We start from the raw sequence: 72,089 nt of genomic DNA, 5'->3' as shown, positions 1-72,089 counted from the left end.
ACTTGAAGTCCTAGCCAGAGCAATTAGACAACAAAGGGAGATCAAGGGGATACAAATTGGAAAAGATGAAGTCAAAAATCACTTTTTGCAGATGATATGATAGTATATATAAGTGACCCTAAAAATTTCACCAGAGAACTCCTAAGCCTGATAAACAGCTTCAGTGAAGTAGCTGGATATAAAATTAACTCAAACAAGTCAATGGCATTTCTGTACACAAAGGATAAACAGGCTAAGAAAGAAATTAGGGAAACAATACCCATCTGAACAGTCACAAATAATATAAAATACCTTGTCGTGACTCTAACTAAGGAAGTGAAAGATCTGTATGATAAGAACTTCATGTCTCTGAAGAAAGAAATTAAAGAAGATCTCAGAAGATGGAAAGATCTCCCATGCTCATGGACTGGCAGGATCAATATAGTAAAAATGGATATCTTGCCAAAAGCAATCTACAGATTCAATGCAATCACCATCAAAATCCCAACTCAATTATTCAACGAATTTGAAAGGGCAATCAGAAGATTCATCTGGAATAACAAAAAACCTAGGATAGCAAAAACTCTTCTCAAGGATAGAAGAACATCTCGTGGAATCACCATGCCCGACCTAAAGCTGTACTACAGAGCAACTGTAATAAACACCTCATGGTACTGGTATAGTGACAGACCAATGGAACAGAATTGAAGACTCAGAGATGAACCCACACACCTATGGGCACTTGATCTTTGAAAAGACAGATAAAACCATCCAGTGGAAAAAAGACAGCATTTTCAACAAATGGTGCTGGCACAACTGGCAGTTATCATGTAGAAGAATGTGAATTGACCCATTTCTATCTCCTTTAACTAAGGTCAAATCTAAGTGGATTAAGGAACTCCACATAAAACCAGAGACACTGAAACTTATAGAGGAGAAAGTAGGGAAAAGCCTCGAAGATATGGGTACAGGGGAAAATTCCTGAATAGAACAACAATGGCTTGTGCTGTAAGATCGAGAATCGATAAATGGGACCTCATAAAATCGCAGAGCTTCTGCAAGGCAAAAGACACTGTCAATAAGACAAAAAGACCACCAACAGATTGGGAAAGGATCTTTACCTATCCCAAATTGGATAGGGGACTAATATCCAATATATATAAAGAACTCAAGAAGGTGGATTCCATAAAATCAAATAACCCCATTTAAAAATGGGGCTCAGAGCTGAACAAAGAATTCTCACCTGAGGAATTCCGAATGGCAGAGAAGCACCTGAAAAAATGTTCAACATCCTTAATCATCTGGGAAATGCAAATCAAAACAACACTGAGATTCCACTTCACTCCAGTCAGAATGGCTAAGATCAAAAACTCAGGTGACAGCAGGTGCTGGCGAGAATGTGGAGAAAGGGGAACACTCCTCCATTGCTGGTGGGATTGCAAGCTTGTACAACCACTCTGGAAATCAGTCTGGCGGTTCCTCAGAAAATTGGACATAGTACTACAGGAGGATCCCGCAATACCTCTCCTGAGCATATGTCCAGAAGATTTCCCAACTGGTAAGGAGAACACATGCTCCACTATGTTGATAGCAGCCTTGTTTATAATAGCCAGAAGCAGGAAAGAACCCAGATGCCCCTCAACAGAGGAATGGATACAGAAAATGTGCTACATTTACACAATGGAATACTACTCAGCTATTAAAAAAATGAATTTATGAAATTCCTAGGCAAATGGATGGACCTGGAGGGTATCATCCTGAGTGAAGTAAGCCAATCACAAAGGAACTAGCACAATATGTACTCACTGATAAGTGGATATTAGCCCAGAAACTTAGGATACCCAAGATATAATATACAACTTGCCAAACGCATGAATTTCAAGAAGAATGAAGACCAAAGTGTGGACTCTTTACCCTTTCTTAGAAATGTGAACAAAACACCCATAGAAGGAGTTACAGAGACAAAATTTGGAGCTGTGACAAAAGGATGGACCATCTAGTGATTACCATATGCAAGGATCCATCCCATAATCAGCTTCCAAATAATGACATCATTGCATACACTAGCAAGATTTCGCTGAAAGGACCCAGGTATAGCTCTCTCTTGTGACACTATGCCAGGGCCTAGCAAACACAGAAGTGGATGATCACAGTCAGCTATTGGATGGGTCACACGGCCCCTAATGGAAGAGCTAGAAAAATTACCCAAGGAGCTAAAGGGAACTGCACCCCTATAGGTGGAACAACAATATGAACTAACCAGTACCCGGGAGCTCTTGTCTTTAGCTGCATATGTATCAAAAGATGGCCTAGTCGGCCATCACTGCAAAGAGAGGCCAATTGGACTTGCAAACTTTATATGCCCCCGTACAGGGGAACACCAGGGCCAAAAAGGGGCAGTGGGTGGGTAGGGGATTGGGGGGGTGGGAATGGGGGACCTTTGGGATAGCATTGAAAATGTAAATGAGGAAAATACCTAATTAAAAAAAAAGAATCCTACTAACAGAAATCAAGACCACTCACCATCATCAGAATGCAGCACTCCCACCCCACCTGGTCCTGGGCACCCAAACACAACCGAAAAGCTAGACCGAGATTTAAAAGCATATCTCATGACGATGGTAGAGGACATCAAGAAGGACTTTAATAACTCACTTAAAGAAATACAGGAGAGCACTGCTAAAGAGTTACAAGTCCTCAAAGAAAAACAGGAAAACACAAACAGGTAGAAGTCCTTATAGAAAAACAGGAAAACACATCCAAAAAGGTGATGGAAATGAACAAAACCATACTAGACCTAAAACGGGAGGTAGACACAATAAAGAAAACCCAAAGTGAGGCAACATTGGAGATAGAAAACATAGGAAAGAAATCTAAAACCATAGATGTGAGCATCAGCAACAGAATACAAGAGATGGAAGAGAGAAACTCAGGTGCAGAAGATTCCTTAGAGAACATCGGCACAACAATCAAAGAAAATAAAAAATGCAAAAGATCCTAACTCAAAACATCCAGGAAATACAGGACAAAATGAGAAGACCAAACCTATGGATAATAGGAGTTGATGAGAAAAAAGATTTTCAACTTAAAGGGCCAGCAAATATCTTTAACAAAATCATAGAAGAAAACTTCCCAAACCTATAGAAAGAGATGCCCATGATCATACAAGAAGCCTACAGAACTCCAAATAGACAGAAAAGAAATTCTTTCCGACACATAATAATCAGAAATACAAATGCACTAAATAAAGATAGAATATTAAAAGCAGTAACGGAGAAAGGTCAAGTAACACATAAATTCAGGCCTATCAGAATTATTTCTTTTTTAAAATTAGGTATTTTCTTCATTTACATTTCAAATGCTATCCCCCAAACCCCCTAGACCCTCCCCCTACTCCCCTACCCACCTACTCCCACTTCTTGGCCCTGTTGTTCCCCCATACTGAAACATATAAAGTTTGCAAGATGTTGAATCTGCATGAATAAATAAAATACTAATACTAAAAAAAAATGAATCTAAAAATCAAACTTCTATATGTTTGCTGAACATGAAAATAGAAGGCATTCTTGATTACTTATGTTTGAAGACATATGTGAAGCATTCTTTTTTTTTTTTTGTTGCTATTTTTTATTTTTTTTTTCCATTTTTTATTAGGTATTTAACTCATTTACATTTCCAATGCTATACCAAAAGTCCCATATATCCACCCACCCCCACTCCCCTGCCCACCCACTCCCCCTTTTTGGCCCTGGTATTACCCTGTACTGGGGCATATAAAGTTTGCAAGTCCAATGGGCCTCTCTTTCCAGTGATGGCCGACTAGGCCATCTTTTGATATATATGCAGCTAGAGTCAAGAGCTCCGGGGTACTGGTTAGCTCATAATGTTGTTCCACCTATAGGGTTGCAGATCCCTTTAGCTCCTTGGCTACTTTCTCTAGCTCCTCCATTGGGAGCCCTATGATCCATCCATTAGCTGACTGTGAGCATCCACTTCTGTGTTTGCTGGGCCCCGGCATAGTCTCACAAGAGACAGCTACATCTGCGTCCTTTCAATAAAATCTTGCTAGTGTATGCAATGGTGTCAGCGTTTGGATGCTGATTATGGGGTGGATCCCTGGCTATGGCAGTCTCTACATGGTCCATCCTTTCATCTTAGCTCCAAACTCCGTCTCTGTAACTCCTTCCATGGGTGTTTTGTTCCCAAATCTAAGGAGGGGCATAGTGTCCACACTTCAGTCTTCATTCTCCTTGAGTTTCATGTGTTTAGCAAATTATATCTTATATCTTGGGTATCCTAGGTTTGGGGCTAATATCCACTTATCAGTGAATACATATTGTGTGAGTTTCTTTGTGAATGTGTTACCTCACTCAGGATGATTCCCTCCAGGTCCATCCATTTGGCTAGGAATTTCATAAATTCATTCTTTTTAATAGCTGAGTAGTACTCCATTGTGTAGATGTACCACATTTTCTGTATCCATTCCTCTGTTGAGGGGCATCTAGGTTCTTTCCAGCTTCTGGCTATTATAAATAAGGCTGCTATGAACATAGTGGAGCATGTGTCCTTCTTACCTGTTGGGGCATCTTCTGGATATATGCCCAGGAGAGGTATTGCTGGATCCTCCGGTAGTACTATGTCCAGTTTTCTGAGGAACCGCCACACTGATTTCCAGAGTGGTTGTACAAGCCTGCACTCCCACCAACAATGGAGGAGTGTTTCTCTTTCTCCACATCCTCGCCAGCATCTGCTGTCACCTGAATTTTTGATCTTAGCCATTCTGACTGGTGTGAGGTGGAATCTCAGGGTTGTTTTGATTTGCATTTCCCTGATGATTAAGGATGTTGAACATTTTTTCAAGTGCTTCTCTGCCATTCGGTATTCCTCAGGTGAGAATTCTTTGTTCAGTTCTGAGCCCCATTTTTTAATGGGGTTATTTGATTTTCTGAAGTCCACCTTCTTGAGTTCTTTATATATGTTGGATATTAGTCTCCTATCTGATTTAGGATAGGTAAAGATCCTTTCCCAATCTGTTGGTGGTCTTTTTGTCTTATTGACCGTGTCTTTTGCCTTGCAGAAACTTTGGAGTTTCATTAGGTCCCATTTGTCAATTCTCGATCTTACAGCACAAGGCATTGCTGTTCTGTTCAGGAATTTTTCCCCTGTGCCCATATCTTCAAGGCTTTTCCCCACTTTCTCCTCTATAAGTTTCAGTGTCTCTGGTTTTATGTGAAGTTCCTTGATCCACTTAGATTTGACCTTAGTACAAGGAGATAAGTATGGATCGATTCGCATTCTTCTACACGATAACAACCAGTTGTGCCAGCACCAATTGTTGAAAATGCTGTCTTTCTTCCACTGGATGGTTTTAGCTCCCTTGTCGAAGATCAAGTGACCATAGGTGAGTGGGTTCATTTCTGGATCTTCAATTCTATTCCATTGGTCTACTTGTCTGTCTCTATACCAGTACCATGCAGTTTTTATCACAATTGTTCTGTAGTAAAGCTTTAGGTCTGGCATGGTGATTCCGCCAGAAGTTCTTTTATCCTTGAGAAGACTTTTTGCTATCCTAGGTTTTTTGTTATTCCAGACAAATTTGCAAATTGCTCCTTCCAATTCGTTGAAGAATTGAGTTGGAATTTTGATGGGGATTGCATTGAATCTGTAGATTGCTTTTGGCAAGATAGCCATTTTTACAATGTTGATCCTGCCAATCCATGAGCATGGGAGATCTTTCCATCTTCTGAGATCTTCTTTAATTTCTTTCTTCAGAGATTTGAAGTTTTTATCATACAGATCTTTCACCTCCTTAGTTAGAGTCACGCCAAGATATTTTATATTATTTGTGACTATTGAGAAGGGTGTTGTTTCCCTAATTTCTTTCTCAGCGTGTTTATTCTTTGTATAGAGAAAGGCCATTGACTTGTTTGAGTTTATTTTATATCCAGCTACTTCACCGAAGCTGTTTATCAGGTCTAGGAGTTCTCTGGTAGAACTTTTAGGGTCACTTATATATACTATCATATCATCTGCAAAAAGTGATATTTTGACTTCCTCTTTTCCAATTTGTATCCCCTTGATCTCCTTTTGTTGTCGAATTGCTCTGGCTAATACTTCAAGTACTATGTTGAAAAGGTAGGGAGAAAGTGGGCAGCCTTGTCTAGTCCCTGATTTTAGTGGGATTGCTTCCAGCTTCTCTCCATTTACTTTGATGTTGGCTACTGGTTTGCTGTAGATTGCTTTTATCATGTTTAGGTATGGGCCTTGAATTCCTGATCTTTCCAAAACTTTTATCATGAATGGGTGTTGGATCTTGTCAAATGCTTTTTCTGCATCTAACGAGATGATCATGTGGTTTTTGTCTTTGAGTTTGTTTATATAATGGATTACATTGATGGATTTTCGTATATTAAACCATCCCTGCATCCCTGGAATAAAACCTACTTGGTCAGGATGGATGATTGCTTTAATGTGTTCTTGGATTCGGTTAGGGAGAATTTTATTGAGGATTTTTGCATCGATATTCATAAGAGAAATTGGTCTGAAGTTCTCTATCTTTGTTGGATCTTTCTGTGGTTTAGGTATCAGAGTAATAGTGGCTTCATAAAATGAGTTGGGTAGAGTACCTTCTACTTCTATTTTGTGAAATAGTTTGTGCAGAATTGGAATTAGATCTTCTTTGAAGGTCTGATAGAACTCTGCACTAAACCCATCTGGTCCTGGGCTTTTTTTGGTTGGGAGACTATTAATAACTGCTTCTATTTCTTTAGGTGATATGGGACTGTTTAGATGGTCAACTTGATCCTGATTCAACTTTGGTACCTGGTATCTGTCCAGAAATTTGTCCATTTCGTCCAGGTTTTCCAGTTTTGTTGAGTATAGCCTTTTGTAGAAGGATCTGATGGTGTTTTGGATTTCTTCAGGATCTGTTGTTATGTCTCCCTTTTCATTTCTGATTTTGTTAATTATGATGCTGTCCCTGTGCCCTCTAGTTAGTCTAGCTAAGGGTTTATCTATCTTGTTGATTTTCTCAAAGAACCAACTCCTCGTTTGGTTAATTCTTTGAATAGTTCTTCTTGTTTCCACTTGGTTGATTTCACCCCTGAGTTTGATTATTTCCTGCCGTCTACTCCTCTTGGGTGAATTTGCTTCCTTTTTTTCTAGGGCTTTTAGATGTGTTGTCAAGCTGCTAGTATGTGCTGTCTCCCGTTTCTTCTTGGAGGCACTCAGCGCTATGAGTTTCCCTCTTAGAAATGCTTTCATTGTGTCCCATAGGTTTGGGTACGTTGTGGCTTCATTTTCATTAAACTCTAAAAAGTCTTTAATTTCTTTCTTTATTCCTTCCTTGACCAAGGTATCATTGAGAAGAGTGTTATTCAGTTTCCACGTGAATGTTGGCTTTCCATTATTTATGTTGTTATTGAAGATCAGTCTTAGGCCATGGTGGTCTGATAGGATACATGGGACAATTTCAATATTTTTGTATCTATTGAGGCCTGTTTTGTGACCAATTATATGGTCAATTTTGGAGAAGGTCCCGTGAGGTGCTGAGAAGAAGGTATATCCTTTTGTTTTAGGATAAAATGTTCTGTAGATATCTGTCAGGTCCATTTGTTTCATAACTTCTGTTAGTTTCACTGTGTCCCTGTTTAGTTTCTGTTTCCACGATCTGTCCATTGAAGAAAGTGGTGTGTTGAAGTCTCCCACTATTATTGTGTGAGGTGCAATGTATGCTTTGAGCTTTACTAAAGTGTCTCTAATGAATGTGGCTGCCCTTGCATTTGGTGCGTAGATATTCAGAATTGAGAGTTCCTCTTGGAGGATTTTACCTTTGATGAGTATGAAGTGTCCCTCCTTGTCTTTTTTGATAACTTTGGGTTGGAAGTCGATTTTATCCGATATTAAAATGGCTACTCCAGCTTGTTTCTTCAGTCCATTTGCTTGGAAAATTGTTTTCCAGCCTTTCACTCTGAGGTAGTGTCTGTCTTTTTCCCTGAGATGGGTTTCCTGTAAGCAGCAGAATGTTGGGTCCTGTTTGTGTAGCCAGTCTGTTAGTCTATGTCTTTTTATTGGGGAATTGAGTCCATTGATATTAAGAGATATTAAGGAAAAGTAATTGTTGCTCCCTTTTATTTTTGTTGTTAGAGTTGGCATTCTGTTCTTGTGGCTGTCTTCTTTTTGGTTTGTTGAATGATTACTTTCTTGGTTGTTCTAGGGCGTGATTTCCGTCCTTGTATTGCTTCTTTTCTGTTATTATCCTTTGAAGGGCTGGATTCGTGGAAAGATATTGTGTGAACTTGGTTTTGTCGTGGAATACTTTGTTTTCTCCATCTATGGTAATTGAGAGTTTGGCCACGTATAGTAGCCTTGGCTGGCATTTGTGTTCTCTTAGTGTCTGTATAACATCTGTCCAGGCTCTTCTGGCTTTCATAGTCTCTGGTGAAAAGTCTGGTGTAATTCTGATAGGCCTTCCTTTATATGTTACTTGACCTTTCTCCCTTACTGCTTTTAATATTCTATCTTTATTTAGTGCATTTGTTGTTCTGATTATTATGTGTCGGGAGGAATTTCTTTTCTGGTCCAGTCTATTTGGAGTTCTGTATGCTTCTTGTATGATCATGGGCATCTCTTTTTTTATGTTTGGGAAGTTTTCTTCTATTATTTTGTTGAAGATATTAGCTGGCCCTTTAAGTTGAAAATCTTCATTCTCATCAATTCCTATTATCCGTAGGTTTGGTCTTCTCATTGTGTCCTGGATTACCTGGATGTTTTGAGTTAGGATCCTTTTGCATTTTGTATTTTCTTTGACTGTTGTGTCGATGTTCTCTATGGAATCTTCTGCACCTGAGATTCTCTCTTCCATTTCTTGTATTCTGTTGCTGATGCTCGCATCTATGGTTCCAGATCTCTTTCCTAGGGTTTCTATCTCCAGCGTTGCCTCGCTTTGGGTTTTCTTTATTGTGTCTACTTCCCCTTTTAGTTCTAGTATGGTTTTGTTCATTTCCATCACCTGTTTGGCTGTGTTTTCCTGCTTTTCTTTAAGAGCCTGTAACTCTTTAGCAGTGCTCTCCTGTAAATCTTTAAGTGACTTATGAAAGTCCTTCTTGATGTCCTCTATCATCATCATGAGAAATGTTTTTAAATCTGGGTCTAGATTTTCGGTTTTGTTGGGGTGCCCAGGACTAGGTGGGGTGGGAGTGCTGCGTTCTGATGATGGTGAGTGGTCTTGATTTCTGTTAGTAGGATTCTTACGTTTGCCTTTCGCCATCTGGTAATCTCTGAAGCTAGCTGTTTTAGTTGTCACTGTTAAGAGCTTGTTCTTCAGGTGACTCTGTTAGCCTCTATGAGCAGACCTGGAGGGTAGCACTCTCCTTAGTTTCAGTGGGCAGAGTATTCTCTGCAGGCAAGCTCTCTTCTTGCAAGGCAGGTACCCAGATATCTGGTGTTCGAACCAGACTCCTGGCAGAAGTTCTGTTCCACTCACTAGAGGTCTTAGGATCACGTGTGGAATCCTGTGTGGGCCCTTGCGGGTGTCAGGCGACTCAGCTGGCAAGGTAGCCGGGGCTCGAGTGGAGTGGAAGGGGTTTGTGCCCCAGATCAAGCCGGGTAGCCTGCTTCCCTATGTACCGCAGTCTCAAGTTCCACGCGATTGGATTGGGGTAGGTGCTGTGTTCCACTCACCATAGGTCTTAGGGTCCCGTGGGGAGTCCCGTGTGGGCCCTTGCGGGTGTTGGGCAAGACTCTGCTGTCAAGGTAGCCCGGGGCTCGAGTCTCGAGTCGAGCGGAAGGGACTTGTGCCCCAGATCAGGCCCGGGTAGCCTGCTTCCCTATGTACCGCAGTCTCAAGTTCCACGCGATTGGATTGGGGCAGGCACTGTGATCCACTCACCAGAGGTCTTAGGGTCCTGTGGGGAGTCCCGTGTGGACCCTTGCGGGTGTTGGGCAAGACTCTGCTGGCAAGGTAGCCCGGGGCTCGAGTCTCGAGTCGAGCGGAAGGGACTTGTGCCCCAGATCAGGCCCGGGTAGCCTGCTTCCCTATGTACCGAAGTCTCAAGTTCCGCGCGATTGGATTGGGGCAGGCACTGTGATCCACTCACCAGAGGTCTTAGGGTCCCGTGGGGAGTCCCGTGTGGACCCTTGCGGGTGTTGGGCAAGACTCTGCTGGCAAGGTAGCCCGGGGCTCGAGTCTCGAGTCGAGCGGAAGGGACTTGTGCCCCAGATCAGGCCCGGGTAGCCTGCTTCCCTATGTACCGCAGTCTCAAGTTCCGCGCGATTGGATTTGGGCAGGCACTGTGGTCCACTCACCAGAGGTCTTAGGGTCCCGTGGGGAGTCCCGTGTGGGCCCTTGCGGGTGTTGGGCAAGACTCTGCTGGCAAGGTAGCCCGGGGCTCGAGTCTCGAGTCGAGCGGAAGAGCATGTGAAGCATTCTTAAGCATTAGGTAAGGTTAGGTGTCATTTATCTGAAGGCCAAGCACAATGAAATGATGTTTTGATGCCTTTATGAGAATAAAAAAATCCATGTCTCAAACTAATATTTATAGATTTTGTCAGTTGCATTTAATGTGTTAGTGTTATGAAATATAACATGGCAAGGGAGTACCTTTGGTGGGCTCATGCAAGGTGTGCCCCTGAGAAATTATACCATGCAACAGACCTGGTATAAAATGGATTTATTGGGGGAGGGGAGAAGAGTGAGGAACTGGGGAAGGGATAGAGGCAGACAGACAGAAGAAGCAAAGTCATTCGGTCAGAAAAAGTAGGGCAGAGAACAGATAGAGGGGAAGCTGAGAACAAAGACAGAGACAGAGAGCTCAGAAACAAGAACAATGGGAACAGAGAGAAGGGGCTGGGCCTGGAACAGTGAGATGGGGCTAATCAGTTCTTTTATCCTGCCTCACAGTTAGCAGTCTAGTTTGTTTCAAGAAACAAATATACTTTCTGTCAATGAATTCTGTAAGTGAACAGGAAATATTTTCATCTCTCAGAGCTGACAGTGTTAATTTTATAGTGTTTATAGGAGATTTTTTGGGACTATTTTCTTAAGAACAGTGTAAGCCAGGTATGTTGTCACATTCCTGTATAGCACCTACATGGAATGCTGAACCAAAACATTCTAGACCTTACTAGACATACAAAAAAATACTAAGTGCCTGTCTCAAAAATAAAATAAATGAAATAAAACCAAACCAATGTGCCTTCTATATTTGTAACTTGTACCTTCGGGAACTAATAAGATAATGAATCAAAAATAAATTTCAATTATCCTTATGAATAAAAATAATTAGAAATGTTAAGAAGGTTAAAAAAATCACTACAGGGAGGGGGAGGGGTCCTGGGTGGGAAAGCAGACAAGGAGAAGAGGAGAGGAACATGATCAGGTATTGTGGGGGTGGGAAAAAGGACTGAAGCGCTGAGGACTAGCAAAAAGAATGGAAACAGGCATCTTTGATATGTAGGAGGTTAGAAAACCCTCTAGAATATACCACAGACCTGGGAGGTGAGAGATTCTCAGGACTCAAAGGGAGGGACCTTAGATGAAATGCCCTGCAGTGGGGAGAGGGAACTTGTAGAGTCTTCCTCCAGTGGAGAGACAGGACATCAAGTGGAAAGATGGGGTTGCCATCCCACAGTCAAAAGCTCTAACCCAGAATTGTTTCTGTCTGAAAGAACTACTGGAAAAAAAATGGAGAAAAGCCTAAGGAAAAGGAGATCCAATGACAGGCCCAAATTGGGATCCAGCTCAAGGAGAGGCATCAAGGCCTGACACTATTACTGATGCTATGGTGTGCTCACAAAAATGGGCCTATCATGACTGCCCTCTTAAAGACCCAACCATCAGGTGAAAGAGTCAGATGCAGAAATTTACATGCAACCAATGGACAGAAGCTGGGAACCCCTGTGGTGGGAAAAGCTAGAAGAAGCTGAGGAAGAGGAGTTGAAGGAGGAGGACCAACAGTCTCAAATAACCTGGACCTCCCAGGATCTCTCAGACACTGAGCCACCAACCAGGCAGCATACACCAGCTGATATGAAGACCCAACACATATACAGACTTGAGGCCACAGGGAGTAGGGAGGTCTGGTGGGGTGGGGGTAGGATGGTGGGGACATCCTCTTAGAGATGGGGAGTTGGGGTGTGGGAGCATGAGGCAAGGAGGTATGGGATGTGGAACAATCAGAGGGTGGACAAGGAGGGGGATAAAGTCTAGACTTTAAAAAAAGATTAAGGAATAAATTTTAAATAATTCACTACATTAGTGTGTGGAAGTTCGGTACAAAGGACTATTTGCCACTCACTTATTCATTTAGATTTTGTTTGGAAGTTAATATAAAGAGGCTCTTACACTTAAACAAGAAAATGATTAAAGATGTTTAAAAATAAAGGAGTTCTATTTTGACTCTAAAGGTATACCTCCTAGTTAACTTTGTAATCACTTCACGGGGGTTAACTTCCTTCTTAGAATCATCAGAATTACAAGGATTAAAGAGCCTTTCAAACTCTGTTTCATAGGAGACAAAAATGTTAGTGAATTTTTTATTTGGTTACAAATGTACCAGCAAGTGAGAAATATGTATGCTTCATTAGTCTGAAGATGGGAAAGGAGAAGAGTACTTCAGAGTATGCTTCATAATGTCTCTTCACCATCTACATCAAAAAGCATATCGTAGTTGTTGGTCTCCATGTTCATCAAACCCTAAAACAGAAAAGCACTTCTTACTAAAGAAACTCCAAAGGATACAAATATGAAAGATTCTCTGCAAATGATGTATAGATGTGCTATGTTTAGTTAAGCAGGATAATTATAGTGTTAATAAACTATGAGGTACATCTGAGGTCAAATTCCCAATTTATCATTTCATGTCTTGAATAATTCCTACAAAGTCATTAGGATTTTACAGATAATATCAGTCACTTCAGTAAGAAATAATTCAAAATATCAAGTAGTTAAACTTTTTGATTCCTAAAACATATTTCGTTTCCTAAGGACATTTTATGGACCATGTGCAACATACCTCCATGGACTTCTCATGCATGTCTTCAATTGCTTCCAGGGTCAGATTCTGACTACATTCGGACAGTTTTAATGCTTGTTGTTCTTTTTGATAATTGTTCTACAAATGTAAAAGGAAAACATTACTGTAACAATTCTGTTCATTTTTGTTTTTACTGCCATGCAGCATGAATGCTAGGCTAACAACCAACCACTTAATGTATTTCCAATACTAAAATATTTACGTGAGCAAAAATAATTCCATATGAAATGTAAAAGGAATAGTTTTCCAAGTGATTTAACATTTTAACAACTATTATGACTAAATATACTTATATTTTTAAGTAACATGAAATACAATTATACTACCAATTGTGGGTTAATAAAACTTTTTTTTATGAGAAAGTGTTTGCCATGCTGCAGAGACTGGCCTTAGCCTCTCAAGTACTTAAGTTTATAGGCATGCACCATGTAAACATGAACTTGGTAAAATCCTAGCCCTGGAAGCTTAACTCTAGCTAGTGTTAATGCTTTTACCATATGGTGGCCTCCTTTTTCTAACCAGCAGAAGTAATCCCAGGAGGTGGTTCACTACCTCATCTCTGTATCTAGCCCCCACCTAAGGTGTATGTGCCATGTCTTCTACTTTCTTTTCCTTTCTTAAGGATGCCTTATACTTATTCTTTACTAAGTCCAATCTAGTGGTAGATTTGTTTTATCTAGGTTCCAATCTCAAGTAACAATGGAAGTAGTAATATAAATTTCTCTTTGTATTCTTTATGTTGGCAGACAACCATGGTAATTTGCATTTAAAAAATTAAGACAGGCTGTTTACACCTTTTCTCCTTCTGCTACTACATTCCTATTTTGTCCTTTATTCACAGTGATCAGTTTTGTACCTCACATTTCCACTCAAATCATCCTGATTAAGTACAATGACCTCCACTTTGTGAAGTTTCTCTTTAAAAAATGTACACGTGCATACATATGGAGACAAAGGATTAATATTGGGTGTCTTCTTTGGTTGCATCCCACTGTTTGGGAGACAGGGTCTCAATGAACCTAGAATTCATCCATTAGGCTACAACTGGTGGCTAGGAAGCTCTGGGAATCTTCTTATCTCTGAACTAAATCTGAGTTTGGTGGTTCTAAAATACTCACCACCACACCAACTTTTATTGTTGTGGTGGTTTGTTTTTAGTTTTGCTTGTTTGTTTTGTTGTTGGTGGTGTTGGTGGTAGTGATGGTGGTGGAGGTGTGTGCGTGCATGCTTACTCAGGGAATATAAACTCGAGTCTCCATGCCTACAGTGAGAAAGATTACCAAATAAACCATCTTCAAGCCCTGCAAATCTATTTTATTTGACCCATTAGCAGCATATGACAAAGTTAGTGAACTTTTCTTCCTTAAATGTTTTCCTTCACTCATAGTAGTTTTATTTGTACCAATTGTTCTCTTCCCTTTCTGGTTCACTCTCACCCCCTCACCCCCACCTCATGCAGAATTACAAATATTGAAGTACTCTGGGAGTCTGTCTTTAGACTCCTCATATACATGGATGATTACTCCCCCTTGAAATTTCATCCAGGGTTCAAGGTTTAAAAATTGCCTTCAATTGGAGTATTTATTTACTTTTTATCTTTAGTCCCTATCTCTTTCCAGAACTGACTCATAATGGCGGCTTCCTCAATGCCTTCCCAGGCAGGAATGGATCTCCTGTTCATTTCAAATTGAATACTTCTCAAACTATTAACCAATCAAATAAAAAATAGTTAATATGGTCATCATCTCAGATCTTACTTGGAAACTATGTGATGACTACAGTCATTGGTACAGTAATGGAGAGATGATCTAAAATAGTTTGGTGATATTCTTCCACAGGAATATTCTGCCAGGGCTGTTGAGAAAGGTTGTTTCTATCCACTGTTACTAAATTTGTACTAAGTTTAGGATTGTAAGAACTGATTTGCCAGTTTGAGATGGCTTTCGAATATTAACAACAGAGTCCAGATGACACCAGTAAGTAAGCTTTCTCTCTCCTTTCAACTGTACCTGAGGCTGACATAGTGTGCTTACTTTTGTAGAAACTGGTAATCCTCTCTTCATCTTTCAGCAAAAGTCTGCCTCTTGAAAATTTATAATCTGGTCTACAAGAAAATACCTAGTGGTTTTCATTGATATAGTATGTGATCATACTTCTCTGCTTTACAATTCAGTAGGACTAGAACAGAACCAAGGATAGATAGATAATGAAACTTAACTTCGTTTCATGTGCCCAACACAAGGCTAGTTTCTCCATTCCTACTTGATACTTAGTTATTCTAGGTTAATTATGAAGTTAGTTATGATACCAACCACTGATTTATCTTGTTCTTCATTGAATTTCTGTATATCCATATCAAACTTCTGCTCACACAATTTGTTGTTGATCTTCTTTCTGTAAAGCACAGTAATAAAAGCAGTCACATTTCATACCGATATGAAAAAGACCACTCAAAACAAATTAAATTGACCATTTCATACTATAAAAAGAAAAACAGCAGTAAAAAATTATCTAATGGGAAATCATTATAGTTTTTTTCCCTGAAAGATTATCAGAGAAGTCTTCTTTTATGTTTTAGCTTTTCAAAAATTAAAGAAGTTTTAATACATATATATCTTATTTTAGAATATTAATTGTATTTCAAAGTATTTTTTCATTATTTTCTATCAAATATAATGTCTAATTTATTTTCCTATATTGATTCAGTTAAGACTTAGTGCAAAACATAAGTCAATTAAAATATACAAATTGTCTGCATATGTAATTGATTTTTTTCCATATTGTTAAACATAATAAACAACAAATTACATTTCTAAGATTTTGTGTAAGACTTCTGTGTTTCCACAATTAATGTAAATCAAATTTTAAAATCTCATTAACAGGTACTTAAAGTAGAAAATAAAAATTTTCACAGATTTCTAAGAATTAGATTTAGTTTACTTGAAGGCATGAAGTTATATGGTTAACTGCTTAGACAAAATCAAAGACACACATTTTTACTAAAAGCTCAGTAATGTTTTTTTTTCAACTTCAGCCACATATAATTTTTAAAATGATACAAATGTGACACTACAAAACTAACAACTCTACCTCTCCCATTTGTTCGTTTGCCAAAGTCATTCTAATTTCTGGTTGCATTTTTTGAAAGAATCTTTGATATAAGTTTCCATGTGTTTTCTCTTTATGTGACTCCAGGTCCAAGGTGTCTGAAATAATCATCTTATATGTATGGGCAACAGGCACATATGTGGTGCACATATATACCTGTAAGCAAAACACTAATACACAAATATGTCTGAAAAATAGGTATTAAGAGCATTGTTTCTTAAGCCATGTAAGACGTTTTGGGTCTATGATCCTAGTCTAGGAAGCTTAGCAGGAGATTTCCAGTGTAAAGGACAACATAGATTACTTAGGAAAATTCCAGCCAGCCTGACATACATAGTGAGACTATATATCAAAGACAAATTATTATCCTCTAAGAAAGCTCATGCAACATTCAATTACATATAATTTAAAATAGATTCTTTGGGATCTGAGTTTCATTCCCTCACTGGTTAGTAAATTTGTCTTTCACTTTCAGTTACATAATTCATTTTATAAAAATCAGTGAGGGGATTGGTGAGATGATTCATCAGTTAAGAGCACTGGTTCCCTTCCAGAGATCTGAGAATGGATTCCCAGCATCCACAAGGTTGCTCACAACCTATAACTCCAGTTCCAGGGAATTCAATGCCTTCATCTGGCCTCCTCAGGTACAAGACATACAAGCTGTGTACATACACACAATCAAGCAAAACAAACATACCCATAAAATAAAATTTAAAAAAATAAGTAATAAGGGTTATATTAAAGAATTCATTTTTCCATTGTGTCATATAAAGAAAAGCACAGAGGAGTTTTAGAAAAGAAACTGACTTAATATAAAATTAATACTGGGTCAACGAAATACTGTTGCATGTACAGAATTTTGTATACATATCACTTAGCTTTGAATACATGGAATGTAGAAAAGTTTACATCATTTTTTTCCTCTAAAAATCCCTTCAATGCAGTTATGAAAATGCCTCAGTAATAAATAGGGTTTACTGTGAAAGGAGGACGTTCGCAAGTTTGATTCTAGTACCCATTTAGAAAACTAACCATGGATGGTTGCTTCTACAATAGCAGCACTGTGGTAGGCAGAGTGAGAATTGCTAGGACTTGCTGGCTGCTTATCTAGCTACATGTTCAGTGAAAGAGCAGGTCTTACGGGAATAAGGTGGAAAGAAATAGAGCAAAACCCAACATCCTCCTCTGCCCTCCACATGTGTATATATGCACCACAGACAGAAATATATGAAAAAAATAAAATTAAGTTTAATTAATGTCACACCTGTTGAAAAAGTACCATTTTCACTTCTGTACCACAGGCAAAAATAAGTCCATGATGCTAAATCAAAAATATTTGCAAGAGTCCATGTCATGAGTAGTTCTTGGGTGCTGACCTAGTCCCACAATACCCAGAGTAAGCTCAAATCCCAGGTGCTCTAACACTCCCAGGATCACAGGAATGGCCCCAACATCAGGAGTAACTGAGTCCCTAAGGATCCAGGGACACAGGAACTCCTGCCTTTCCAGTGGCATGGATTCCATCTGTTCTGAAACTGCACCTGGATCAGACCTGGGGTACTGGCTTTGCACCCACTCTTAAAACACCCAGAGGGAGCACGACTCTCAGGTATTCTGAAATGCTAAAGATCACAGGATCACAGAGGAAGCTCGACTCCCAGGAGATCAGACACACCCAGGAACACTGGAGTTCTGACAGAAGAGCAGAGCTGAGGGCACAATATCTTTCCCAACACCCTGTGTATCTGGGACGCCCACAAGAACCAGGGAAACAAAATCATCCTCCCGGCCAGAGGCACAGGTTCCTTGCAGTATGCAACTGTGTCTAGAGAAAACCTAGGGCTCTGGCACCTCACCAAATCTTGCAACACCAAGAAAAAGCTTAACCCCCAGGAGCTCTGACACAGCAGGATCTCAGGAGATTGGTCACACCAGGATTTCAAGATCCAAGAGGCAGCATGACTTCCAGGAGCTCAGACAAACCCAAAATATCAGGATCCCAGGATCCCAAGATCTCAGAGATAGCTGGACTCCTATGAGTTCTGACACAACTAGGATTACAGGAGGGACAGGCTCCAGACAGAGACAGCAAGGGAAGGTAGCACCAAAGAAAATGAGATGGCACGAGGTAAGTGCAAGAATATAAGCAATAGCAACCAAGACTAGTCGGTGTCATCAGAAACCAGTTTGGCCAACAGAGCAAGTCTTGAATACCCCAACACATTGGAAAAGAAAGATTCAGATTCAAAATCACATCTCATGATGATGATAGAGGTCTTTAAGAACAAAAATAGTTCCATTAAAGAAATACAGGAAAACAGCTAGAAGCCCTTAAAGAGGAAACACAAAAATCCCTTAAAAAGTTAAAGAAAACACAATCAAACAGGTGATGGAATTGAACAAATACCATCTAGATCTAAAAATGGAAATACAGAATAAAAACTCACAAAGAGAGATGAACCTGGAGAAAGAAAACCTAGGAGACATAGATGCAAGCATCTCCAACAGAATACAAGAGATAGAATAGAGAATCTCAGGTACAGAAGATACCATAGAAAACATTGACACAACAGTGAAAGAAAATGCAAAATGCAAAAATCTCCTAACCCTAAACATCCAGGAAATCCAGGACACAATGAGAAGACAAAACCTAAGGAAAATAGATATAGAAGAGAGAGAAGATTCCCAAGTCAAAGGGCCAGCAAATATCTTCAACAAAATTATAGAAGAAAACTTCCCAAACCTAAAGAAAGATGCACATGAACATGCAAGAAGCCTACAGAACTCCAAATAAACTGGACCAGAAAAGAAATTCCTGCCGACACATAATAATCAGAACAACAAATGCACTAAAGATAAAATATTAAAAGCAGTAAGGGAAAAAAGTCAAATATCATAAAAAGGCAGACCTGTTAGAAATACACCAGACTTCTCACCAGAGACTATAAAAGCCAGAAGATTCTGGACAGATGTTATATAGACCCTGAGAGAACACAAATGCCAGCCCAGGCTACTATACCCAGCAAAACTATCAATTACCGTAGATGGAGAAACCAAAGTATTCCATGTTAAAACCAAATACACACAATATCTTTCCACGAATCGAAACCTTCAAAAAAATAGATGGAAAACTACAACACAAGGAGGGAAACACTACACCATACAAAAATCAAGAAAGAAATCTTCTTTCAACAAACCCCAAAGAAGATAGCAATATAAACATAATTCCACCTCAAACAACAAAAGTAACAGGAAACAACCAACAGTCACTGGTCTTTAATATTTCTTCATAGAAATGGATTCAATTCCCCAATAAAAGACATAGAGTAATAGACTGGATACATAAACAGAACCCAGGATTTTGCTGCATACAGGAAACCCTCCTTAGTGACAAAGACAGACACTACCTCAGAGGAAAAGTCTGGAAAAAAATTTCCAAGCAAATATTTCCAGGAAACAAGATGGAATAGCCATTCTACTATGGAATAAAATCAACTTACAACCAAAAGGTTTTTGTTATTGTTTTTTTTTTGTTTGTTTTTTTTATTGTTTTTCTTTTGTTTTTGTTTTTGTTTTTTAAAGATAAGGACTGTCACTATACTTGTCAAAGGGTGAATCAACAAAGATGAACTCACAATTCTGAACATCCATGCTCCAAATGCAAGGGCAACCAAATTCATAAATGAAACTTTACTAAAGCTCAAAGTATATATTGTACCCTACATAATAATAGTGGGAAACTTCAACACCCCACTCTCAGCAATGAACAGATCCTGGAAACAGTAACAAAAGAGAGACACTGTGAAACTAACAGAAGTTATGAAACAAATTGTTTTAACAGATATCTATATCTATAGATATCATAGAACATTTTATCATAAAACAAAAGAATGTGCCTTCTTCTCAACACCTCATGATGCCTTCTCCAATACTGTCCATATAATGGGTCACAAAACAGGCTTCAACAGATATAAAATATTTAAATAATCCCATGCATCCTATCAAGTCACCACGGACTAAGGCTTATCTTCAATAATAATATAAATAAGCCAGGCATGGGGGCACATGCCTTTAATCCCAGCACTTGGGACACTGAGGCATGTGGATTACTGAGTTCAAGGCCAGCCTGGTCTACAAAGTGAGTTCCAGGACAGCCAGGGATACACAGAAAAACCCTGTCTTAACCCCCCAAATAATAATAATAATAATAATAATAATAATAACAACAACAACAACAACAACAATAATGATATAAATTATACAAAACCCATATATATATATATATATATATATATATATATATATATACACGTGGTAGTTGAACAACAGTCTAATCAACGATAACTTGGTCATGGAAGAAATTAAAGACTTTTAGAGTTTAATGAAAATGAAGCTACAACATATCCAAACTTATGGGACACAATGAAAGCATTCTAAGAGAAAAACTAATAGCTCTGAGTGCCTCCAAAAAAGAAACTGGAGAGAACATACACTAGCAGCCTGGCAGCACAGTTAAAAGCTCTAGAACAAAAGGAAGCAAATTCACCCAAGAGGAGTAGAAGGCAGGAAATAATCAAACTCAGGGCTGAAATGAAACAAGTGGAAACAAAAAGAACTATACAAAGAATCAACCAAACCAGGAGCTGGTTCTTTGAGAAAATCAACAAAATAGATAAACCCTTAGGTAGACTAAAGAGAGGGCACAGAGTCCAAATTAACAAAACCAGAAATGAAAAGAGAGACATAAAAACAGAAACTTAGGAACCCCCCCCCCAAAAAAAAATTATCAGATCCTACTATAAGAGCCTATACTTAACAAAACTGGAAAATTTGGATGAAATGGACAACTGTCTAGACAGATATCAGGTACCAATTTAAATCAGGATCAAATAGATCCTGTAAACACTCGTATAACCCCTAAAGAAATAGAAGCAGTCTTTAATAGGCTCCCACCCCCTCACCAAAAATAAAACCCCAGGATCGGATGGGTTTAGTACAGAATTCTATCAGACCTTCAAAGAAGACCTAATACCAATACTCTTCAAACTTTTATGCAAAATCAAAAGAGAAGGAACACTATTCAATTTTCTATGAAGCCACAATTACACTTATACCCAAAACATACAAAGACCCAAATGAAGAAAGGAAACTTGAGACCAGTTTCACTTATGAATATTGATGCAAAAATACTCAATAAAATTCTGGTAAACCCAAACAAAGAACACGTTAAAATGATCATCCTTCATGATCAAATGTTCTTCATCCCAGGGATACAGGGATGGTTCAATATGTGGAAATCCATCAGCGTAATCCACTATGTAAACAATCTTGAGGAAAAAAAACACAGTATTATCTCATTAGATGCTGAGAAATCATTTGCAAAAATTCAACAACTCTTCATGATAAAATTCTTGGAAAGATCAAGAAGCCAAGGCCCATACCTAAACATAGTAAAAGCAATATAGAGCAAACCAGTATCCAACATCAAAATAAATGGAGAGAAACTTGATGCAATCCCACTAATATCAGACAAGACAAGACCACTCTCTTCCTACCTATTCACAGTAGTATATAATATAGTAGTATTTTATAGTACTAGAAGTTATATCCATAGCAACTATATAACAAAAAGAGGTCAAAGGGATAAAAATTGGAAAGGAAGAATTCAAAATATCACTATTTGCAGATGATATGATAGTATATGTAAGTGACCCCCAAAATTCCAACAGAGAACCCCTAAACCTGATAAACAAATTCAGCAAAGTGGTTGGATATAAAATTAACTCAAGCAAATCAGTAGCTTTCCTCTACTCAAAGGATAAACAGGCTGAAAAAGAAATTATGGATACAACACCCTTCACAATAGTCACAAATTATAATACCTTGGTGTGACTCGAACCAAGCAAGCGAAAGATCTGTATGATAAGAACTTCAAGTCTCTGAAGAAAGAAATTGAAAATCTCAAAAGATGGAAAGATCTCCCATGCTCATAGATTGGCACAATTAATTTAGTAAAAATGGCCATCTTGCCAAAAGCAATCAACAGATTCAATGCAATCTCCATCAAAATTCAAACTCAATTCTTCATAGAGATAGAAAGAGCAATTTGAAAAATCATTTGGAATAACAGAAATCCAGTATATCAAAAAAATATTCTCAACAATAAAAGAACTTCAGGGGGAATCATTCCCGACCTCAAGCTGTATTATAGAGAAATAATGATAAAAATGTATGGTAATGGTACAGATACAATTACTTCATGAAATTCACAGGCAAATGGATGGATCTAAAATATATAATCCTGTGTGAGGTAACCCAATCCCAAAAGTACAAACATGGTATGCACTCACTGATAAGTGGATATTAGTCTAAAAGCTCAGAATACCCAAAATGTAATTCACAGACCAAAAGAAGCTCAAGAAGAAGGAAGACAAAAGTGTGGGTGTTTCAGTCCTTCTTAGAATGGGGAACAAAATACTCCTGGGAGGAAACATGGAGACAAAGTACAGAGCGGAGACTGAAGGAATGACCATCTAGAGTCTGCCCAAACTGTGTATCCATCCCATATACAGACACCAAACCCAGTCACGATTGTGGATGCCAACAAGTGCTTGCTGACAGGAGCCTAATATGACTTTCTCCTGAGAGGCTCTGACAGAGCTTGGCAAGAACAGAGGCTGATGCTCACAGCCAACCATCAGATTGATCATAGGATTCCCAGTGGAGGAGTTAGAGGAAGGACTGAAGGATTTGAAGGGGTTTGCAACCTTATAGGAAGAACAACCATATGAATGAACCAGACCTCCCAGAGCACCCAGGGACTAAGCCATCAACAAAAGAGGGGGTCCCATGGCTCCAGTGCATATATAGCAGAAGATGGCCTTGTCAGACATCAGTGGGAGGAGAGGTCCTTGGTCCTGTGAAGGTTCAATGCCCCAGTGTACCCACATGCGAGGGTGGGGAAGTGGGAGTGGGTGGGTGGGCAAACACCCTCATAGAAGCACAGGGAGGGGTAATGGAATAGGGAGTTTCTGGGGTGAAACCAGGAAAGGGCTATTATTTGAAATGTAAATAAAGATAATATCACATAATAAATAAATTAAATTAAAAAAAATATTCACAAAATACTACATATAAATAAGTCATTAAGATGTCATATAGTATATTAATCAATACTTCCTAATATATAAATTATGTTAATACTATATAGTTTAAACAAATTATATATCCAAAAATGTACCTTCAAAATTTCCCAGTATATTTTGTACTGGAGATCTGTGAAGTAATTAAAGCTTTACAAAGTAAGGATGCTGGGGATACTGTTTGATTGCTCAGCTTTTGTCCTACAAGCAGGACGATGAGAGTTTGACCCACAACATTACACCCTCCAAGAAAACCATTCAAATTAAGGATTAATCTTATAGAAATATTGTTTATAGTATATATCATATTCCAATTATTAATATACATTACTTGCTATACAATCAATTAAATTTTTCTGGAAGTACTTACACTAAGAAGGAAATAATAAGTTTGAACACATTACCATGTATCTCCAACTACTTCTTCAGGATTTGCATTCCCATCATCATGAGTTACTGGATTCTGTACTGGGTTCGTAATAAAACAAGATATTAAAACAATTATGTTATTTTGCAAATTTTAATGAAATACTTTGTGATCATTCAGGCATAGTGCCAACATTAGGTTTTAAAGCAGATCTATTATTTGCCTAGAAGTTAAACAAAATCAAGTAATGTCTAATTGTCATCTAAAAATATGTTTTAAGCTGTTTATTTATATGTTGTGATTAAAGACAAGAGATACAATATGAGATTTTTGATCTCCTTTACAAGCCTAAGAAGAACAACTGAGAAAAAAGGAAGTGTAACATCAATGCCCATCATTAAATATTTGGTACCTTCCATAAGGTCCAATTCTGAAGCATTCCTAACTTGCTGTTCACCACTTAACAAATTCCAGTTTTCCATTGGTGTCTCTACAGAACGTGCAAAACGCTGCCATTCCTCTGAGAAACTTACGTTTTCTGATTTAAAATAAAAAGAAATTTTCTCAAGCCATTTGAATTAAAAAAAATCACTTAAACTAATAAAATTGAAATATAAAATAACATTAAGGAATGATTTTTACAAAAACAGCACTTCATAATTGCATGAAGGGTTTAAAGATAAAACCATATTTCTATTACCCTCTGATTTAATACTAAAGACTTTAGTATTTAAACATGGAACATAATAGTTGGCTTCAAAGATAGCCATTAATAACCTTAACTTTAATATGTACACATTTTTAAAAAGAATTATTTAAGTTGAATAAAGTATCTTGGTCTTCCTTACTATAAAAGAATAGAGGTTTGTTATTTTTCAGTTTAAAACTCTCTCTCTCTCTCTCTCTCTCTCTCTCTCTCTCTCTCTCTCTCTTTCTCTCTTACATACACACACACACACACACACACACACACACACACACACACACACTATGATGGCTTTAACTGTGACTTCAAGTGGGTTTATATCTAAACATAAGAGGATCTGCATGTTGGTCCCATTCCTGCAAGGTTTTTGATGAGTTAGAGCAAATGTGTCTGCATCTCAATCTCCAAGTAAAATCATAGTTGCTATTATCACAACCAAGCTCCTCAATCTTTTTCATCGAAATACAAGTCTAAATTATAAAGTTCTGTCTGTCTGGACATATATTTCACTGCTACAGCAAGAAGCTCTGGGTTCAATCTTCAACTATGAAAAACCCCCACAAATTTTAAAAATAAAAAATAAAACAAGCATGTTTCCTCAGGCCCCAGTACATTTGTAAGGCTGAGGACTTCAGTTTCAAGGCCAGTTCAAGCTGCACATGAGGTTTCAGACACTCCTGAGATACAGAGTTAGAGCTTACTTTCCTAAACCAAAACAACACATAAATAAACACAGCCTGGCCTGAAGTATGTCTGAAGTTCCAGCACTTCAGAGGCTGAGAGGAGCCTCGGGATTTTGAGGCCGTTTGGATCCTATATATACAAATTTTGGCAATCTGGCCTTTCAACACCAGGTAGAAGAAAATGAAGACTCGTCTTCAGTTTGTTTTTTATGAATTTCTGGCGGGTAGCAGCAGCACAGAAAAGGTTCTAGTCTGTTTCTGCCACTAACTGACCCCCAGTTTACTCACACTTCACATCCCCAGGCCCAAGGATGACTTTCGGGGTCTCCAATTCCCTGGCCTTCCTGCTTTCTGCTAGATACTAGGCTGTTCAAACTCCTGCCCTTAGTGAAGTTCTCCGTTTTTCACCGCAGAGGTCTAAGTGGGTAAAGTCGATTGTGAACCCAGCAGCAGTGCTATCTGGAGTCCAGGGAGGGTCATCTCCTCTCCTTACTCTGGAAGTAACACCTCCGCCCCTCCACCTTCACCCCATCCGGACCCCCACCTGAACCATTATTAACCATCTTTTAACAGGTCACTGACTACCTCCACAGAGACTTCCCCCTACCATGCTTCCTCAAGAAACTTCCCTTCCTCAAGAACTCAGCTTCATGGCCACCACAAAGCATACTGGGTAACAGGGATTGGGCAGCTGGAAAACAATCTCAGCCAAGCCCCTTGCTGATTGGCCGTGTTTGCACATGCTTACTAAAGTGAGAGAGGCTCTATCAGTCATCTGTCATCCAAGCAGCAAATAAGAGATAGTATTTTAGCTGCCACTACTACCCAGAAGTTTTCCATTTTCCAAGTTTGCAATACTAACTTGAAAGTTAAAATAAAATGAACCCCAAAGAAGACTCTCCTACTTTGTTTCAGTTGAAGGGGCTGTTATGTGTATTTCGGATTTGTTTTATTTATTTAACTAACGTGCTTTTGCATGTTTGTATTTGTTCAACATGCATGTCTGGTGCTCATAGAAACTAGAATAGGATGCCAAATCCCCGGGATCTAGAATTACAAATGGTTGTGAGCCATTATATGGGTCCTAGGAACTAAACCTTGGTTTTCCCCAAGAGCAACAAGTGGTCTTAATTTCAAAGCTATCTTTCCATCCCTGTCCTGTGTGTGTTTTAAGGTATGCTGGATCATTTCTCTCGATAGATGTTTATTTTTAATATACAGTGGAGATTATAGAAATATGACACTTTCCTCATATTGTCTATTTCCAGAAAAAGAAAAAAAAACCATAATTTTAAAGGATTCTGTAAATCATAAAAAGAGATTCAGCAAAAATGATGTGTATACATTTCAGTATATGTGTGCAGAAGAAGACTGTATTCTCAATCATATTCCAACTTACATTTTTTGTTTGTTTGTTTTTCCAGACAGGGTTTCTCTATATAGCCCTGGTTGTCCTGGAACTCACCCTGTAGACCAGGGTTGCCTCAAACACAGAAATCCCCCTGCTTCTGCCTCCCAAATGCTGGGATTAAAGGCATGCGCCACCACTGCCTGATCCAACTTAAATCTTCAGAGACAGGGTCTCTCTGAATCTGCAGCTCACCGACGTCACTAGCCTGGCTAGCCAGCTAGCTATCTCTACCTACTCAGCACTGGACTGCAGCCTGCATTTTTAAAGTGGATTCTAGGCCCCCACCTTAAGTCCATATATTTTCAAGGAAAGCACTTTACCAAATGAGCCATAATTCTAGCCCCTCTGCAGGGTTTGTTATGTTGCTGTAGCCACTGTCTTTTTTTTTTGGGGGGGGGTGCATATTTCTCTAATCATGCCTAAATTTAAGTTCCTAAAATGCTTAATGCTGGTTTTGTTTGTTTCCTTACAATAGCCAATTGCATTTCTTGCTCACTTTACAGTTAATTGGGCAAACTGGAAAAACTAACATTTCATTTGCGAGGCTTATTGTTGTTTTTTGTTTGTTTGGTAGGTGTTTTGTTAATTTCGTGTGTTGGTTGGGTTTTTTTTTTCACCACTGAAGATGAAACTCATAGCTTTTACATGGTGCTGTACCACTGAGGTACACCTTCAGCTAATCTTTGTTTCTGAATGTTGGGTGAGTAGTCATCTGTATGTGTTTTAAAGAAAACTACAATTATTGTGAAACCTAAAATTATCCTCCTATGCTATAGGGTTTATAGAGATCTGATGCCATCTTCTGTCCTCTTCAAACAACAGGCAAATATCTCCAAAAACACCTACCTCCAGATTTATCCAACATACTGTCTTGTTCATCTCTGTGAAGAAAGGACAATAAAATTTTAAAGCTAGAAATATAGTGGACTGGTAGAGCATTTGCCTAGCACACACACAAAAAAAAACTTTACACAGGAACTTCTTTTAATTATTTAGAATAGATATATAATGTGTGGTTTGGAACAAATGTCATATGCATATAAAATACATGGTAGACAACCAAAGTGAACCTGAATTATTTACTTTTAACAATTCATACATTTATACCCCACAGTAGTTTATTCATAACTCTCCCACACTTGCTGAGACCCTTCTTCTTCCCAGATGGTCCCCCTCTTATTTTTATGATGTTTCTCCTTTTGTTTGTGTTTATTTCTGGGAAGATCCCATGCAGGTGGCTATATTGTCCAAGTTGCTATGTGTTTGTGATGGCAAGGAATTAAGGACCCCAAGCAGGGCTTGAACTCAATATATAGTTGCATCTGACCATGAATTGTTGATTTTCCTGAATCTACTCCTCCAGTGAAGGGATCACAAACACTACTTTTGAAGTACTCTATTGAACTGGGAAAAATTGAAAATATTACCTTATATCTTCATCTGCTTCTACGTGAGGCGGCATATTCTCATGTTTGCCAAATGCTGGCCTTTTTACTATATTGACAATAGAAAATGGAAACATTTGAAAGTATGCTATATAAGTAATAGTTAATAAAGTATTTTCAATTTGCATTTCTCTGGAAAAACTGCCCACGTGAGTTTTTGAAACAGCTTTTATAAATGAAATAATTACATCAAGGAAATTGAGGATACAAGGAGAAAACAAAACTTAAGGATAATAGGTATAGATGAGAAGTAAGATTTCCAACTTAAAGGGCCAGTGAATATCTTCAACAAAATTATAGAAGAAAACTTCCCTAACCTAAAGAAAGAGATGCCCATGAACATAAAAGAAGCCTACAGATCCCCAAATACTTTAGACCAGAAAAGACATTCCTGCCATCACATAATAATCAAAACACCAAATGCACACAACAAAGAGAATATTAAAAGCAGTAAGGGAAAAAAGTTCAAGTAACATATAAATGCAGACCTATCAGAATTTCACCTAACTTCTCCCCAGAGACTATGAAAGCCAGACGATCCAGGACAGTTGACATACAGACCCTAAGAGAGCACAAATGCCAACCAAGGCTACTATACACAGTAAAACTCTTTTACCATAGATGGCGAAACCAAGGTATTCTATGACAAAAGCAAAATTACACAATATCTTCCAAAAAATCATGCCCTTCAAAGTATAATGAAGGGAAAACACCAAAACAAGGAGGGAAATTACATTCTAGAAAAAGCAAGAAAGTAATCTTGCAGCAAACCTAAAAGAAGATGGCCACATGAACAAAATTCCATCTCTAAAAACAAATATAACAGGACCCAACAACGACTATTTCTTAATATCTCTTAATATCAGTGGACTCAAATCCACAATAAAAAGACATAGACTAATAGACTTAATGTGTAAGCATGACCCAGCATTTTGTTTCATACAAGAAACAAATCTCACAGACAAAGACAGATATTACCTCAGAGTAAAAGGCTAGAAAACAATTTTCCAAGCAGATGGTCACAAGAAACAGGCTGGAGTAGGCATTAGAATATCAAAAAAAAATTGACTTTCAACCCAAAGTTATCAAAAAAGACAAGGAGGAACACTTCATATTCATCAAAATTAAATTTACCAAGAGGAACTCCCAATTCTGAACATCTATGCTCCAAATGCAAGGGCAGCCACATTCATAAAAGAAACTTTAGTAAACCTCAAAATACACATTGCACTGCACACTATAATAGTGGAAGACTTCAACACCCCTCTCTCATCAATGGGCACATCCTGGAAACAAAAACTAAAAACAGACACAGTGAAACCAACAGGAGTTATGAAACAAATGGATTAGTTGATATCTATAGAAAACTTTATCCTAAATCGAAAGGATATCCCTTCTTCTCTGTACCTCATGAGGCCTTCTCCAAAATTGACCATATAATCAGTCACAAAACATGCCTCAACAGATATAAAAATATTGAAATAATCCCATGCATCCTATCAGATCACCACAGACTAATGCTGATCTTCAATAATAATATAAATAATAGAAAATCCACATATATGTGGAATGTGAACAACAACCTACTCAATGATAACTTGGTCAAGGAAGGAATAAAGAAGGAAATTAAAGACTTTTTAGAGTTTAATGAAAATGAAGCTACAACATAACCAAACATATGGTACACAATGAAAACAGTAATAAGAGAAAACTTCACAGCCCTGAATGCCTCTAAAAAGAAACTGGATAGAGGATACAGGAGCAGCTTGACAGCACAACTAAAAGCTCTAGAACAAAAGGAAGCAAATTCTCCCAAGAGGAATAGAAGGCAGGAAACAATCAAACTCAGGACTGAAATCAACCAAGTGGAAACAAAGGAACTATACAAAGAATCAACCAAACCAGGAGCTGGTTGTTTGAGAAAATCAACATGATAGGTAAACCCTTAGCCAGACTCACTAAAGGGCACAGGGACATCATCCTAATTAACAAAACCAGAAATGAAAAGGGAGACATAACAACAGAAACTTAGGAAATCCAAAAAATCATAAGATCCTACTACAAAAACCTATACTCAACCAAACTGGAAAATCTGGATGAAATGGACACTTTTCTAGCCAGATATCAGGTACCAAATATAATTCAGGATCAGATAAACCCTAGAAATACTCCCATAACCCCTAAAGAAATAGAAGCAGTCATTAATAGTCTCCCAAACAAAAGAGACAAGGATCTGATGGGTTTAGTACAGAATTCTATCAGATCTTCATGAAGACCTAATACCAATACTCTTCAAACCATTATGCAAAATCTAAAGAGAAGGAACATTATTCAATTTGTTCTATGAAGCCAGAATTACAATTATACTCAAACCATACAAAGACCCAATGAAGAAAGGAAACTTCAGACCAATTTCCCTTATGAAAATTGATGCAAAAATATTCAATAAAAGCCTTGCAAACTGAATCCAAGAATACATAAAAATGATCATCCATCATGATCAAGTACACTTGATACCTGTGATGAGGGATGGTTTAATATACAGAAATCCATCAACTTAATCCACTATAGAAACAAACTCAAAGACAAAAATCACATGATCATTTCATTAGATGCTGAGAAAACATTTGACAAAATACAGCACCCATTCATAGTAAAAGTCCAGGATAGGTCAGGAATTCAAAGCCTATACCTAAACATAATAAAAGCAATAGATAGCAAACCAGTAGCCAACATCAAACTAAATGGTGAGAAACTGGAGGCAATCCCGCTGAAATCTGGGACTAAACAATGCTGCCCACTTTCTCCCTACCTATTCAACATAGTTCTTGAAGTCCTAGTCAGAGCAATTAGACAACAAAAAGAGAACAAATGAATACAAATTGGAAAGGAAGAAGACAAAATCTCACTATTTCCAGAAGATATGATAGTATATATAAGTGACCCCAAAAATTACACCAGAGAAATCCTAAATCTGATACACAGCTTCAGTGCAGTAGCTGAATACAAAATTAACTCAAACATATCAATGGCATTTCTCTACAAAAAGAATAAACAGGATGAAAAAGAAATTAGGGAAACAACACCCTTCAGAATTGTCACAAATAATATAAAATACGTTGGTGTGACTCTAACTGAGTAAGTGAAAGAAGGATCTGTATGATAAAAATGTCAAGTCTCTGAAGAAAAAATCAAAGAAAATCTCAGAAGATGGAAAGATCTCCCATGCTCATGGATTGGCAGGATTAATGTAGTAAAAATGGCTATCTTGCCGAAAGCAGTCTACAGATTTAATGCAATCCCCATGAAAATTCCAACACAATTCTTAACTGAGTTAGAAAGGGCTATTTGCAAATTCATCTGGAATAAGAACAAAACCTAGGATACAAAAACTCTTCTCAAAAATAAAAGAATCTCTCCTGGAATCACCGTGCCTGACCTCAAGCTGTACTATAGAGCAATTGTGATAAAAACTGCATGGTACAGGTATACTGATAGACAGGTAGATAAATGGAATAGAACTGAAGACACAGAAATGAACCCACACACCTATTGTCACTTGATCATTGACAAAGGAGCAAAAACCATCCAGTGGAAAAAAAGACAACATTTTCAACAAATGGTGCTGGCTCAATTGGCAGTTAGCATGTAGAAGAATGCAAATTGATCTATTTTCATCTCATTGCACAATGCTCAAGTCTAGGTAGATCAAGGAACTCCACATAAAACCAGAGACACTGAAACTTATAGAGGAGGAAGTGGGGAAGAGCTTCGAAGACATGGGCACAAGGGAAAAATTCCTGAACAGAACAGCAATGGCTTGTGCTGTAAGATTAAGAATAGACAAATGTGATCTTATAAAATTGCAAAGCTTCTATAAGTCAAAGGACACTGTCAATAGGACAAAACAGCAACCAATAGATGGGAAAAAATCTTTACCAATCCTAAATCAGATGGGGACTAATATCCAATATATATAAAGAGCTCAAGAATCTGGACTCCAGAAAATCAAATAACCCCATTAAAAAATGGGGACAGAGATAAACAAAGAATTCACAACTAAGGAAAACCGAATGGCAGAGAAGCACCTAAAAAATGTTCATCATCCTTAATTATCAGGGAAGTGCATGTCAAAATAAACCTGAGATTCCACCTCATACCAGTCAGAATGGCTCAGATCTAAAACTCAGATGACAGCAGATGCTGGCGAGAATGTGGTGAAATAGGAACACTCCTCCATTGCTGGTGAGATTGCAAGCTGGTAAAACCACTCTGGAAGTCAGTCTGGTGTTTCCTCAGAAAATTGGACATAGTTTTACTGGAAGATCCAGCAATACTCCTCCTGGGCATATTCTCAGAAGATATGCTAACTTGTAATACTGACATGCTTCACTATGTTCATAGCATCTTTATTTATAATAGCAAGAAGCTGAAAACAACCCAGATGTCCCTCTTCAGTGGAATGGATACAGAAAATGTGGTACATTTACATAATGAAATACTACACAGCTATTAAAAACAATGAATTCTTGAAATTCTTAGACAAATGGATGGATCTTGATGATATCTTCCTAAGGGAGATAACCCAATCACAAAAGAACACACATGATATGCATTCACTGATAAGTGGATATTATGCCAGAAGCTCACAATAACCAAGACACAACCTGCAAAACCCATGAAACTCAAGAAGAAGGAAGACCAAAGTGTGGATACGTCATTCCTTCTTAGAATGGGAAACAAAATGCCCATGGAAGGAGTTAAAGAGACAAAGTTTGCAGCTGAGACTGAATGAATCCAGAGACTGCCTCACTCAGGGATCAATCCAATAAATAACCAACAAACCCAGACACTATGGCAGATGCCAACAAGAGCTTGGGGACAGGAGACTGATATAGCTGTCTCCTGAGAGGATCTGTCAGTGCCTGACAAATACAGAAGTGAATGCTCACAGACATCCATTGTACTGAGCACAGGGTCCCCAATGATGGAGCTAGAGAAAGTACCCAAGGAGCATAAGGGGTTTGCAGCCCCATAGGAGGATAAACAATATGAACTAACCAGTACCCCCAGAGTTCCCTGGGACTAAAGCACCAATCAAATAAAACAGATGGTGGGACTTATGGCTCCAGCTGCATATGTAGGAGAGGATGGCCTAGTATGTCATCAACGGGAGGAGAGACCCTTGGTACTGTAAAGGTCCTATGCCCCAGTATTAAGGAATGCCTGGGCCAGGAATTGGGGGTGGGTGTGTTGGAAGCAGGGGGAGAGGTGAGAGGAGAGGGGATTTGCAGAGGGTAAATAGAAAAGGTGATAATATTTGAAATGTAAATAAAGAAAATATATAATAGAAAAAAGGAATGAAATAATTTATTTGCAGGTTTTATGAAATAAATTCATGTTTTGCTAACATATAGGAACACCGTTCAGATCTTTTTCTGGGGTAAAATCATAGCAAGTTATTGTTTCTCAACATATTATGTCTAAAGTGCCAAGAGTAGGTATATGCACTGCTAAAACTCGGGTATAGGAATATATAGATATAGGTAAAATTAGAAATGAAGTACATGAAAACTTAGAAAAGACTTCTTCCATTGCAGGTGAGTTGGGAAAAGTCTAATGAACTGCAGGACACAATCAATACTGAAGACTGGATACCTTCAGAATGAGCCTGCTCTTCTTCTTCATCTGAATCAAAGTCAAAAAGTAATAAGTAACCTTCCTTTGGTATCACCCGCAGTTTCTTAATAGACATTTTTCTATTAAGCGCTCAGTTGTCTTCTTAGTTAAAAAATATAAATAAAAAGGAAAAAAGAAAAAAAAAATAGTTATCTAAATCCAAAGGTATCATTTAAATAGTTAAAAATGTCAAAAAGTCAAATAATTATTTTAGCTCATTGAAAGATTGTTTCTTTTGTTTTTTAACACTTATATTTTTAATAATTTGTCTTTATCAGAGAGTTTTGCATACATATTCAATATGGTTACACGTGTATATGTGTATGTGTGTGTATGTGTATATGTATGTGTATGTGTATATGTATATGTATATATATACATACACACACACACACACACACATATATATATATGCTTCCCCTTACAATTTCCTTCATGTATCCCATTTATCATGTCCCTCTCCCTCCCAACTTTGTTTTAAAATCTTCTTTAACTTACTTATTTTAAATCCTTCTTTAGAACCCAAGTTAACAATCTGTCATTTCTCAGTTTAAAAAAGGCAAAAACAGGTCAGCCTTTAATACGTGAGTCCTCCCTTTCTCACCAAAAATGATGAGCAAAATGTGTTTGCATTTAAACTTTGAGGCATCTGAATTTTGGTACTATCTCCCAAAGATTCTTTTTAAACAAAACATCAGCAATTCCGATTTTCAGTATATCTCTGTTTTAAAGTAAATTCATAGTACTATCCAGAAAGATGATGAACATGGTAACTATATATTCATGTCAAGAATACCCAATGCTCAGTCTACAACAAACACTCACCACCATTACCCACACAGAAAATCCTTATATTGGAGAAATTTGGGATTGGGGGAAGCCGAGGATTTCAAACATCTGAAGATTGTAAGTTAAAGGCCAGCCCAAGCCAGAACAGCCTGAGCTACAAAGGAAGATCCCATCCTACAGAACTAAAACTGAGAGAAAAACCTGAACTTGGTGGTCCAAGTCTTTAATCCCAATACATGGGCGATTAGACAGGAGGATCCCTGTTCAGAATCCTTCCCAGATTACTTATTAATCTCTTGTAATGTCTCCTCTTCTTCTTTTCATTCATTCTTCCTACGCCACTCCCCTCTCTGCAATGTCCATACAGTCTATACCAAAGGAACACACCATAGAGAAGACAATGAAGAGGGAGGAATCCTCAGTGTGTTTCTAATGGATCCCGGACAGCACACAGGACAAGCGCCAAGTTGGACCCTAAGGCTCCTTACAGCACACAGGACAAGCGCCAAGGATCCTCACTCACAGCCCCATGCTCCCCCGACCCTCAATCCTGCAGCCAGCTCTCTGATCCTATTCCAAGGCCCCATGATTGTGTCCTCCAAGGGTTCACAATCTTCTAAGGCCCTGACCTGTTCAATCCTCTGCCATGAATATGGTCCTCCACCTTCACTTAACAATCAGAAGCCATAGGAAATGGCGATCATGAGGCATTTTCTCACCTAGTGGCAACCTGGGCCTGATATGCCCCACCCTGTCATACCTTGATTAACTGTCCAACAACCCTGAGCAGAGCCGATTATCACTTACAGGTTATCTCAGAGGTGAACACCTTCACAACTGCACCCTTCCATGCTCAACTCCTCAATGGTATAAAAACCTTTGTCAGCAGAGATGCCTGGACTGAGGATTCTTAGGACCCTTTGTGATGCAAGCTGGAGAAATCAGGTCTGTGCTGATTGGCTGAATATATCCTGCTCATGCGTACATGGAGTACCAGGCACCATCGCTTCAAAGGGAGTTTTCAGGAGGTGGGAATGAGCTACTACTGGCTTTAAGACAAATTCTAGGTTCATAAGCCCTTACATACTTGAAAAACTTGAACAAACGTGAAACATGAAACACTGCAAACGGCACTACTTTATTTCAACTGTAGAGTCTCTTGCATGCCATTTTGGTTTGTATTTATTCATGTGCGTAACATTGAATGTGTGTGCACTCTTTCTGAATGTACATACGCACACCACAAGAGTTTATTCTGTCCTAAGAGATCAGAAGGGAGCATCCAGATCCCCTATATCCCCTGGTACCCTCCTGTCTCCACCTTCCTAGTACTGACCTTGATTACAAGAACGTGCTAGACCCTTCTGGCCTTCTCTCGCACTTATGCCTCTGTTGCCTACAGAGGCTGGAAGTGTGCACTGATTCTCTGAAACTTTAGCTGTGCATAAATTGTGAGCCACGATGTGGGTGTTTTGTGCCCGGTCATCTGCATAGAACAGGTGCTTTTAACAGATGAGTCATTTTTCCAACTGAAGAATAAAGATAAAAAAATTACTGAACTCTTCCTCACCCCAGAGCCCGACCCCTCCCATCTAGAGATTGTTCCCAGAACACTCCTGAACTCTTCACCCCAGAATGCATTCCTGAACTCCTCACCCTAGAGTTCGAACCCTCCCAACTAAGGACTGTTCCAAGAACATTTTTGAGATAAGGGCCTCCTGGAACAACCTCAGAATGAACCGGGTACATTGCCAAATAATAGGACATGACCCCTTAGTTACGTAGAATTCCCTTGGCAGAACCCCTTGTCCCTTGGCAGAACCCCTTAGTTATGCAAACTTGTACTTTCCCTGCCCCGCTCTCCCCCCTTGAGTTTTTCCTATATAAGCCTGTGAAAAATTTGGCTCGAGGTCGATTCTCCTCTATACCATACTAGGTGTATGAGTTTCGACCCCAGAGCTCTGGTCTATGTGTTTTCTTGCTGTTACTTTATTAAATCTTGCCCACTACAATTTGAGTTCGGTCTCAGTGTCTTCTTGGGTCCGCGGCTGTCCCGAGGCTTGAGTGAGGGTCTCCCTTCGGGGGTCTTTTATTTGGGGGCTCGTCCGGGATTAGCGCGACCACCCAGAGGTCATAGACCCACTTTAAGGTAAGATTCTTTGACCTGCCTTGGTCTGGTGTCTGTGTTCTGTTTCTAAGTTTGGTGCGATCGCAGTTTCGGTTTTGCGGACGCTCAGTGAGACCGCGCTCCGAGAGGGAACGCGGGGTGGATAAGGATAGACGTGTCCAGGTGTCCACCGTCCGTTTGCCCTGGGAGACGTCCCAGGAGGAACAGGGTAGGACCAGTGACGCCTGGTGGACCCCTTTGGAGGCCAAGAGACCATCTGGGGTTGCGAGATCGTGGGTTCGAGTCCCACCTCGCGCCTTGTTGCGAGACCGTGGGTTCGAGTCCCACCTCGTGTTTTGTTGCGAGATCGTGGGTTCGAGTCCCACCTCGCGCAGAGGGTCTCAATCGGCCGGCCTTAGAAAGGCCATCTGATTCTTTGAGTTGCTTGTGGTTGACGCAAAGTCGCCGCCGTTTTTGGTTTCTTTTTTGTCTTAGTTTTGTGTTCGCTCTTGTTGTGTCTACTATTATTCTAGAAATGGGACAATCTGTGTCCACTCCCCTTTCTCTAACTCTGGAGCATTGGAAGGAGGTGCAGGTCAGAGCCCTCAACCAGTCGGTGGAGGTCAGAAAGGGTCCGTGGCAGAACTTTAGCGCCTCCGAGTGGCCGACCTTTGGAGTGGGCTGGCCACCAGAAGGTGCTTTTGACTTGTCACTAATCGCCGCCGTCAGGCGAATTGTTTTTCAGGAGGAAGGGGGTCACCCTGATCAGATCCCCTACATTGTGACCTGGCAGAATCTCATCCAATTCCCACCTCCATGGGTCAAGCCTTGGACCCCAAATTCTTTGAAACTGACGGTCGTGGTTGCCCAGTCTGATGCAGCTGGAAAGTCCGGCCCGTCAGCACCCACCAAGATTTATCCAGAGATTGACGACCTCCTCTGGATGGACTCCCAACCTCCCCCTTACCCCCTGCCCCAGCAGCCACCTGCAGCCGCCCCACCACAGGGACCAATAGCGAGAGGGGCTCAGGGACCGGCGGGAGGCACTCGCAGCCGCCGAGGCCGAAGCCCCGGGGAGGAAGGGGGGCCGGATTCAACAGTTGCCTTGCCACTTAGAGCACATGTGGGAGGGCCAGCGTCAGGACCTAATGATCTCATTCCTTTACAATACTGGCCTTTTTCCTCTTCTGATTTATATAATTGGAAAACTAACCACCCTCCCTTATCTGAGAACCCCTCTGGGCTTACTGGGCTCCTTGAGTCACTTATGTTCTCCCATCAACCCACTTGGGATGATTGTCAGCAGCTTTTGCAGGTTCTTTTCACCACAGAAGAAAGAGAAAGAATCCTGATGGAGGCGAGAAAAAATGTTCTAGGAGAGGACGGCACACCCACTGCCCTCCCTAATCTTGTGGACGAGGCTTTCCCCTTGAACCGCCCCAACTGGGACTACAACACCGCGGAAGGTAGGGGACGCCTCCTTGTCTATCGCCGGACTCTAGTGGCAGGTCTCAGAGGGGCCGCTAGACGGCCCACCAATTTGGCTAAGGTAAGAGAGGTCTTGCAGGGGCAGACTGAACCACCCTCAGTCTTCCTTGAGCGTCTCATGGAGGCATATAGGAGGTACACCCCTTTTGACCCCTCGTCAGAGGGGCAGAAAGCCGCTGTAGCCATGGCCTTCATTGGTCAGTCCGCTCCCGACATTAAGAAAAAGCTGCAAAGGCTGGAGGGGCTCCAAGATCATACGCTCCAAGATTTAGTAAAAGAAGCAGAGAAAGTCTATCATAAGAGGGAAACAGAAGAAGAGAGGCAGGAGAGAGAGAAGAAAGAAATGGAGGAGAGGGAAAATAGACGGGATCGCCGTCAGGAGAGAAATTTGAGTAAAATTTTGGCCGCAGTTGTAAATGATAGACAGTCAGGAAAAGGTAAAACAGGGCTCCTGGGCAACAGGGCAGTGAAACCGCCAGGTGGCAGAAAGATACCACTGGAAAAAGACCAATGCGCCTATTGCAAAGAGAAAGGACACTGGGCTAGAGACTGCCCTAAAAACCGGGAGCAATCCAAGGTCCTGACCCTAGAAGATGATTAGGGAAGTCGGGGCTCAGACCCCCTCCCTGAGCCTAGGGTAACTTTGTCCGTGGAGGGGACCCCCGTCAACTTCCTGATAGACACCGGAGCAGAGCATTCAGTACTCACTAGCCCCCGAGGCAAGCTAGGCTCTAAAAAGACCATGGTGATTGGAGCCACTGGTAGTAAATTTTACCCCTGGACGACCGAATGAGCCCTACAGATAAACAAGAACATAGTGACCCACTCCTTCCTGGTGATACCTGAGTGTCTTGCTCCCCTCTTGGGGCGCGATTTGCTAACCAAACTAAAGGCTCAAGTCCAATTTACTTCAGAAGGCCCACAAGTAAGCTGGGGAAAAGCCCCCGTTGCCTGCCTTGTCCTCAACACAGAGGAAGAGTACCGGTTGCATGAAGAGCAACCCAAAAATGCAGTCTCTTCAGGCTGGCTAACTGCGTTCCCCAATGTCTGGGCAGAACAAGCAGGAATGGGGTTGGCTAAACAAGTGCCTCCGGTTGTGGTAGAACTTAAAGCTGATGCCACCCCCATCTCGGTAAGACAATACCCCATGAGCAAGGAAGCTAGGGAGGGCATCTGGCCTCATATCCAGAGGTTGCTAGACCAAGGAGTTTTAGTGGCCTGTCAGTCCCCCTGGAATACACCACTTCTGCCAGTTCGAAAACCAGGGACCAATGACTATCGCCCGGTGCAAGACCTCCGGGAAGTTAACAAAAGGGTCCTGGACATTCACCCCACAGTCCCGAACCCGTACAATTTATTAAGCTCTCTCCCACCCGAGAGAACATGGTATACAGTCCTGGACTTAAAAGATGCCTTCTTTTGCCTGCGCTTGCACCCTAAGAGTCAGCTCCTGTTTGCCTTTGAATGGAGGGACCCAGAGGGCAGACAGACTGGTCAACTAACCTGGACTAGGCTACCACAGGGGTTCAAAAATTCCCCCACCCTGTTTGACGAGGCCCTCCATCGGGATCTCGCGCCTTTTCGCGCTCGAAACCCTCAGCTTACCCTACTACAGTATGTGGATGATCTCTTGGTCGCGGCGGCCTCGAAGGAGCTGTGTCACCAGGGAACTGAGAGGCTCCTCACAGAACTGAGTGACTTGGGGTATCGAGTTTCGGCTAAAAAGGCACAAATTTGTCAAACTGAGGTAACCTACCTGGGGTATACCCTCCGAGGGGGTAAAAGATGGCTCACAGAAGCCCGGAAGAAGACTGTTATGATGATCCCATCGCCAACCACCCCACGGCAAGTACATGAGTTTCTGGGGACTGCTGGCTTTTGTAGACTCTGGATTCCAGGCTTTGCAACCCTAGCGGCACCTCTATATCCTTTGACTAAAGAAGGGCTTCCTTTTGAGTGGAAAGAAGAGCACCAAAGAGCTTTTGAGGCTATCAAGTCGTCTCTAATGACTGCCCCCGCGCTAGCATTACCAGACTTGACTAAGCCTTTCGTCCTATATGTGGACGAGAGAGCGGGGTTAGCCAGGGGAGTGTTGACACAAGCACGGGGACCCTGGAAGAGACCTGTAGCCTATCTGTCAAAAAAATTAGATCCCGTTGCTAGTGGATGGCCCACATGTCTGAAAGCTATTGCAGCAGTAGCCCTGCTGATCAAAGATGCTGACAAATTGACAATGGGACAGCAGGTGACTGTTGTAGCCCCTCATGCCCTGGAAAGTATCGTGCGGCAGCCACCTGACAGATGGATGACAAATGCCCCAATGACACACTATCAGAGCCTGCTGCTAAATGAGCGTGTAACCTTTGCGCCCCCCTGCCATCCTCAACCCAGCTACCCTTCTCCCTCTAACAAATGATTCCGTCCCAGTACATCAATGTACAGACATCCTCGCTGAAGAAACTGGGACCAGAAGGGACCTGACTGACCAACCCTGGCCTGGAGCTCCCAGTTGGTATACGGACGGCAGCAGTTTCCTGATAGAGGGGAAGCGAAAGGCTGGAGCTGCGGTGGTGGACGGGAAAAAGGTAATTTGGGCAAGCGCTTTGCCTGAAGGAACATCGGCATAAAAGGCTGAACTTATAGCGCTTATACAAGCCCTCCGAGAGGCTAAAGGTAAGATCGTTAACATCTATACTGACAGCCACTATGCTTTTGCTACCACACACATCCATGGGGCCATCTACAGGCAGCAAGGGCTATTGACTTCGGCTGGTAAAGACATTAAAAACAAAGAAGAAATTCTGGCCCTGTTGGAAGCCATACATGCACCTAAGAAGGTAGCCATCATCCACTGCCCCGGCCACCAAAGAGGAGAAGACTTGGTGGCCAAGGGCAACCGAATGGCAGACTCAGTGGCAAAACAAGTTGCTCAAGGGGCCATGATCTTAACTGAAAAAGGTGATCTGCCCAAAAGCCCTGAGGATGAGAGGTATAACATAAAAGAGCTATTGTGGACCAGTGATCCCCTCCCATACTTTTTTGAAGGGAAAATAGAATTGACTCCCGAAGAAGGAATAAAATTTGTGAAAGGACTACACCAATTCACCCACCTGGGAGTTGAAAAGATGATGAGACTAATTAAAAATTCCCGATACCAAGTCCCCAACCTGAAGTCAGTGGCTCAAAAGATTATAGACTCCTGCAAACCATGTGCATTCACTAATGCGACTAGAGCCTACAAAGAACCTGGAAAGAGACAACGGGGAGACCGTCCTGGAGTGTATTGGGAGGTAGATTTTACTGAAGTTAAACCTGGAATGTATGGTAACAAGTATCTGTTAGTATTTGTAGACACCTTTTCAGGATGGGTTGAGGCGTTTCCCACTAAAACTGAGACTGCCCAGATTGTGGCCAAGAAGATCCTTGAAGAAATCCTGCCAAGATTTGGAATCCCTAAGGTAATCGGGTCTGACAATGGACCAGCCTTTGTTGCCCAGGTAAGTCAGGGCTTGGCCACTCAGTTGGGCATCGATTGGAAATTACACTGTGCTTACCGCCCTCAAAGCTCAGGACAGGTAGAGAGGATGAATAGGACCTTAAAAGAGACCTTGACTAAATTAGCCATTGAGACCGGCGGGAAAGACTGGGTGGCTCTCCTCCCTCTTGCGCTCTTCCGAGCCCGAAACACCCCTGGACGTTTCGGGCTCACTCCTTTTGAAGTTCTGTATGGAGGACCTCCCCCCTTAATGGAAGCTGGTGGAACATTGGTTTCCGACTCTGACCCTGTCTTACCCTCCTCTTTGCTTATTCATTTAAAGGCCCTAGAAGTGATTAGGACCCAAATTTGGGACCAACTGAAGGCAGCCTATACCCCAGGGACAACCGCAGTACCCCACGGGTTCCGAGTTGTAGACAAAGTCTTGGTCAGACGGCATCGAACCGGCAGCCTCGAGCCACGGTGGAAGGGACCCTATTTGGTGTTACTGACAACCCCTACTGCGGTAAAAGTTGACGGGATTGCCTCCTGGATCCACGCCTCCCACGTCAAGAGGGCCGCCAGTCAAGATGAAGAAAACCACGAAGACAATTGGACAGTGGCAGCCACTGACAATCCTCTTAAGCTTCGTTTGCACCGTAGGTGCCACCCTGAGCCTAGGGAACCACAACCCTCATGCTCTAATTCAACAGTCCTGGGAAGTGCTTAATGAGGAGGGAAACATTGTATGGGCAACCACTGCAGTCCATCCCCTCTGGACTTGGTGGCCTGATCTCACACCTGACATCTGTAAGTTAGCGGCAGGATCCCCCAATTGGGACCTCCCCGATCATACTGATCTTAGTAACCCACCCTCTGAACAGCGATGTGTCCCAGGCGGGATAGGGAACTCGTATGGATGTTCGGGGCAGTTCTACCGAGCTAATCTTAGAGCTGCACAATTTATGTTTGCCCTGGTCAGGGTCGGAGCAAAAGGCTTCAACAAGAATGTGGGGGGGGGGGCATCAGATTACTTTTGTGGTAAATGGACATGTGAAACGACAGGGGAAGCTTACTGGAAGCCCTCCTCTGACTGGGACCTAATCACGGTAAAACGAAGTAGTGGCTATGATAAGTCAAACCAAGGAGAAAGAAACCCCTATAAATATCCAGAGAATGGGTGCGCTTTTAAAAACAGCCCCCCAGGATCATGCAAAGGTAAATACTGCAACCCCCTACTTATAAAGTTCACTGAGAAAGGGAAACAACACCGTCTGAGTTGGCTTAAAGGAAATAGGTGGGGTTGGCGAGTATACATTCCACTAAGAGATCCTGGGTTCATTTTCACGATCAGACTGACAGTGAGAGACCCGGCGGTGACACTCGTAGGGCCCAACAAGGTCCTTATAGAACCAAGCCCCCCAGTCGTACCGGCTCCCCTAAAGGTCCCGGCCGTACCAGCTCCACCAACTCCACAGCCCAACACGGTGGTACCCTTCCTAGGGACTAATACTCCCCTCATAAAGCCTACCTTGGCTTCCCCACCACCCCTAGATACAGAGAGCCGTCTGGTCAGTCTAGTCCAGGGAGGTTTTTAGCTTTAAATAGGACTAACCCTAATATGACTCAATCATGCTGGTTATGCTATGCCTCGAGCCCCCCTTATTATGAAGGAATAGCTCAGATCAGGACTTATCATATTACTTCAGATCATTCTCAATGCCTTTGGGGAGAAAACAGAAAGTTGACTCTAGCAGCAGTTTCAGGAAGAGGGCTTTGTCTGGGCCAGGTACCTCAGGATAAAGGGCACCTCTGTAATCAGACCCAGAACATCCAGTCTAGTCAAAGTGGTCAGTATCTAGTGCCCCCCCCCAGACACAGTGTGGGCTTGCAATACCAGTCTCACTCCTTGTGTGTCTATGTCTGTTTTTAATAGTTCCAAAGATTTCTGCATTTTGGTTCAGCTTATTCCTAGACTCCTGTATCATGATGATAGCTCCTTTTTAGACAAATTTGAGCATCGGGTCCGCTGAAGAAGAGAACCCGTTACCTTAACTTTGGCAGTTCTATTAGGATTGGGAGTAGCGGCTGGAGTAGGTACAGGAACCGCTGCCTTAATTAAGACCCCCCAATACTATGAAGAACTACGTGCAGCTATGGATGTTGATCTTAGAACTATAGAACAGTCTATAACCAAATTAGAAGAATCTTTAACTTCCCTGTCCGAAGTGGTGCTACAGAATAGAAGGGGATTAGACTTATTATTCCTTAAAGAAGGAGGACTCTGTGCTGCCCTAAAAGAAGAATGTTGTTTTTATGTTGACCATTCAGGAGTAATCAAAGATTCTATGGCCAAACTTAGAGAACGCCTAGATATACGTAAAAGAGAAAGAGAAAGCCAACAAGGATGGTTCGAAAGCTGGTTTAATAAGTCCCCTTGGCTCACCACTCTCCTCTCCACCATAGCAGGACCTTTAATTACACTTATGCTTTTGCTTACTTTTGGCCCCTGCATCCTTACTAAGTTGGTAGCTTTTATTAGAGAAAGGATAAATGCAGTACAAGTTATGGTACTAAGGCAACAATATCGGGTCCTCCAAGAGGTTGAAAACTGGCTCTAAGATTAGAGCTATTTTCTAAAAGGAGTGGGGAATGAAGAATAAAGATAAAAAATTACTGAACTCTTCCTCACCCCAGAGCCCGACCCCTCCCATCTAGAGATTGTTCCCAGAACACTCCTAAACTCTTCACCCCAGAATGCATTCCTGAACTCCTCATCCTAGAGTTCGAACCCTCCCAACTAAAGACTGTTCCAAGAACATTTTTGAGATAAGGGCCTCCTGGAACAACCTCAGAATGAACCGGGTACATTGCCAAATAATAGGACATGACCCCTTAGTTACGTAGAATTCCCTTGGCAGAACCCCTTGTCCCTTGGCAGAACCCCTTAGTTTTGCAAACTTGTACTTTCCCTGCCCTGCTCTCCCCCCTTGAGTTTTTCCTATATAAGCCTGTGAAAAATTTGGCTTGAGGTCGATTCTCCTCTACACCATACTAGGTGTATGAGTTTCGACCCCAGAGCTCTGGTCTATGTGCTTTCTTGCTGTTACTTTATTAAATCTTGCCCACTAAAATTTGAGTTCGGTCTCAGTGTCTTCTTGGGTCCGCGGCTGTCCCGAGGCTTGAGTGAGGGTCTCCCTTCGGGGGTCTTTCACAACCACTGTTTTGTGCACTTATTTGCACTCCTATGGCCTCTTCAGGTACCAGGCATGCATCTGGTGTGTTTAAATTTATGTTGACCTAACACACACACACACACACACACACACACACACAAAAACCACTGATATTTTTTAATTTGCATATTTCTCTATAACTCCTTTTGTCCTATTTCACGACTTGTACAACTTCCTTGTGAGGTGTATTCCTTTTCTTTGTTTTTTGTTTGTTTTCAATTTTTTTACTAGATATTTTTTTTCATTTACATTTCAAATGCTATCCTGAAAGTCCGCTATACCCTTCCCCTCCCCGTCCTGCTCCCTTACCCATCCACTCATATTTCTTGGCTCTGGCACTCCCCTATACTGCAGCATATAAAGTTGGCAAGACCAACGGGCCTCTCTTCCCAGTGATGGCTGACTAGGCCATCTTCTGCTACATATGAAACTAGAGAAACAAGCTCTGGGGATACTGGTTAGTTCATATTGTTGTTCCACCTATAGGGTTGCAGACCCCTTCTGCTCCTTGAATACTTTCTCTAGCTCCTCCATTAGGACCCTGTGTTCCATCCAATAGATGACAGTGAAAATCCACTTCTGTATTTGCCAGGCACTGGCATATCCTCACACAAGACAGCTATATCAGAGTCTGTTCAGCAACATCTTACTGGCATGCGCAATAGTGTCTGCATTTGGTGGCTAATTATGGAATGGAAGCCCGGGTGGGGTAGTCTCTGGATGGTCCATCCTTTTGACTTAGCTCCAAACTTTGTCTCTGTAACTCCTTCCATGGGTATTTTGTTTCCTATTCTAAGGAAGTATGAAGTGTCCATGCGTTGTTTTCCTCCTTGATTTTCTTGTGTTTTTTTTTTTTTTTTTTTTTTTTTTTTTTTGCAAATTGTATATTGGGTATTGTAAGTTTCTGAGCTAATATCCACTTATCAGTGAGTGCATTTCAAGTGACTTCTTTGTGATTGGGTTACCTCACTCAGGATGATGTCCTCCAGGTCCATCCATTTGCTTAGGAATTTCATAAATCCACTGTTTTAATAGCTGAGTAGTACTCCATTGTGTAAATGTACCACATTTTCTGTATCCATTCTTCTGTAGAGGGACATCTGGATTCTTTCCAGCTTCTGGCCATTATAAAAAAGGCTGCCATGAACATACTACTGCAGGTGTCATTTTCTGGGTATATGCCCAGGAAAGGAATTACTGAATCTTCAGATATTACTATGTTAAATTTTTTGAGAAACTGCCAGACAGATTTACAGAGTGGTTGTAAAAGCTTGCAATCCCACGAGCAAAGGAGGACTGCTCCTCTTTCTCCACATGCTCGCCAGCAGCTACGGTCACCCGAATTTTTGATCTTAGCCATTCTGACTGGTGTGAGGTAGAATCTCAGGGTTGTTTTTATTTCCATTTCCCTGATGGTTAAAGATGCTGAACATTTTTTCAAGTGCATCTCAAACATTCGGTATTCCTCAGTTGAGAATTTTTTTTTAGCTCTGTACCCAATTTTTTTGTGTTATTTGAATTTCTGGAGTCCAGCTTCTTGAGATACTTGTATATATTGGATATTAATCCCCTATCAGATTTAGGATTGGTTAAAATCCTTTTCCCAATCTGTTGGTGGCCTTTTTGTCCTATTGACAGTGTCTTTTACCTTACAGAATCTTTGCAATTTTATCAAGTCCCATTTGTTGATACTTGATCTTACAGCACAAGCCATTGCCGTTCTGTTCAGGAATTTTTCCACTATGCTCATATCTTCGAGGCTTTTCCCCACTTTCTCCTCTATAAAATTCAGTGTCTCTGATTTTATGTGGAGGTCTTTGATCCACTTGACTTAAGCTTTGTACAATGAGATAAGAATGGATCAGTTCTCATTCTTCTATATGATAACCACCTGCTGTGCCAGCACCATTTGTTGAAAATGCTGTCTTTTTTCCACTGGATGGTTTTAGCTCCCTTGTCAAAAATCAAGTGACCATAGGTGTGTAGGTTCATTTCTTTTTTTTTTAAGTTTTATTAGGTATTTATTTCATTTACATTTCCAATGCTATCCCAACAGTCGCCCACAACGCTCCCCAACCCACTCCCCCCCCACTCCCCTCCCCCACTCCCACTTCTTGGCCCTGATGTTACCCTGTACTGGGGCATATAAAGTTTGCACGACCAATGGGCTCTCTTTCCACTGATGGCCGAATAGGCCATCTTCTGATACATATGTAGCTACAGACATGAACTCCGGGGGTTACTGGTTAGTTCATATTGTTGTTCCACTTATAGGGTTGCAGATACCCCCAGATCCTTGGGTACTTTCTCTAGCTCCTCCATTGGGGGCCCTGTGATCCATCCAATAGTTGACTGTGAGCATCCACTTATGTGTTTGCTAGGCCCCGGGATAGTCTCTGAAGAGACAGCTATATCAGGGTCCTTTCAGCAAAATCTTGCTGGTATAGGCAATGGTGTCAGTGTTTGGAGGCTGATTATGGGATGGATACCCGGGTATGTCAGTCTCTAGATGGTCCATCCTTTCATCTCAGCTCCAAACTTTGTGTCTGTAACTCCTTCCATGGGTGTTTTGTTCCCAATTCTAAGAAGGGGCAACTTCTTGAGTTTCATGTGTTTCCAAATTGTATCTTATATTTTGGGTATTCTAAGTTTCTGGGCTAATATCCACTTATCAGTGAGTACATATTGTGTGAGTTCTTTTGTGATTAGGTTACCTCACTCATGGTGATGCCCTCCAGGTCTATCCATTTGCCTAGGAATTTCATAAATTCATTCTTTTTAATAGCTGATTAGTACTCCATTTTGTAAATGTGCCACATTTTCTGTATCCATTCCTCTGTTGAAGGTCATCTGGGTTCATTCCAGCTTCTGGTTATTATAAATAAAGCTTCTATGAACATAGTGGAGCATGTATCCTTCTTATTGGTTGGAACATCTTCTGGATATATGCCCAGGAGAGGAATTGCATGATCCTCTGGTAGTACTATGTCGAATTTTCTGAGGAACTGCCAGACTGATTTCCAGAGTTGTACAAGCTTGCAAACCCAACAATGGTGGAGTGTTCCTCTTTCTCCACATCCTGGCCAGCATCTGCTGTTAACTGAATTTTTGATCTTAGCCATTCTGACTGGTGGGAGGTAGAATCTCAGGGTGGATTCATTTCTGTGTCTTCAATTCTAATCCATTGATCTACCTGTCTGTTGCGGTACCAGTACCATGCAGTTTTTATCACAATTGTTCTGTGGTACAGCTTGAGGTCAGCCATGGTGTTTCCCCCAGAAGTTCTTTTATTATTGAAAATAGTTTTTGCTATCCTAGTTTTTTGTTTTTGTTTTTTTTTGTCTGTTTTTTGTTTTTGTTTTTGTTATTCCAGATGAATTTGCAAATTGCCTTTTCTAACTCAGTGAAGAATTGAGTTATAATTTTGATGAATATTGCATTGAATATGTAGATTTTGTTCGGCAAATAGACATTTTTACTATATTAACCCTGCCAATCCATGAGTATGGGAGATCATTTTACCTTCTGAGTTCTTCAATTTCTTTCTTCAGAGACTTGAAGTTCTTGTCATACAGACTTTTCACTTCCTTAATTACAGTCACACCAACGTATTTTATATTTTTTGACTGTTGTGAATTGTGTTGTATCCCTAATTTCTTTCTCATCCTCTTTATTCTTTGTGTAGGGAAAGGCCACTGACATGTTTGAGTTAATTTTATATTCAGCTACTGCACTGAAGTTGTGTATCAGGTTTAGGATTTATCTAGTGTAATTTTTGGGGTCACGGATACATGCTATCATATCTTATGGAAATAGTGATATTTTGCCATCTTCCCAACTTGTATTCATTTGTTTTCCTTTTGTTGTTGATTTGTTCTGGCTAGGACTTCAAGTACTATGTTGAATAAGTAGGGAGAAAGTGGGCAACCTTGTCTAGTCCCTGATTTTAGTAGGATTGCTTCAAGTTTCTCACCATTTAGTTTGATGTTGGCTACTGGTTTGCTGTCTCTTGCTCTTATTATGTTTAGGTATGGGCCTTGAATTCCAGATCTTTCCTCAACTTTTACTATAAATGGTGTAGTATTTTGTCAAATGCTTTCTCAGCATCTAATGAGATGATCATGTGGTTTTTGTCTTTCAGTTTGTTTTTCTAGTAGATTAAGGTGGTGGATTTCTGTATACTTAACTATCCCCGCATCGCAGGGATGAAGACTACTCCTTGATCATGATGTATTCTTGGATTCAGTTTGCAAGAATTTTATTGAGTATTTTTGCATTGATATTCATAAGGGAAATTGGTCTGAAGTTTCCTTTCTTCATTGGGTCTTTGCATGCTTAGAGTATAAATGTAATTCTGGCTTCATAGAACAAATTGAATAATGTTCCTTCTCTTTTGATTTTGCATAATATTTTGAATAGTATTGGTATTAGGTCTTCTTGAAGATCTCATAGAATTTTATACTAAACCCATCAGATCCTGGGCTTTTTTTGTTGTTGTTGTTTGGGAGACTATTGATGACTGCTTCTATCTCTTTAGGGGTTATGGGAGTATTTCCATGGTTTATCTGATCCTGGTTTTAATTTGGTACCTGATTTCTGTCTAGATAATTGTACAGTTCATCCAGATTTTCCAGTTTTGTTGAGTATAGGCTTTTGTAGTAGTATCTGATGATTTTTTTGGATTTCCTAAGTTTCTTTTGGTATGTCTCCCTTTTCATTTCTGGTTTTGATAATTTGGATACTGTCCCTGTGCCCTGTAGTTAGTCTAGCTAAGGGTTTGTCTATCATGTTGATTTTCTCAAACAACCAGCTCCTGGTTTGGTTGATTCTTTGTATAGTTCTTTTTGTTTCCACTTGGTTGATTTCAGTCCTGAGTTTGATTGTTTCCTGCCTTCTATTCCTCTTGGGAGAATTTGCTTCCTTTTGTTCTAGAACTTTTAGTTGTGCTGTCAAGCTGCTCCTGTATCCTCTCTCCAGTTTCTTTTTAGAGGCATTCAAAGCTATGAGTTCTCCTCTTAGGACTGCTTTCATTGTTTCCCATAAGTTTGGGTATGTTGTAGCTTCATTTTCATTAAACTCTAAAATGTCTTTAATTTCTTTCTTTATTTCTTACTTGACAGAGTTATCATAGAGTAGATTGTTGTTCACCTTCCACGTGTATGTGAGTTTTCTATTATTTGTATTTTTATTGAAGATCAGCCTTAGTCTGTGGTGATCTGATAAGATACATGGGATTATTTCAATATTTTTATATCTGTTGATGCATGTTTTGTGATTGATAATATGGTCAATTTTGGAGAAGGCATCATGAGGTGCTGAGAAGAAGGGATATCCTTTTGGTTTAGGATACAATGTTCTATAGACATCAACTAAATCCATTTGTTTCATAATTTCTGTTACTTTTATTGTGTGTCTGTTTAGGTTTTGTTTCCAGAATCTGCCCATTGATGAGAGAGGGTTGTTGGAGTCTATTATAGTGTGCAGTGCAATGTGTGTTTTGAGCTTTACTAAAATATCTTTTATGAATGTGGATGCCTTTGCATTTGGAGCATAGATGTTTAGAATTGAGATTTCATCTTGGTAGATTCTATCTTTTATGAGTATGATTCCCACCCCCTTGTCTTTTTTGATAACTTTGAGTTGGAAGTCAGTTTTATTCCATATTAGAATGGCTACTCCATCTTGTTTTTGGGACCATTTGCTTAGAAAATTGTTTTCCAGCCTTTTACTCTGAATTACTGTCTGTCTTTGTCCCTGAGGTGGGTTTACTGCAAGCAGCAAAATGTTGGGTCCTGTTTTTGTAGCCAGTCTATTAGTCTATGTCTTTTATTGGGGAAGTGAGTCCATTGATGCTAAGAGAAATTAAAGAAAAGTAATTGTTGCTTCCTGTTATTATTGTTGTTAAAGTTGCGATTTTGTTCTTGTGGCTGTCTTCTTTTAGGTTTGTTGAAGGATTACTTTCTTGCTTTGTCTAGGGTGTAGTTTCCATCTTTGTGTTGTTGTTTTCCCATTATTATCCTGTGAAGGACTAGATTCGTGGAAAGATATTGTGTGAATTTGTTTTTGTCGTGTAATACTTTGGTTTATCCATCTATGGTAATTGATAGTTTTGCTGGGTACAGTAGCCTAGGCTAACATTGGTGTTCTCTTAGTGTCTGTATAGCATCTGTCCATGATCTTCTGGCTCTCACAGTCTCTGGTGAGAAGTCTGGAGTAATTCTAATAGTTCTGCCTGTATATGTTACTTGAGCATTTCCCCTTACTGCTTTTGATATTTTTTCTTCATTTAGTGCATTTGTTGTTCTGATTATTATGTGTCAGGAGGAATTTCTTTTCTGGTGTAGTCTATGTGGAGTTTTGTATGCTTCTTGTATGGTCATGGCCATCTCTTTCTTAAGGTATGGGAAGTTTTCTTATATATTTTTTGATGATATTTCCTGGATCTTTAAGTTGAAATTCTTCATTCTCATCTACACCTATGTGGTCTGTGAATTTTTTCATGGGCATTCAGAACTTCTGGGCTAATGTCTACTCATCAGTGAGTGCATATCATGTGTTTTGTGATTGGGTTACTTCCCACAAGATGTTATCCTCCAGAGACATCCATTTGCTTAAGAATTTAATAAATTAATTTTTAATAGTTGAGTAGTACTCTATTGTATAAATATACCACATTTTCTTTATCCACTCCTCTGTTGAAGGACATCTGGGTTCTTTCCAGTTTCTGGCTATTATAAATAAGACAGCTATGAACATAGTGGAGCATGTGACCTTATTACAAATTGGAACATCTTCTGGGTTCATGCCTAGGAGTGGTATAGCTGGGTCCTTAGGTAGTACTGTGTCCAATTTTCTGAGGAACCACCAAAATGATTCCCAGAATGGTTGTACCAGCTTGCAGCCCCACCAGCAATGGAGGAGTATTCCTCTTTCTCCACATCCTTGCCAGCATCTGCTGTCACCTGAGTTTTTGATCTTAGCCATTCTGAATGGTGTGAGGTGGAATATCAGGGTTGTTTTGATTTCCATTTCCTTGATGACTAAGGATGTTGAACATTTCTTTAGGTGCTTCTCAGCCACTAGATATTCCCTAGGTGAGAATTCTTTGTTTAGCTCTGTACCCCATTTTTAATAGGGTCATTTTTTCTCTGGCATCTAACTTCTTGAGTTCTTTGTATATACTAGATTTTAGGTTTCTATTTGATGTAGGATTGTTAAAATTTTTTTCCCATTCTGTTGGTTTCCATTTTGTCCTATTGACAGTGTCCTTTGCCTTACAGAAGCTTTGCAATTTTATGAGGTCCCATTTGTTAACTCTTGTTGTTCAGGAAATTTTCCCCTGTGCCCATGTGCCCAAGACTCTTCCCCACTTACTTTTCTATTAGTTTCAATGTATCTGGTTTTATGAGGAGGTCCTTGATCCGTTTGGAATTGAGCTTTGTACGAGGAGGCAAAAATGGATCAATTTGCATTTTTCTACAAGCTAACTTCTACTTGAAACAGCACCATCTGTTGAAAATGCTGTCTTTTTTCTACTGGATTATTTTTAGCTCCCTTGTCAAAGAATATGTGACCATATGTGTGTTGATTCATTTCTAGTTCTTCAATCCCATTCCACTGGTCTACATGCCTGTCTCTGTACCAATACCATGCAGTTTTTTTTTTTTTTTTTTTTTTTTATTACGTTTGCTCTGTAATACAACTTGAGGTCAGGGAATGTGGTTCCACCAGAAGTTCTTTTATTGTTGAGAATAGTTTTCACTATGCTAGGTTTTTTGTTATTCCCAATGAATTTTCAAATTGTTGTTTCTTTTGAGATAACCCCCACTCTAGTTCTTCAGGACCCGCATGACGACCAAGCTGTACATCTACTACCTTTAAGCTGAGAGGCCTAGATCAAGCCTGTGTATTTTGTTAGTTACTTAGAAGCAGAATAGTTAATATAGTTTGTTGTTCACGAGCTTTGGCTTTATTCTTGCATTATTTGTTTATCTCTCTCATGGAACTATACACTTAGCATGTACACACTACATTTTCAACTCCCAAAGTGAATTCCATCAAATGTCCAAACTCACAAGTTATCAATGATTCCTATGTCTTTCTGTGGTGCTTTTTAAAAATTGGAGAAGATTGACAATCCCTGTGTAATCTCTATCAATCATGGTCTAATCTCTCAGTAAGCAAAATGCATGAGTGGTATTTGGATACTCCCTCTTTATCCCCTACTATCTTTTTATCATCTATTTTTATTTTATACCAACCCCAATTTCCCTTCTAGCTTTTGCACCAGTCACAATGTATTATGATGCAATCCTCCTAAGGCCAAGGGTACTCAGGCTTTAATGTCTCCAGGAACACACTATTTTAACTGTTTGGTCTTTTGTTACCTTATCCGCCTAAAAATTAATAATCATTATTTCATATCAATTGGTTCTATTTATTCACATACTGTGCATATATGTTATGTGATTATTATTATTAAAAAAGGCATAATTTTTATATTTTCAAAGGACTCTGTTGGATAAAGGTGAAGATTAGATTCCCCCAGAAATGATCAAATATGACACAGTAGAAATATACTGAGACTTCAATGTCTCCAGCTGTGCCAAACAAGTTCTCTTTCACACATAGTCTGTCTTTCTATGTTTCCATAATATTTTCTTATTCTTTTTTCATTGGTCCTTTTTTTCCTTTGTTCTGAGATCCAGTGAAGTCAGAAAAATGTTATTTTTCATCTTTATTTAAAGAGCATATTATTATTATTATTACCATTATCATTGTTTTATTTACATCTCAAATATTGTCCTGCTCCTGCACCCCCTTGCACAGTTCTTCACCTTATTCCCTCTCACTTTGCCTCTGAGATGGGTATCACCATGGGCATCCCCCTTCCCTGGGTCAGCAACTCTTTACAGGATTAGGCAGAACCTCTCCCACTAAGGCCAGTCAAGGCAGTCCAATGCTACATATATATTGGTGGCCTCAGACCAGACTTATTTGCTCTTTGATTGGTGAACTAGTCTTTGGGAGCTCCCAGTGGTACACATTAGTTGACACTGTTGGTCTTCCATGTTGCCAACCCCTTCAGTTCCTTCATTCCTCCCCCTAAATCTTCCATACATGTCTCTGACCTCAGTCTAGTAGTTGGATATATGCATCTACATCTGTCTCATTCAGTTGTTGGTATAGCATCTCAGAGGACATCCTTGCTAGGTTCCTCTCTGAAAGTACAACAGAGCATCAGTAATACTGTCAGGGTTTGGTACCTGCCCATGGGATAGATCCCAAGTTGGGCTGGTCACTGGTCTGCCATTCCTTTAGTTATTACTCCATTTCCCCCTGCATTTCTTTTACATAAGAACAATGTTAGGTTGAAAATGTATAGACTCAATACAATTTCCATCACTATTCCAATATAATTCCTCACAGACTTGGAAAGAACAATTTTGAACTTCATATGGGAAAACAAAAAACCAGGATAGCCAAAACAATTCTGAACAATAAAAGAATATCTAGAAGAATCACTTAAGAAAAAGTAATAATAATAATAATAATAATAACCCACATGGAGTTGGTACAGAGACAGACAGGTTGATCAATGAGATAAAAAACTAAAACCCTGGAATAAACACATACACCTATGGACACTTGATCTTTGATAAAAAAGCTAAAACCATACAGTGGAAAAAAATAAGGCATCAACAAATGGTGCTTGTCTAACTGGCAGTCTGCCTGTAGAAGAATGCAAACTGATTCATATTTATCACCATGAACAAAGCTTACATTCAAGTGGATCAAGGACCTCAACATGAAACCAGATACACTGAATTTAATAGAAGAGAAAGTGGAAAATAAACTCGAATATAATGGCATAGTGAGACATTTCCTGAATATAACACACCAATAGCTGAGACTCTAAGACCAACAATCCATAAATGGGACCTCATGGAACTGCAAAACTTCTGTAAGGCAAAGGACACTGTCAACAAGACAAAAAGCAAGGTACAGAAAATGTTAGTGTGTGTAGTCTTACTTCAACTAGATAAAACTAGTCTGTTTATTAGGAAATATGTAATCATATTTTGACCATTGTATCAAGGCCTGTAGTATTTTCAGAGGACTATTACTATAAACTCACTTGTTATTACCTTGCATCTGGTAGCTTATTTGTACCATTTATAGCAGTTGTCCTCAACCTTCCAAATGCTGGCAATCCTTTAATACTGTTCCTTATGTTGTGGTCACCCCAAACAAACATATATATATATATATATATATATATATATATATATATATATATTTCTTGCTTCTTTTATAATTGTAATTTTAAAAAAAAAATTGTTACATTTGTTCATGGTAAAATGTTTTATCAAGTTTGTGCAGAAGAATGGAGACTCCTTTATAGCCAATTATAATGTAACCATAAAAGGAAAGACTATGTTAATATCTCAAATTTGGTTCCTATTGAAACAAAGAAAACTAAATTCAAGACTTTAAAGCCCTACCCAGAAAGTTTATTCAAGGTCCATGTCTCATGCAGCTTGCTAGTTAGGAGGGCTTTTTGGGCTTAGAGCAAAGAACAAAGGATGTAAAGTCATCCCAGGAACCAACTAGCCTTTGAGGTAAGAAAGGCATGCAAGGATAATCCCCCAGACAAGCTCAAGATGAGTAGTGGACCACCTGCTGATATGGTTTGAGCTTAGCCAGATGTCCTGCCCACCAAGATAAACACCCTCCCTTTATAGTTACTCTCTGATGTTTAAATTGCCCATTTTTGTGTAACTGTGCCAATTCTTCCCCTACCCTCACTCCTTTATTATATAAACTTTTATATTTTATTTACCAATGAAGTTCTTTTCGTGGTTTTAATGTACATGTTGAATATAATAATATATGCAATGTTGGTTTGGTTTTATCAATATAAGCTTTATTATTTATTCGTGGAACCTGCTACCTTAAGATACATATCTTTATTAAGAATTAAATTTAGATAAATATTACTTCAATTGTTTTCCCATAAGTGCTTATTAGTGTAAGAGTAGTATTAAGTATCCTTTGGTTTTCAAAGTACCTTAATGACATTTCATTTTTCATTACTGTCAAATGATTTCAATGGTGTTCATTTTTCTTGTATTTTTATCAGTTTCTCTCCTGGTACTCTGTTCCTCCATCTTTCTCATGCACTCACTCATTCCTCCTGTTTTCATCCGCACCTGACTCAAATCTACCTACAAAATTTGTTTCCCTTCCTAAGGAGATCAATAAGTTCTCCCTCCTTGAGCTCTTAATGTTTTGCTTAGGCTCGCTGTATCTGAGGATTGTAGTATTATTTTCCTTTAAAGAAAAACGAATGTTCAAATATAAATGAGTACATTCCATGTGTGTTTTCCTGTGTCTGGGTTACCTCATTCAGTATAATTTTTTTCTAGTTCCATCCATTTGTTTTCAAATTTAAGGATGGTATCTTTTTTTTTTTCCTCACAGAATAGTGTTCCATTGTGTATATTCACCACTTTTTCTTTATTTACTATTCAGTTGAGGGACATCTAGGTTGTTTACAATTTCTGGCCACTATGAGTATAGCTGCAATGAAGATGATTAAGGAAGTGTCCTTGTGGTAATATGGAGAGTATTCTGGGTGTATGCTCAAGATAGGTATATCTGGATCTTGAGACAAAACAATTTCCAACAGTCTGAAGAACCATTATGTTGATTTTCATAGTGACTGTGCTAGTTTGCTCTTCCATCAGCAATAGAGACATATTCCCCTTGTTCCAACTGATTGCCACCATCTGCTATTCCTTGTGGTTTGAACTTAGGCATTCTGATAGGTGTAAGATGGAATCACAAAGTAGTTCTAAATTGCATTTTCCTGACGGCTATAGACATTGAGAATTTTTAAGTGTCTCTTGGCCACTTGATATCCTCTTGAGAATTCTCATTTTAGGTAAGGTAACCCATTTTTAATTGTATTAATAGGTTTCTTAATATCTGGTTCCTTGAGTTTCTTATACATTAGCTCTCAGTCAGATTTGGGCTTGATGAAAATATTTTCCCATTCTGTGGGTTACTGTTTTGCCACTCGGTGTTTTTCTCTGCCTTACAGAATCTTTTCTGCTTCACAGGGAACCATGACAGTTTCAGTATTTTATATGATGGATTACATTTCTGATTGTTGTATGTTGAATCACCTCTGCATCTTTGGGAGGAGATGTACCTTATCATGATGCGTGACATAATGTCTTTTTGTTTTGTGAGTATTTTATTATGAATATTTTTGCATTAATGTTCAGGAGGGAAATTGTTCTGTGATATACTTTCTTTGTTAAATATTTGTGTGGTTTAGGTGTCAGGATAAATGTTGCCTCATAAAATGAACTTGGAAATATTCTGTCTGTTTATATTTTGTGAATGGATTCCAGTAGTATTGGCATTATCAGTCCTTTAGCAGTCTGATAAGAATTTGTATAATTTAAGCTTTAATGCTGTTCATTTTGTTTACAAATGCCAGTAAACTTGAATTTATGGCACAGATGCTAAAAATTAAAAGATTACCTTGGTGAAACTTTTTTTTGATGAATATGAAGTATCTTTTTGTGTTTGCATTATTTTATTTTGGTTTGAAATCTCTCTCTCTCTCTCTCTCTCTCTCTCTCTCTCTCTCTCTCTTTGATATTAGAATGGATAAACCAAGTTGCTTCTTAGGTTCATTTGCTTATACACGTTATATCAGGATAGTGAGAGCTCATATCATGAACTGAAAGCAGAAAGCAGAGAGAATTAATTCGTGGTAGTGAGATGATAATTGCCCTGATATTCAGCCTGCAATAATGTACTCCTTCCAAACCCCAATTCTAAACCTGCAAGCAACATTAACCATTTGGGACCAATTGTATAAATTCTAAAGATTATGGGAAATATTTCTTACTTAAATCACAACACTACCTTCTTCTCTCAAGGTTCAGAGGTCACCATGGAGAAGATAGTTGAAAGATTGCAAGAACCAAAGGTAGTGAATGACTACAAAGAAAGTCTGTTTTCCAGAAACAATAAGGCATTTGTACATGTGAAATGATAGTGACTATAATTATATGTAGAAGACAAATTCAACATCAAGCCAGACAAAGCCCAGCATTTAGGGGTGAGATCTTTAGAACATCCCACTGCTAGCTAAGGAATTTTAACCACTTTTTATTTTTCTGGTCACTATTGGGAGATGGAAGTTAGCTTTTTTTTTTTTTCAGGATATGAAGCATGCACCTAATGACAGCAGAACCTCAATATGGTGGGTTAAATGAGAAATGTCTCCTATAGGCTTAGGCATTTGAATACTTCATCCTATTTTGTTTCTGGTATTTGCGGATGTGCAGTTATTTATGGTGATGCCTGAAGAAGCTGAAGAAGTGTGTAACTGGAGGCAGGCATTGAGAATACTTAACACTGCTGGATTTCCAATTTAGTACCCTTCTTTGTGCTTGTTAAAGAAGAGGGCTCAGTGTTTCCTCCTCATTCTATTCCTGACACTTGCTGACATACAATCCTACCATCATCAAGTCTTTTCTATCTGAAAGTTTATGGTCAAAATCTATTCCTTCTGTAAGGTGCCTTGGTCATGTTATTTTATCATAGCAGCTGGAAAGGAGCTAATACTTGGGTTTAACAGAAAGAACAGATAAAATATGAAGGAGACATTTACTCCTACAGGGATATGGAAGGAATAGAATGGATAAAACAGGGAGTGGATCCTAAACACCCTTGACCTTAGAATAAGAAAATTAAGTGACTTTAGTCAATAGATATTGGGCTTCTTATTAGATTCAAGGCTCACTACACAGGAGAGGAACCGTGCTCATTAATGCAAAATTGACCAAAAAGCAATAGCTCAGGGTGTGATAGGACATAGGGGAGAACCTATTGTTATTATTTTTAGCTATATGTATACAGTATCAATAAATCCCCACATAAAAACCATCATGCATATTTGGGTAATATTTAGCAGTAATATGAACCTAATTTTATTATTTGAGCAAAATATATATAAATAGAAAATGTTATATAATTTGAAATAAAAGATACATAAACAATTGCATACATTGGTTTAATAAGTAAATTGAAACTGTAAAGTTCTAATTAAACTGTACATGCTCATTCACTTATAGCTTATGTGAGGTATAGGTTTTTATGAAGTTAGTAGTGAGATTTATTATGACTTTTGCAGATATCCTTAGTTTATCTTACCTTCTTCCCTATTCCTTCTACATTAATCTTTCTCATTAGAACCTGACTCTCCAAAGTGTCTCCAGAAATTATGACAATCACAATTATCCATGCTGCCATCAGTAGCCATATTGAAACCCACATTTCATGTTGCTTCTGAAGATATTGTTAATGTCAAGGATCCCAGAAACCATCAGAATTTACAGTGAACTTCACAGTCAGTACTGTTCCCTCAGGTCATGTTGAGTTAAATGTTCTGAGATATGTTTTGTTGAGGTCACATATATACTGGCAAGAGACAATGTATGGCCATGATACTTTAGGCCTTTAGCAGCAATCATGTCAGTGATCCCTGCAGCATTATTGGACCAAATTAATATGACAGTCTTGTACTGAATTAGAATAATTACTGATGTCAATTATGTATAATTCTGCCACATTCATGATAAGTGTTCTGCCATTTATAAACATTTTTATGTCCATTTTCATTCTGTCACTAGATAAGAGGTTTCAGTCATGGTCATACCAGCTGGATGCTGTCACCAGTAACAAGATAGAGTCTATTTTTTAATATTTCTGATGGAGATCATGGTGATGACTATGATCTGTACTGCTTCTGGAGAAACTGCTGAATTCCATGGTCCATACTGATACACAAGATCATTATGAGGTAAGTATTCTGAGCTGGCACTGGATAACAGATCAGTGGCTGAGATTCTACATATCATAAGGAATCCTGTTGATGTTCTTGATTTATCAATTTCACCCTAAATTTCAAGCAAACAATGTATTTTGATGTTGTGGTCCTACCTGTGAGAAGCAGCTATACTGATGTCAGTGATGCATTTTGTGAACAGAAATTGGGCAGGAGTCCATTATATCTATTGCTGATGGAGATGCTGATGATGGCTATGATCTGTGTTGCTGCTTGAGAATCTGATAAATTCCAAAGTCCTTACTGATGCTTGAATTCATATTGAGGTAAATTTTCCTAGATGGCACTGAAGATCAGACTGATGTCTGAGATAATACCTGATACAGGAAATTCTCTTTATGTTTACTGATGAATGGATATAGCCCCAGATGTTAAAAATGAAATGTACTGTGATGTCTATGTTACTACCTGAAACATGAAGCTATATTAATGTCAGAGTGGCATGATAGGAATGGCAATAATGATGGAATCTATTCCTATTGATGATGGAGACCTAATTTATGGTGGTGATCTGTGTTGGTGCGATCTGGTGAATTTGACAGTCCATCCTGATTCTCAAGTTGATATTGAGGTAAGTAACTCTGAGCTAGCACTTGCAATCCAATTGATGTTTGAGATCAAGCATTCCACAGGAAATTCTGTTGAAGACTCTACTACATTCATGTTGGCCCATAGTTAACCATGTAATTTATAAGATCTATACTACTACCAAAAGAGACAGAGATGTCAAAAAAGAAATAAAACAAAACAAAATAAAAACAAAAACAAAACAAAACAAAACAAAACAAAACAAAACAAAAAACAAAAAACAAAAAACAAACAAAAAAAAAACTATCCTGCCACTGGATGTGCATGGCCATAATATCTTCTGCACTCTTAATCGATATTAAACATAGTGTTGTATACCTGGCAACAGATACCATGACACGATGTCATTGGCAACCACTTTGTCAGTGATCACTGTGCTACTGAGAGCCATTTTAATAACAGTAATCCAAAGTGCCTACAGAAACTATGTTGATGTCAATCATCATCCAGAAACCCCGTTTAAACCCATAGTACATGATGATTCTGGGGAGATTGTTAATGTCAAGGATCCCTGAGGCCAGCAACGTCCACAGAGAATTTAACAATACAGTTTTCTCAGAATATTTTTATTTTTGGGGTCTGAGATGTTATTTTGAGTAACATATATAGTGGCAACTATCACCATTGTATATCCATTAGACTTAGGGTTTTCAGCAGGTATGATGTCAGTTATCCCTGCTCCCATGTGGAACCATAAAAATATGAGTGTCTCTGAATATCAATGGAAATTTACTTACATCAGTTATCCATGTTCCTGTCAATTTTAGATGAAGAGTACACCCAGCCTAACCATTTTGATGTCATGATGCATCCTACCACTAGAGAAGAGGTTTCTCTACAAGGTCCTACTAGGTATCTGAAAATGTCTGAATGTGCATGATATTTCCTGGCAAAGATAAGATGGTATACCCAGATAAATGCTGCCATAGGCACCAAGGTCATGAGTTACCCTTACTGCCACTTTGGACCTTACTGCCACTTTGGACCACATCCCAACTGCTAAGGGAAATATATTGGTGTCACTCATCAGTGAGGCCACTGGTCCCCATGTAAAGAACCAAAGTCAGTGTTGTCCTGGAAGAGCTCCTTGATATGTGAGATCTTTGAACCAGAGGAGTCTTTTCTGTAATTCATGATCAGTAGTGCTGCCTAAATCACAATGATGTAAGTGCTATGTGCTGCTACTGGAGAGGAATTTGATGCCTGTGACCCTACCTAAAACATGAAGCTATTCTTATGTAAGTGCTGGAGCTGTGATCAGCAATCATGATGGAGTCACTGTTCTTATTAGTGATGGAGACCCTGGTAAAGGCTATGATTTATCTTGATTTTGGATAACATGCTGAATTCCAAGGTCTGTACTGACACAAGAGGTCATATTGAGGTAAGTATTAAGAATTGGCACTGGAGATCCAAAGTGTCAAAGGGAATTCTGTTGATGTTCCTTATCCATGCATATAGTCACCAAAGTCAAACATATAATTTATTTTGATGCCTATGATTATACGTGTAACAAGAAGCCTTGCTGATGTCAGTGGTGCATTCTCTGGACAACAACTGTGCAGAAGTCCATTATTCCTATTGGTGAGGGAGATCCTGGTGATGACTATGATCTGTGTTGCTACTTGAGAATCTGAAAAATTCCAAGGTCCCTACTAATTAATGCTGAAGGCATACTGAGGTAAGTGTTCTTAGCTGGCAATGGAGATCAGATTGATGTCACATCCTATCTTTAACAGGAAATTCAATTGATGTTCCTGATGCATGCATGTACTTCCTCCTGTTGATCATGTAGTATATAAAATCGCCACTGCCCCTAGAATTAGTAGTGATGTCTACTACCAATCCTGCCACTGGAGAAGAAGTTTATGCCCATAAATTTGTTTTCACCAAATTTATGCTGATGTCACATGTATATACCTGTCAATAGACACCATGGTATATATTGCCCATAGTCCATACTTCTTTTGGCAACATTGTTGTCAGTGATCCCTGCTGCCACTGGGACCCATGTTAAGATCAGTAAAGCAAAGTGTCTGAAGAAACGTGGATAAGGTTTATCATCCTTTTTCACCAGTATCTTTCTTTTTTTTTTTCATTTTTTTATTAAGTATTTTCCTCAATTACATTTCCAATGCTATCCCAAAAGTTCTCCATACCCTCCCCCCACTCCCCTACTCACCCATTCCCTGTTTTTGGCCCTGGCGTTCCCCTGTACTAGGGAATATAAAGTTTGCATATCCAATGGGACTTTCTTTCCAGTGATGGCCGACTAGGCCATCTTTTGATACATATGCAGCTAGAGTCAAGAGCTACAGGGAACTACTTAGTTCATAATGTTGTTGCATCTACAGAGTTGCAGATCTCTATAGCACCTTGAATACTTTCTCTAGCTCCTCCATTGGGGGCCCTGTGATCCATCCAATAGCTGACTGTCAGCATCCACTTCTGTGTTTTCTAGGCCGCAGCCTAGTCTCACAAGAGACAGCTATATCAAGTTCCTTTCAGCAAACGCTTGCTAGTGTATGCATTGGTGTCATCGTTTGGAGGCTGATTATGGGGTGAATCCCTGGATATGGCAGTCTCTAGATGGTCCATCCTTTCGTCTCTGCTCCAAACTTTGTCTCTGTAACTCCTTTCATGGGCGTTTATTCTCAATGCTAAGAAGGGGCAAAGTGTCCACACTTTGGTCTTCATTCTTCTACAGTTTCATGTGTTTTGCAAATTGTATCTCACATCTCGGGTATACTAAGTTTCTGGGCTAATATCCACTTATCAGTGAGTACATATCATGTGAGTTCTTTTGTGATTGTGTTACCTCACTCAGGATAATGCCCTCCAGGTCCAAACATTTGCCTAGCAATTTCATAAATTCATTCCTTTTAATAGCTTAGTAGTACACCATTAAGTAAATGTACCAAATTTTTTGTATCCATTCCTCTGTTGAGGGACATCTGGGTTCTTTCCAGCTTCTGGCTATTATAAATAATCCTGCTATGAACATAGGGGAGCATGTGTCCTTCTCACCAGTTGGAACATTTTCTGGATATATGCCCAGAAGAGGTATTGCAGGATTCTCCGGTAGTATTATGTGCAATTTTATGAGGAACCACCAGACTGATTTCCAGAGTGGTTGTAAAAGCTTGCAATCCCACCAACAATGGATGAGTGTTCCTCTTTCTCCACATCCTTGCCAGCATCTGCTGTCACCTGAATTTATGATCTTAGCCATTCTGACTGGTGTGAAGTGGAATCTCAGGGTTATTTTGATTTGCATTTCTCTGATGATTAAGGATGCTGAACACTTTTTCAGGTGCTTCTCGGCCATTCAGTATTCCTCAGGTGAGAATTCTTTTTTTAGCTCTGAGCCCCATTTTTTAATGGGGTTATTTGATTTTCTAGAGTCCACCTTCTTGAGTTCTTTATATATATTGGATATTAGTCCCATATCTGATTTAGGATAGATAAAGATCCTTTCCTAATCTGTTGGTGGCCTTTTTGTCTTATTGAAGGTGTCTTTTTCCTTGCAGAACCTTTGCAGTTTCATGAGGTCCCATTTGTCAATTCTCGATCTTACAGCACGATCCATTGCTGTTCTTCTCAGGAATTTTTCCCCGGTGCCCATATCTTCGAGGCTTTTCAACACTTTCTCCTCTATAAGTTTCAGTGTCTCTGGTTTTATGTGGAGTTCCTTGATCCACTTAGATTTGACCTTAGTACAAGGAGATAGGAATGGATCGATTCACATTCTTCTACATGATAACCACCAGTTGTGCCAGCACCATTTGTTGAAAATGCTGTCTTTTATACAATGGATGGTTTTAGCTCCCTTGTCGAAGATCAAGTGACAATAGGTTTGTGGGTTCATTTCTGGGTCTTCAATTCTATTCCATTGGTCTACTTGACTGTCACTATACCAGTACCATGCAGTTTTTATCACAATTGCTCTGTAGTACAGCTTTAAGTCAGGCATGGTGATTCTACCAGAGGTTCTTTTATCCTTGAGAAGAGTTTTTGCTATCCTAGGTTTTTTGTTATTCCAGATGAATTTGCAGATTGCTCTTTCTAATTCGTAGAAGAATTGAGTTGGAATTTTGATGGGGGTTGCATTGAATCTGTAGATTGCTTTTGGCAAGATAGCCACTTTTACAATGTTGATCCTGCCAGTCCAAGAGCATGGGAGATCTTTCCATCTTCTGAGATCTTCTTTAATTTCTTTCTTCAGAGACTTGAAGTTCTTATCATACAGATCTTTCACTTCCTTAGTTAGAGTCACGCCGAGATATTTTATATTATTTGTCACTATTCAGAAGTGTGTTGTTTCCCTAATTTCTTCCTCAGCCTGTTTATTCTTTGTGTAGAGAAAGGCCATTGACTTGTTTGTGCTAATTTTATATCCAGCTACTTCACCAAAGCCGTTTTTCAGGTTTAGGAGTTCTCTGGTGGAATTTTTAGGGTCACTTATATATATTATCCTTTCATCTGCAAAAAGTGATATTTTGACTTCATCTTTTCCAATTTGTATCCCCTTGATCTCCTTTTGCTGTCGAATTGCTCTGGCTAGGACTAAAAGTACAATGTTGAATAGGTATGGGGAGAGTGGACAGCCTTGTCTAGTTCCTGATTTTAGTGGGATTGCTTCAAGCTTCTCACCATTTACTTTGATGTTGGCTACTGGTTTGCTAGATTCCTTTTATCATGTTTAGGTGTGGGCCTTGAATTCCTGACCTTTCCAAGGCTTTTACCATGAATGGGTGTTGAATCTTGTCGAATGTTTTTCCAAATCTAAGGAGATGATCATGTCTTTTTTGTCTTTGAGTTTGTTTATATAATGGATTACATTGATGGGTTTCTGTAAATTAAACCATCCCTGCAACCCTGGAATAAAACCTACTTGGTCAGGATGGATGATTGCTTTAATATGTTCTTGGATTCGGTTAGCAAGAATTTTATTGAGTATTGTTGCATTGATATTCATAAAGCAAATTGGTCTGAAGTTCTCTATCTTTGTTGGATCTTTCTGTGGTTTAGGTATCAGAATAAACGTGGCTTCATAGAATGAGTTGGGTAAAGTTCCTTCTACTTCTATTTTGTGGAATAGTTTGTGCAGAACTGGAATTAGATCTTCTTTGAAGGTCTGGTAGAACTCTCCACTAAACCCATCTGGTCTTGGGCTTTTTTTTTTTTTTTTTTTTTTTTTTTTTTTTTTTTTTGGTTGGGAGACTATTAATGACTGCTTCGATTTCTTTAGGGGATATGGGACTGTTTAGATCGTAAACTTGATCCTGATATAACTTTGGTACCTGGTATCTGTCTAGAAATTTGTCCATTTCGTCCAGGTTTTCCAGTTTTGTTGAGTATAGCCTTTTGTAGAAGGATCTGATGGTGTTTTGGATTTCTTCAGGATCTGTAGTTATGTGTTTCTTTTCATTTCTGATTTTTTAATTAGGATGATGTCCCTGTGCCCTCTAGTGAGACTAGCTAAGGGTTTATCTATCTTGTTGATTTTCTCAAAGAGCCAACTCCTCATTTGGTTAATTCTTTTAATAGTTCTTCTTGTTTCCACTTGGTTGATTTAGCCCCTGAGTTTGATATTTTCTGATGTCTACTCCTCTTGGGTGAATTTTCTTCCTTTTTTTCTAGAGCTTTTAGATGTGTTGTCAAGCTGCTAGTGTGTGCTCTCTCCAATTTATTTTTGGAGGCACTCAGAGCTATGAGTTTCCCTCTTAGAAATGCGTTCATTGTGTCTCATAATTTTGGGTATGTTGTGGATTCATTTTCATTAAACTCTAAAACGTCTTTAATTTCTTTCTTTATTCCTCCCTTGTCCTAGGTATCATTGAGAAGAGTGTTATTCAGTTTCCACGTGAATGTTGGCTTTCCATTATTTATGTTGTTATTGAAGATCAGCCTTAGTCCATGGTGTTCTGATAGGATGCATGGCATATTTTCAATATGTTTGTATCTGTTGAGGCCTGTTTTGTGACCAATTATTTGGTTAACTTTGGAGAAGGTCCCGTGAGGTGCTGAGAAGAGGATATATCCTTTTGTTTTAGAATAAAATGTTGTGTAGATATCTGTTAAGTCCATTTGTTTCATAACTTCTATTAGTTTCACTGTGTCCCTGTTTAGTTTCTGCTTCCACGATCTGTCCATTGATGAAAGTGGTGTGTTGAAGTCTCCCACTATTACTGTGTGAGGTGCAATGTGTGCTTTGAGCTTTACTAAAGTGTCTTTAATGAATGTGGCTGCCCTTGCATTTGGAGCATAGATATTCAGAATTGATAGTTCTTCTTGGAGGATTTTACCTTTGATGAATATGATGTGTCCCTCCTTGTCTTTTTTGATAACTTTTGGTTGGAAGTAGATTTTATTCGATACCAGAATGGCTACTCCAGCTTGTTTCTTGAGGCCATTTGCTTGCAAAATTGTTTTCCAGGCTTTCACTCTGACGTAGTATCTGTCTTTTTCCCTGAGATGGGTTTCCTGTAAGCAGAAGAATGTTGGGTCCTGTTTGTGTAGCCAGTCTGTTAGTCTATGTCTTTTTATTGGGGCTTGAGTCCATTGATATTAAGAGATATTAAGGAAAAGTAATTGTTGCTTCCTTTTATTTTTGTTGTTAGAGTTGACCTTCTGTTCCTGTGGCAGTCTTATTTTTGGTTTGTTGAGGGATTAATTTCCTGCTTTTTCTAGGGTGTGATTTCCGTCCTTGTATTTTTTTTGTTGTTGTTGTTGTTTTTTTGTTTTTTTTTTTTTTCTGTTATTATTCTTTGAAGGGCTGGATTCGTGGAAAGATAACATGTGAATTTGGTTTTGTTGTGGAATAGTTTGGTTTCTCCATCTATGGTAATTGAGAGTTTGGCTATGTATAGTAGCCTGGGCTGGCATTTGTGTTCTCTTAGTGTCTGTATAACATCTGTCCAGGCTCTTCTGGCTTTCATAGACTCTGGTGAAAAGTCTGGTGTAATTCTGATAGGCCTGCCTTTATATGTTATTTGACCTTTCTCGCTTACTGCTTTTAATATTCTATCTTTATTTAGTGCATTTGTTGTTCTGATTATTATGTGTCAGGAGGAATTTCTTTTCTGGTCCAGTCTATTTGGTGTTCTGTAGGCTTCTTGTATGATCATGGGCATCTCTTTCCTTAGGTTTGGGAAGTTTTCTTCTATTATTTTGTTGAAGATATTTGCTGGCCCTTTAAGTTGAAAATCTTTGTTCTCATCAACTCCTATTATCCATAGGTTTAGTCTTCTCATTGTGTCCTGGATTTCTTGGATGTTTTGAGTCAGGATTCCTTTCATTTTTGTATTTTCTTTGATTGTTGTGCCGATGTTCTCTATGGAATCTTCTGCACCTGAGATTCTCTCTTCCATCTCTTGTATTCTTTTGCTTATGCTCACATCTTTGGTTCCAGATTTCTTTCCTAGGGTTTCTATCTCCAGCGTTGAGTCACTTTGGGTTTTCTTTATTGTGTCTACTTCCCTTTTTAGGTCTAGTATGGTTTTGTTCATTTCTATCACCTTTTTGGATGTGTTTTCCTGTTTTTCTATAAGGACTTGTACCTGTTTGTTTGTGTTTTCCTGTTTTTCTTTAAGGACTTGTAACTCTTTAGCAGTGCTCTCCAGTATTTCTTTAAGTGAGTTGTTAAAGTCCTTCTTGATGTCCTCTACCATCATCATGACATATGCTTTTAAATCTGGGTCTAGATTTTCGGTTGTGTTGGGGTGCCCAGGACTAGGTTGTGTGGGAGTGCTACGTTCTGATGATGGTGAGTGGTCTTGATTTCTGTTAGTAGGATTCTTACGTTTGCCTTTCACCATCTGGTAACCTCTGAGGCTAGCTGTTATAGTTGTCTCTGGTTAGAGCTTGTTCCTCAGGTGACTCTGTTAGCCTCTATCAGCAGACCTGGAAGGCTAGCTCTCTCCTTAGTTTCAGTGGTTAGAGTATTCTCTGCAGGCAAGCTCTCTTCTTGCAGGGAAGGTGCCCAGATATCTGGTGTTCAAACCTGCCTCCTGACAGAAGTTGTTATCTACTCACCAGAGGTCTTAAGATCCCTTGGAGGGTCCTGTGCAGACCTTGGGGGTCTCCAGATACTCTGCGCAAAAGGAACCCCGGTGCTGGTGTGCACCAGAAGGGACTTGTGACCCTGATTTGCCGGCTTTTCTGCTTCTCTAATTACGGCAGTATCAGATCCCGCAAGATAGGATTGGAGCAGACGCTGTGTTCCACTCACCAGAGGTCTTTAGATACCATGGGGGGCAATGTGGGGGTCCTTGCGGGTGTCCGGAGACACTGTGAGCAAGGTACCCCGGTGCTGGTATGGACAGGAAGGGAATTGTGACCCTGATCAGGCTGTTTTTTCTGCTTCCCTAATTAAGGCAGTCTCAGGTCCCTCGTGATTGGATTGGAGTAGATGGTTTGTTCCACTCATCACAGGTCTTAAGATCCCGTGGGGGATCCTGTGGGGGTCCTTGCAGGTGTTCGGAGACTCTGTGGGCAAGGAACCCCGGTGCTGGAGTGGACCAGCAAGGCCACCAGTAGCTTTCTTGAAACATATAACCTACGTTGCTTCTGGAGGTATTGTTAATGCTAAGGGTCCCTGATACCATCAGAATAATGTGAAGTTCAAGTTCAATAGTGTTGCCTATTTTCATGTTGAATTAAATATTCTGGTATATGTTATTTTGAAAACATATCTATTGTGGTACCAGACACCGGTATATGTTCATGTTACTTCAGGCCTCCAGCATTCATGCCAGTAATACCTGATGCCATTTGGGACAATATTGATATGAGGGTGTCCAACAGTCAACGGAATTATTACAGATGTATGTTATCCATTTTTCTGCTCAATTTGTGCGAAGATTCTTACCATCTATAATAATTTTGATGTCACTATGCATCCTGCCTCTTGAATTACCTTGATGTCTCTGATTCTTCTTGGCAACAGACTTCACTTTGTATGCCAGATGCCTGTTGTCATAGGCATCCAGGTCAGGGGTGAATCTTACTCCCACTTTAGACTAATTAATGACACCAGAGACCTCAAAGCAAAGTGAATCTGGCTCCCAATTTAGATTAATTAATGACACCAGAGACCTCAAAGCAAAGTGAAGCTTGCTTTTACTTTGGACTAATTAATGACATCAGAGATCCCAAAGGACATATAGTCATTCATCCATGATGTCACTGGTAACCATGTTGAGATTTGTCGTCAGAGTTTGTAGCAGGAATGGTGTAGCAACAAGTGTTAACTTTGAAGAGGTCCATGACATCTGAGATGCCCCAATCATAAATGTCTATTGTGAAAATCATTGTCAGTACTGCTGCCTAAGTTTATAATGACAAAAGATCTGTGTACTGTTATTGAAGTTCCCCTTGATGTCAGTGATCACATCTGAATGCTGAAGCTATGCTGATATCATTGCTGTTTGCTGTGATAAGCAAGCATAATGGAATATATTACATGAAGTACCTATTACTAATGGAGACCCTGGTAATCGTTATGAGCAGTGTTGCTTCTGGAGAAACTGCTGAATTCCAAGGTAAATGCTGATACACAATGCCATATTGAGGTAAGTGTTTTTATCTGACACTGGATAGAAAATTGATGTCTGAGATCCTACCCACCACAGGAAGTTCTGTTGATGTCCCTGATGCATTCATGTAGCTCCTGATGTGAAACATGTATGGTATTTTCATTATTAAGATTCTACCTGTTACCAAAAAACAAAACAAAACAAAACAAAACAAAATAAAACTATGTTGATACCAGTGATGTGTGCTGTGATCAGCAATTTTGATGGAGTCCAAGTTTGATTTTATTCCTATTGCTAATGGAAACCCTACTGGTGGCTATGATCTGTGCTACTGCTTGAAAGTATAATGAACCTCAAGGTCCACAATAATGCCCAAGTTTATTTTGAGGGAAGTATTCTTATCTGGTTCTGGAGATCAGATTAAAATGTGGAAACCTACCTGCAACAGGATCATCAGTTGGTATTTCTAATGAATGTGTGTAGCTCACAACATCTAACATGTGATAAATATTGATACTTGTGATCCTGCTGGATACCTGAAGCTACTTTGAAGTCAGTGATGCAGCTATGACCAGCAATCATGATGGGGTCTTTTATTCCTGTTGCTAATTGAGACCCAGGTGATGGCTAAGATCTGTGTTGTTTCTTGAGAACCTGATGAATTCAAAGGCCCATAGTGAAATGATAGGTTATATTGAGGTAAGTGTTCTCAATAATGGAGATCAGATTGATATCTAAGATCCTAACAGCAACAACAAATTCTGTTGATTTCACTGATACATGAATACATTGCATGATGTTGACTATGTAATGTGCAAGATCTTTACTGCCACCTGAAATAATGTGGATATCAGTGATTTATCCTGCAACTAAATGAGGCAATTATGACAATGATTTATTCTGCCCTGTGAATTGAGGTTGATGTCATTGATATATAACTGTCTACACACCCCATGGGATTGCCCTAGGTCCATGCTACCATTCACAACCTGGTTGCCTGTGATCCCTGCTGTCCCTGGTTACCATGTTAATATCACTATTACATAGTTCCTGTAGAAACTATGGTGATATCAATCATCCATTCTGCCTCAAGTAGCCATGTTTAAACCCAAAGTCCATGATGCTTCTTGGATTATTGTTAATGTCAAGGATCCCTGAGGCTAGCACAGACTTATGTGAAATTTTAGATAAATTCTGCTGTGTCACATCATGTTGAATTATGTGTTCTGAGATATATTATGTGGCGGTCACATATAGTGTGGCAATGGACACTGTTGCTTGTTACATATACTTCAGGCATCCAGCACCATGGCAGTGATACCTTCTGCCTTATGGGCCCACATTAATATCACTGTCTCCTACTGCCAATGGAATCATTGTTGATGTCTGTTATCAATGCTTCAGTCAAATTTATGTCAAGTATACTGCTACCTGTAAACATTTTGATATCATGATTCAAAGTGCCACTAGGGGAGTTTCTTTACATGTTCATATCTACATTTGAAACTCTCTTGATATCCCTGGAAACTGATACCATGGTATATTTCAGATTCCTACTCACACAGGCAACCAGGCAGTGAGTGATCACTACTAACACTTTGGAACAAATTGATATCAGTGCTCCCAAATGCTAGGGAAACTGGCCAAGGGAATTGGGAAATTGATGTCATTCATCCATGCTGCCACTGGTAACCATGTTGAGATCCTCAGTCAGTGTCTTTGAAGATGATTTGATGTCTGTGATAACTCAACAAGAATAATGTGTTGTGAAGTTCACTGTCAGTACTGGTGCCTAAGGTCATAATGGTATAAGTGCTGTGTGCTGCTACTGGACACATCTTTGATGCCACTGAACATATTTGCAACCTGAAGCTATGTTGAGTTCAGTGTTGTATTCTGCAACCAGAAATCATGATGAACACAATTCTTATTGTTTATGGAAACCTTGGTGATATCTACGATCTGTGCTTTTTCTAGAGAACACACTGAATTCCAAAATTCATACTGACACTTGATGTCATGTTGAGGTAAGTGTTCTTATGTAGCACTGGAGATCAGATTGACGCCTGAGATCCAACCTGCCACAGGTAATTTTGTTGATGTCCCTGATACTTTCATGTAGCACCTGCTATCATCCATGAAATGTACAATATTCTTACTACCACCAAAAGAGGTAGTGATGTCAGTGATCTATCTTGTTCCTGGAAAAGCGTTTTATGACCCTAATTTTTTTATGCCCTCTGAATCAATGCTGATGTCACTAATATATACCTGGCAACAGACCCCATGGTATTGTCTGAGAATATTGTTGGCAATGGCAAAATTATTGTCAGTGATCCTAGCTGACACTGGAACCATGTTGACTTCAATAATGCACA

The 72,089-nt window shown here is 39.6% G+C and overlaps 1 non-coding gene across 1 annotated transcript; it reads right to left on the bottom strand.

The window, feature by feature from the left end:
- Window positions 1–12,503: 12,503 nt before the first annotated feature.
- Gm7391 lies at window positions 12,504–33,655 on the bottom strand. Its single transcript, XR_035653.6, has 8 exons — window positions 33,537–33,655; window positions 27,861–27,927; window positions 27,280–27,314; window positions 24,046–24,171; window positions 23,671–23,734; window positions 15,326–15,407; window positions 12,993–13,091; window positions 12,504–12,673 (listed from the first exon to the last, which is right to left on the bottom strand). It is a non-coding gene; the product is annotated as a predicted pseudogene 7391 (transcript).
- Window positions 33,656–72,089: the final 38,434 nt, after the last annotated feature.

The sequence above is a fragment of the Mus musculus genome, chromosome X (genome assembly GCF_000001635.26).
Source record: "Mus musculus strain C57BL/6J chromosome X, GRCm38.p6 C57BL/6J".
Classification (NCBI taxonomy): domain Eukaryota; kingdom Metazoa; phylum Chordata; class Mammalia; order Rodentia; family Muridae; genus Mus; species Mus musculus.
Note: the sequence above shows the minus strand (reverse complement) of the source record. Positions and strands in the feature narration are given on the sequence as shown.